Source organism: Capsicum annuum, chromosome 6 (genome assembly GCF_002878395.1).
Source record: "Capsicum annuum cultivar UCD-10X-F1 chromosome 6, UCD10Xv1.1, whole genome shotgun sequence".
NCBI lineage: Eukaryota > Viridiplantae > Streptophyta > Magnoliopsida > Solanales > Solanaceae > Capsicum > Capsicum annuum.
Window position 1 is genome coordinate 118,801,764 of NC_061116.1, and position 72,089 is coordinate 118,873,852.

Below are 72,089 nucleotides of genomic sequence, written 5' to 3' on the forward strand. Positions count from 1 at the left end.
TAATTAATTAGAAATAATATAATAAATCATGAAGTAATTAGGGATAATATAGGCAGACATGTCATCCATTTTTTAATTAGATATTATTAATTTTTAAATGCATAAATGACTTATAATAATTAATCAGGGAAAATATAGTAAAATCACGGTTAAAGCAGCTGAAACAAATATCATAAATATTTATTTTTTAATTAAATATTATTAATTCTAATATATAAATGACCTATAATAATTAATTAGGGGTAATATAATAAAAAATATTATTAATTCTAATATATAAATGACTTATATTAATAAATTAGGGGTAATATAGTAAATTGCGAAGCAATTAGGAGTAATATAGATGAAGCACTGGTCGAAACCATAGACAGACATGTAATCTATTTTTTTTAATTAAATATTATTATTTTTTAATACATAAGTTACTTATAATAATTAATTAGGTATGATATAGTAAATTCACGGTTAAAGCAGCTGAAACAAACATCATAAATATCTATTTTTTTAATTAAATAATATTCATTCTAATATATAAATGACTTATAATAATTAATTAGGTGTAATATAATAAAAAAATATTATTAGTACTAATATATAAAATGACTTATAATAATTAATTAGGGATAATATAGTAAATCACAGAGCAATTAGGGGTAATATAGTAAATGATCTGATTTTTTAGTTAAATATTATTAATTTTTTAATATATAAATGACTTATAATAATTAATCAAGGATGATATAGTAAAATCACGATTAAAGTAGCTGAATCAAACGTCATAAATATATATTTTTTAATTAAATATTATTAATTCTAATATATAAATAACTTATAATAATTAATTAAGGTAATATAGTAAGAAAAAAATATTATTAATTCTAATATATAAATGACTTATAATAATTAATTAGGGGTGATATAATAAATTATGGAGCAATTAGGGGTAATATAGGCAGATATCTCATCTATTTTTCAATTAAATATTATTAATTTTTAAATACATAAATGACTTATAATAATTAATTAGGGATAATATAGTAAAATCACGATTAAAGCAGCTGAAAAAATATTATAAATATTCTTTTTTAATTAAATATTATTAATTGCAATATATAAATGACTTATAATAATTAATTAATTCTAATATATAAATGACTTATAATAATTAATTAGGGATAATATAATAAATCACGGAGCAATTAGGGGTAATATAGGCAGACATGTCATCTATTTTTTAATTAAATATTATTAATTTTAATATATAAATGACTTATAATAATTAATTAGGGGTAATATAATAAAAAATATTATTAATTCTAATATATAAATAAATTATAATAATTAATTAGGAGTAATATAGTAAATTATGGAATAATTAGGGGCAGTATAGTAATTGATGAAGCACTGGTCGAAACCTGTGCTTCTATTATATAGAAATATAAAAATAATTATTATTCCATAAGAGTCTTCTATATCTATAATCTATAATCTATATCTATAATCTATATCTATATCTATATCTATATCTATAATCTATATTTATATCTATATCTATATCTATATCTATATCTATATCTATATCTATATCTATAATATATTAAAGGTGTGAAGGCCTTATAAATGTTATTTGAACTTTTTGCCCTTCATTAAAAGTTTTTCCAATAAACAAAATCGTCTTTTCACTATTTTCCTCAAATTATAATCATTTAATTATTTTCCTAAAATTTAAGATATTAAAACCAACTAGAATTTGGTTATCACATGTTCCTTTTTTTTGTTAAATTTAATAATAATTTGTTAGTACGTATACAACGTATAAGTTTTTGGACTTTTCTTATTGAAACAAAACTGATTTTTAGGGCATTTTTTGGGCCAAAGTTGGTTTAGAAATAATATTTTTTAAAAAGAACTCAATTTATTCATTATTTACTCTTTTGAAATTAATTAAAGTCCGCATTTAATTTGAGAAATCATAATATTTAACACTTCTATATCAAAGTTTACCTTAGATAAACAAATATTACTACAATTCTATTTAAGTAATATTTCAATCAAACTATACAAAAATTTCATTCTTTTTCTTTTATTCTTTAATTTCTTTTTGTTTTGATTCAAGACATCTTCTTGCATTCATTATCATAATCTTTATATCTCTTTTATATTTTTTAGTTAACAGTTTTAATATATATATATATATATATATATATATATATATATATATATAGTAATCAACAATGACAATGAGTTCTCTCGTTTTGATATCTTTTTGTGTTTTCTCTTTTAGTTGAAAATTTCTGATAAAAAATTGGCCGAAACAAGCATGTTGCGACCGAATGAAAGTAAGTTCTAGAAAAATGATACTTTTAACGTGAATCATATTACTTTAAACATTCTGTTTTAGATTTTTGAGTTGGTGCATGTAAAAAGATTAAAAGAATGATATTGTAAAGGCACCGAAAATATAAAGAAAAATGAAACAAGTAAGAGATAATAATATGAAATTATAGAGGTTGTAAACCACATGCAATTAGGCATTTAGAGTGTATATTCTTACTGCAATTATAGAAATGCGCTTACTGGAGTTCATCACTTCCTATGAGAAATTTGAAGGAATTAAAATTGTCTAATACTTATATAAAAGAAGTCATTATTCTCTTTATATTTTTTTTGAGCCTGTGCTATGCAATCTTCTCAAAGGTTCTACTTGACAATTATAATTGGTTATTACCAAGAAATTCACCACCCGAGGAAGTTTAGAAAAATTGATTCTATTTAGTGTTTGCATACAATGAAAAAGAATTATATAAATTACTGAGCACTTTCTAGCTGAAAGTTTCAAGATTAATCTACTCTACAAAATGTTTCATCCCTTAATGTGACCAAGCTATCATTTGAAAAAAGACCATGAACCACATAATTGTAAGCTAATAATCTTTTACTCAAAAAATTAACACCTATATAAAGAGACATATATAGTCGCACTACATACAAACTGCTAAAATACATCAAAACTTTCAAGAGAATATAGGAAAATGTAAAAGTATATTGAAGTATTTTATAATTGTAGGTCGTAAAAGAATCATCGTATATCTCGTAAAATAGATTATTACGAGCTATATTTGTATTCGGTAGCTACTGCAAAAGAAACTTGTCTAAAATTAAGCTATTGTTATGCAGCATGTGATAATCTTTTTTTTTTAACTCAAGAACTTAATAGCATATCTGAAAGATAGTTATTTCGTTAGAAACCAAAGTTTAAGTACTTGTCATACTACTAATCAACTTAACTTATGTTATAATTTTATTCAATATCAAATAAACTTTGATTAATAAACAATATAATTTTGTAAGATAAAATTTTCTTAATCAATTATCTCCTTAATACTTAAATTTTGAAATTAACTATAGTAAATAGTTATTAAAGTTTAATTATAAATAATCAAAGGCTCACGTGCGAGGCACGTGTGTTTAAACTAGTATATTAAAAGTGTGAAGGCCCTTAGAAAAGTGATTTGAATTTTTTGTCCTCCATTAAAAGACTCTCCTTTAGACAAAATTATCTTTTCACTATTTTTTCAATTTATTATTTAATTATTTTTATTATATTAACTAGACTCCTAAAATATATGAAAGAAGAATCAATTAATATTTTTCCTAAAATAGGATAGAAAAATACTCCTAAAATAGGACTTTCTATTTCATTACTTGAATTGAAATTAAAAAAAAGAAAGAAGACAAAATAGAACCAAATTTAAAACCCAACTTTAACATCCGAAATTAAAAAGGAAACAGAAAGCTAAAATTCGAATTAGTAAAGTTTAATAAAAAAATTAAACCAAATTAAAACGAAACTTTAGTGTCTAGAAAAGAAAAGGAAAAAAGACTAAAATTCCTATATAAGTAAAGTTTAGTTTATTTGGAACTCATATTACTTTAATATTAATAAATAATATATGGAATAATAATAAATACCTACCATATTAATTATATATTTAATTACGATATTAAAAATCGATCCTAAAGTGTAACGCTCTGAATCTGGTACCCGAAATGCCACACGATGCTCATGACCCCGAAGGACAACAAGCTAACCCATGACTGATATCTGTAACTGAGTATTGCATAACATACTATATAAATGCAGAATAAAAGGTTAAAAGGCCATAAGGTTCAAAAATCTGATAAAGCATAACATCTGGAGATATGGTATATCAATACCAAAACAACTGAAATAACTGTCTGAACATGCTAGTCTGAAAGCCTCTAAACTGTTTGAATAAAAAATTGATGGTACATGTTCCAACTAACTCCAACTGCTGAAATAAACTAGGTACTGAAAGGATAAATAGTCAAATAATAACATCCTCGAATGATGAGGACTCACTGCTAGTCTGTCTGCTGAACGGCTGATCTACTAAGGATGCTCTGGAGCTCGTGCTTCTGAACCTATGGTATAAAACACTATAGCACAAATGGGTCAGTACGATTGAATGTACTGGTATGCAAGTGAAGTAGGCTGAATGCAAAGGGTTTATATGCATGAACAATACTAACTGAATGAATAACATGAACGTGAGAATATATGCATGAATACGTGAACTGTGACTGAGATCATGACATCACTGAATCTGAATACTAATAACATAAGTTTCGTATATCTGATCTACTATTATCAAAATAACTGTGTCTGACAGTCCTGTTGCTGATGGAACTAGTTGAGTTTTATACTGAACTGGGCAACTGTATCTAACAGTCCTGAATTCTGTAGAACTATTTGAGTTCTATTACTGAGACTGAGATTGAGACTATAACTATGGGAAGTAGTCATCTAACCGACATGCCCCAAATAAAGCATTATAGCTAAGTTGGGGTCTAATCTGTAACCCCAATTAGAAGGGTGTCAATATCGTACCACTGGTAAGGACAAATTGTGAGTGATCCCTCATCTAACAGGTACTCTAAGGAGAATGGTGGTACCCTCATCTAATAGGTTAAGACACCTCATCAACTATCATCTAACAGGTTAGATATCTCAACCTACGCTGGCTACGTAGTTCTGGAGCACAAGGATTGCTTCTAAGAATCACACCCTCTAGTCGCAGGTGAGTTCCCATCCTTGGGCTCACTCGGTGATAAATCCTACTCCCATCTGATTAGATACTGAATTAATTATACTGAACTAACTGGACTGAGTTTACTGAGTTCCGTTGACTAACGAAATATTACTGAGATCTGATAACTGACTGAGATTACTGAGTTTTTCTGAGTTATGAGACTGACTGAATTCTACTGAACATGGCTTGACTGAGAGTATGTTGAAATCATGACACTGGCTCTAGGCACATAGCTAAATTATCAGGTACAAGTACCCCCAGGACCCGATAGCATGAAACTAACAAGACATGACACTTCCTGGACTCATGACCATAATCAACAATCCATAATACAATCATTGGGGAATTTCATGAGGCACTCGATTATCATGGTTTGGTACATGAATAAGAAAGCATATAAACATGTCATAATTTCATAGGCTAATCTCATGAACAATCCATCAAATAATTTCAATGCATAACAATAACATAGAAGTCATTTTGAACATAAGGGTAAATCATGAGTTCATCAATTTGGTCATAATTGAGTCCTAAAGCATGATTCTTATTCTTTGGGCATTTTATCAAACACATTGCATGCATAACCTTAGGATTAGGCATATACACTAGTTCATACATCATGGTTACTTTAATCAACTCCATTTAAAAGTTTCCAACCCACATACTAGCATAATTTCATGAAAAGTACATAAAGACTCTAACTTGGGATTCATACAACCATATCAACATAATTAAAATCAACCCACCATATGGAGATCACAATTCATGAGTTTAAAAATGGGATTATTGTGCTTCATGGGTGAAAGAAACCCATGAATCAACACTTTACATACCTCAAAAGTTTGAATCTTGAAGGAGGTTAACTTTTCTTGAAGGTTCTTGAATGGTGATGTTTTAATTCTTGAGTTTTCTTGGAAAAGGGTTTGAATCTTGTTCTTGGGTTTTAATCTTGAAAAAAATTCTAATTTTGATGTTATGGATGAATGAGGAGTTATGTGCTTTGATTTGATGTAATTAGAGGTTAAAAAGGGTGGAAAAAGATCCAAAAAGCCTTTTAAATCGCTGTTTCAGTGTTGTTTCGGACAAAATTGACGATCTTGGTGACGGACCGTCACTCTGGTGACGGACCGTCACTCCAACCATCAGTTTTAGGCCAGAAAACAGCCTTACTGCCTCAGTTGTGACGGCCAAAGCGATGGTCCATCGCTAACTTGACAGTCCGTCAGCTTGCCCGTCGCTCCTGGGCATCTCGGATAGCTCTTAGTAAAATGGCCATAACTTTTTACTCCGATGCCGGATTTTGGAGAAATTAGTATCATTGGAAAGATAATTTAATTATATATCTGTTGATGGGTCATGAGATCAATAATTTGTAGTATAACAAAAGATATACTTGTTTGAAGTTGACTATGACAATATCCTTCTCAAGAATTCAATCGGTAAAGGATGTTTTGATTCGTCTAATAGCTAGGACATATTTGAGGCATTAATATACATCTAACTTGATCATAAAACTATCAAATAACTATAATTTGTTTCTCATGAGCTTGAAGCATGGTTCTACTATCAGTTGGGATTCTTAGGGTATTACAATATCTCCCCCTTGGGAACATTCATCCTCGAATGGGACTGATTAAGTTGAGATTTCTGATAGACTGAACTTAGTTAAAGGATGCGAACATCTGAACCATGTCTATATGACTGACATTATTGAGATTCATGCTGATCATGCATATCTGATGCATGATTTTATGACTGAGCTGATACATGAATTGATGACTGAGAGTACTGATAAACTGATCACGCATATCTAATGCATGACTACATGACTGAGCTGACTTATGAACATGCGACTGAATATGTAAGGGTAAAGATACCAAGTTTGTAATGAAAACTGAGCATAGTTTGTAACTAAAATTTGAACCATAAGCTGAATGAACTTAAGGAAAGCTATTACCTTGGGATGGGTCTGAATTAGCGGAGAAGAGGTGAGGATACTTGGTCCACATATCTTCTTATACTTTCCAAGTAGCTCCCTCAACGGAATGATTCCACCAAAGAACTTTAACTAGAGGGACTTCTTTGTTCCTAAGTCTGTGAATCTGATAGTCAAGAATTTCAACTGGAATTTTCTCATACGAAAGACTGTTTTGAATATATACGCCCTCAACTGGGACTACAACTGTTGGATCACCTATGCGCTTTTTTAGCAAGGGGACATGAAAGACTAGATGAACTGAAGCTAGATCTGAAGGAAATTTGAGCTCATAAGATACTTTGCCTAAGCGACTGAGAATTTGGAAAGGATCGACATATTGGGGACTGAGTTTTCCCTTCTTACCGAATTAGTTCACTCCCTTTATGGGAGAGATTTTCAAAATACTAAATTTTATTTGATCTCAACTCGAGATCCTTTACTGAACACGCATGAACATGAACATAAGAACATGGCTAAGTCTATAACGTGTGACATGGAATGACTATCATGAACTGAGCTGAGCCATTGAGTACATGGCTTACGACTGAGATTAGAGATAGAAGGTCAACCTATGGGTACCCACTACTGCAAAAAGAGGTTCATTACGTGAAGAGAGAGTGGCATGTTTATGTTATGAAAGTTCAGGGGATTATAGTGTATCTCCCCCTTGGGACACTATGTCCCTTGAAGAATGTTGGGCTAATTTTCCTTTTTTTTTGAGCTATGAGGAAACTAAGGTGATGCACAAGGAAACTACGAACTGAATCATGACTGAATATCTGGATTCTGAAACTAAGGCATGATACATGAACTAAACTGGACACGCAACTACCTGGTTGATCCATCTTTGAATAGTTACACTCATGAGACTTTGAATAGTATGACTAGATGGAAAAATGGGAAGCCAGACCATACGAACTTGTTCATCTGGATACTAAACTGAATTGATGTCTTTGCGGACTAACTCATATTGAAAACTTATACTCGACTGGAGTATTTCTATGACACTCTTTCAATAGTGTTCTAGTGACTGTAGGGAGAAAGAAAATCTTGGCCTGGTCTGAGCAGGACATCTGAATAGGGGATCACCATATGGCTGGGATTCTTATTCTAGGAGGCAATGCCTATGAAACATCATCTAAAATAGAGTGACTAAGCTTTATGCACTGCATCTAAATTTTTCAGGCTTAGACATATCCCTCAAATACTCCTTCCACTATACTCTCTGCCTTAGTACAACACATCACTTGAGACTACTGAAAATATTCATATGGGTGCTGAGCATGAATACATAAACATACTAACTTATTTGATTAACTGCATGGATGATAGCTGAATACTGGGTAGGTAAGATTGAACTGTACTTAGTCTGAATAACTGGACTAAAACTATACAGAATTATACATAGAAGGTAATGATTGACTGGGTAACATGAGATAACTGAGCATAAATGAGTGAAAACTGTATTATCTTAAGGATGCAAGACCAAGTGTATAACATGATTCAGAAACATTCTGTAAACTGAGGTACTGAAATACTAATAACTGAATAGCTAATAACCATATGCTATGGTCAAGCAAACCTGGATCTGGACTGAGTTTCTTAGCTGATTACTGAACTGGAGCTGACACTGTAAATAAAACTACAACTGGAATTATACTGGAACTAAATATTAGGTTCTTATAGAAGAATACCAATAACTGAGGTTTAGACTGATACTGAATTTTGATGGCTAAGTAACTGATAGCTGAAAGCCATGGTTCTGCAGGACTATCTGAGTTCTTTACTGAATATTGATTACTGAATTGACACTGTAACTGAGGCCTTAAGGATAGAGCATCAACACCATAGATTTCACCGAGGGATCTAAACTGAGGGTATACGTGACATAATCTGAGTTTGGCTAATCATTTGAAGTAGAGCATGAGTCATGTGGTCTCAGCATACTATAAAGCATGACATGAATGCATGATTCATGAGCTGCATTACTTAAGTCTGAAGTCTCTGTACTCATGGGACATGATTTGTAACACGGAGTGAACTGGAACTCCTAATACTAGGAACTGTGAGCGTACATGATTCTTACTAACGTGCACAAATATGAGCGGTGATCATAGAGCTGACATGTAGGACATGAATAGATATCATGATAACTGATGGGTTTTGAGGGTCTGTAATACTTTTTTGAGATGATTTGCATAATCACGCTCACTGCGGGAGTAGACAAGAATGTCATCTATAAAGATTATAACGAATATGTCCAAGTACTGGTTGAATACACGGTTCATCGAGTCCATGAAAGCTGTTGGGGCATTAGTAAGACCAAAGTACATGACTAAGAATTCAAAATAACCATACCGAGTTCTGAAAGCTATTTTTGAAATATTACATTCGCTGAGTTCTACTGATGCCATTCTGTGTGTCGAAATAGATATGGGCTAAGTATCTAAAAGAAGGTCAAAGCCGAAGTCTATTTCCCTCTCAGGAGGAACTCTGAGAAGATCTTTGGGAAATACATCTGAATATTCACTCTCAACTGGAACTAACTCAATACTGGGAGTTTCAGAACTAGAATCCTTAACTCAAATAAGATGATAGACACATCCTTTAGATATTATTTTCCTAGCCCGCAGGTAGGAAACAAGCTGACCTTTGAATGTTGAAATACTACCCTTCCACTCAAGGATAGGTTCATTAGAAACTGAAATTAGACAACTTCATTTTTGCAGTCGGCTGTGGCATGGCAGTAATAAAGCCACTCCATGCCGAGAATGACATCAAAATTAGTCGTCTCTAATTCGACTAAGTCTCCTGAAGTGACCTTCTAAGATACCATCATCGGAAAGTTCCTGTATACCTGTCGGGCTGTGATAGATTTACCCACTGAGGTAGAGATTGAGAAGGGCTCTGCTAGAATTTAGGGGCTGACTCCAAAATCAACTGCTATATAAGGAGTAACAAAAGACGAAAAAAAACTCCTGGATCTAACAAAGCATAAATATGTAAATGAAAGATCTTTAACGTACCAGTGACCACATTAGGAGAACTTTCCTGATCTTATCGGGACTGAAGAGCATAGAGTAGGTTTGGGCGCTGCCCACTGGTTACGCTGGAAGTGGCACCCTACTGATTCAGGCGACCGGACTGAACTGAGGAACGGTTTTGCTGACCCTAAAATCCTGACTGGGGACAGTCTCTAACTCTGTGGCCGGGTTTGCCACATCTAAAACATACCTCACGGCTAACTTTGTAAATACTCTTGTTGTTCTTACCATAAGTCTAGCAAAGAGGATTAGTTTGGGCAAATGCTATACTGCCCTGAGACTTAGAGCCTAGCGCCCTATCATTGTTACCATTTCTGAACTTAGGCGTTGGGACACTGACTGGGGGTGGAGTTGGAACTGAGGACTTTAGGCAGAACTGAGAACGATTCCCACCCTCTGACTTAGGCTGATTGAAATTGAAGCTACCTGTTCTATCTCTCTTATTTTCTCTATTTCTTTATTTCTCTCTATGTTTTCCCACCTCACTCTATCGGGCATAAAACATATGGCTAGGTGGGACAATAACCTGCTGATTGCTCTGAGCTACTATTGAGTAAGATAAAGTAAGGAAGTCGATTCTAAATTCACCATGAATAACATGTTCATCTAGGGAATCTGCCTGGATGGGCTGTGGTGCTGACTGATTCCTGGTTCTCCTTTCATTAGCCTTTTTGGGATGCATGATCTATAAATGAAAAGGAGAAATGGATTAGACTGAGAGTTAAATTTGAGCTAACGCTCACTGGCATGACTTGAATACTGAAAGAAGGGAAATTGTTCCTAAAACATCTTATAGCCTCCTATACATAAGTATAACACGCAACATACCCATGCACAAGACTCTACTAGATGTGACTTTTTAGACTTCCTCGGACACTATAGAACCTTAGAATCTGATACCAAGTTTGTAATGCCCCAAATATGGTACCCAGAACACCACACGATGCTTATAACCCTGAAGCCATTCTTCTTCTTCACCAGATTTATCTAATGCGATAAATTCAGATTCCATTATAGAGCGAGCGATACAAGTCTGTTTGGATGATTTCCAAGAAACTGCTCCTCCACCGATAGTAAATACATATTCACTTGTGGATTTTACTTTGTTCGATCCTGTGATCCAATTTGTATCACTATATCCTTCAAGTACCGTAGGATATTTATTAAATGCAAAGCATAGTTTTGAGTGTATTTAAGATACCCTAAAACTCTTTTCATTGCTATCCAATGAATTTTGTTGGGATTACTCGTGTATCGGCTTAATTTACTAATTGCACATGCTATGTATGGTCGTGTACAGTTCATTATATACATTAAACATCCCAATACTCTTGCGTACTCCAATTGTGAGTCACTTTCACCTTCATTCTTTCGAAGCGCAAAATTATCATCCAATGGAGTCTTGGAAATACCGAATTCCATATCCTTGAGCTTGTCAAGTACTTTTTTGATATAATGAGACTGTGACAATGCTAACCCTTGTGGAGTTCGATGGATTCTTATACCTAAGATCATATCTGCAACTCCAAGGTCTTTCATATCAAACTTGCTCTTGAGCATTCGTTTGATTGCATTTATGTCACAAATATCTCTGCTGATGATCAACATATCATCCACATATAAACAAACAATGACTTGGTGATTTGGTATATCTTTAATATATACACATTTGTCACATTCATTTATCTTGAATCCGTTTCCAACATGGTTGGGTCAAACTTTGTATGCCATTGCTTAGGTGCTTGTTTTAGTCCATAAAGTGATTTAACAAGTTTACACACCTTATTTTCTTTTCCTGGAACCACAAAACTCTCAGGTTGTTCCATGTATATTTCTTTCTCCAAATCTTCATTTAGGAATGCGGTCTTCATATACATTTGATGGATTTGAAGATCATATACCGCCGCCAAGGCAATTAACATTCGAATCGAGGTTATCCTTGTTACTGGATAGTATGTATTAAAGTAATCAAGGCCTTCCTTCTGTTTGAAACCTTTTACTACAAGTCTTACCTTGTATTTGTCAATAGTACCATCCGCCTTCATTTTTCTTTTGAAGATCCATTTAGAACCTACCGGTTTATTTCTGGGAGAAAGGTCAACCAATTCCTATGTATGGTTGCTTAAGATTGAATCTATCTTACTATTGACTGCCTCTTTCCAAAAGGATGAGTATGATGACAACATCGCTTCTTTAAATGTTTGAGACTCATTTTCTAAGAAAAATGTTACAAAATTCGATCCAAACGAAGTTGACGTTCTTTGACGTGTACTACGTCTTGGATTTTCTTCATTATGTACATTCTTACTTGGTTCATCTCGAGGTCGTTTAGATCCTCCACTAGACTGTTCATGTCTAATTTTATACCGGTAAATATTTTCAAAGAATTCAACATTGACTGATTCAATTACCGTATTTTCATTAATATCCGGATGTTCGGATTTATGAACCAAAAATCGACATGCTTTACTACTTTTAGCATATCCTATGAACACACAGTCCATCGTTTTAGGTCCTATAACCCTTTTAGGTATAGGAACTTGAACCTTCGCTAGACACCCCCACACTTTGAAATATTTTAAGTTGGGTTTCCTTCCTTTTTATTTTTCGTAAGGAATTGGTTGTGTCTTACTATAGGGAACTCTGTTGAGTATAAGATTGGCCGTAAGGATAGACTCTCCCCATAAGTTTTGTGGAAAACCAGAACTTATAAGTAAGACATTCATCATTTCCTTCAAAGTTTGGTTTTTTCTTTCCGCAATTCCATTAGATTGAGGTGAATATGGGGCCGTAGTTTGATGAATTATTCCATTCTCTACACATATTTGCGCAAAGGGAGATTCATATTCTCCACCTCATTCACTTCTTATCATTTTGATCTTTTTGTCTAACTGATTGTCAACTTCAATTTTATATTGTCTAAACGCATCTATTGCTTCATCCTTACTATTTAGCAAGTAGACATAACAATATCTAATGCAATCGTCAATAAAAGTTATGAAATATTTTTTTCCACCACGTGATGGTGTCACAAATATCAGTGTGTATTAAGTCTAAGGGATTGGAATTCCTTTCAACGGACTTATAAGGATGCTTTGCATACTTCGATTCCCCACACGTTTGACACTTTGATTTATTGCACTCAAAGTTTGGCAAAACTTCTAAGTTAATCAGTTTTCGTAACGTTTTGTAATTAACATAGCCTAAACGTTCATGCCATAAATCATAAGACTCAAGCAAATAAGAAGAATTCGAACTTTTATTAATTTCAACAGTCATTACATTCATCTTATAAAGGCCTTCGATTAGATGGCCTTTTCCTACATATATTTCTCCTTTGCTAATTATAATTTTTCTAGAAATAGTTACACATTTGAATTCGTTCTTATTTAGGAGTGAAACAAAAATTAAGTTCCTATGTAACTCCTGAACATATAACACATTTTTCAGTGTCAAGACCTTATCGGAAGTCATCTTTAAGCAGATTTTTCCTGTTCCCTCCACCTTAGCAGTAGCGGAGTTAGCCATGTAGATCATTTCTTCTGCTTGAGCCGGAGCAAATGACAAAAACAAATCCTTGTTGGCACATACATGGCGGGTAGAACTAGAATCTATCCACCATTCCCGAGTATTCCTCATCAAGTTGCATTTTGAGAACATAGCACACAGATCATCGCATTCTTTATTGGATTCAATCATATTTGCTTGATCTTCTTCTTGCCTTTCTTTGGGGCACGACAATCTGTGGATTTGTGGCCAATCTTGCCACAGTAAAAGCATTTTCCCTTGAACTTTTTCTTGGGTTGATTGCTTTCTTGTTCAGCTTTCTTTCTTTTTTTGGAATTATTTTGGTCATCTTCTACAATATGTGGTCCATTAATTGTAGAATTTTCCTTTGACCTTCTTTCGGCAACTTTATTATCCTCTTCAATATGAAGTCGGACAATAAGATCTTCAACAGTCATCTCCTTGCGTTTATGCTTTAAGTAGTTTTTGAAGTCTTTCCACAAAGGTGGTAGCTTCTCAACTATCGCTGCTACTTAGAAAGCATCATTCACAATTAAACCTATAAAACAGTTTATGTGAGTATTAAGAACTTTTTTAATTTGTTCAACTAAGGTATTTTTCAAAGATATACCTTCTGCTACGAGATCATACATGATGACTTGCAACTCCTGTACTTGAGAGACAATAGATTTGCTATCTATCATTTTGAAGTTCAGGAACCGTGCAACAAGGAATTTCTTAATTCCCGCATTCTCCGTCTTATATTTTCGTTCAAGTGCCTCCCACAGTTCCTTTGATGTCTTGGTTCCACTATAAACATTATAGAGGTCGTCTTGGAGACCACTCAGAATATAATTCCTGCAAAGGAAGTCCGAATGTTTCCAAGCTTCTACAATAACAAAGCGGTCTTTATCCGAGGTTCCCTCGGGTACCTCAGGAGCGTCTTCGCTAGTGAACCGTTGTAGACATAAAGTGGTGAGGTAAAAGAATATCTTTTGCTGCCACCGCTTGAAGTCAATGCCCGAAAATTTTTCGGGCTTCTCCACCGGTGCCATTGTTGGCGGAGCATTTGTGCGACTTGATGTGAAATATTAGTTGCCCCCATAGACGTTGCATCCATCATTTTCAGAATACTACTTATAAAGTTAAATAACTTTTCGACTTTTGTTCTTGTTTCTAATTAACGATGAAGTTTTTAAAACTTCAAATCGTCAACCGAGTGAACTTTAACTTGTGATGAAGATTTTATGTCTTCTAATCACTAGTTAAATTCAAGCAGAGTAGAAAGTTTAAGGCTTTAATCTCCAAAAACAAGATCTGTAAAATTATTTATTTCCTTAAGATTGTTATTTCATTTGTACTTTGGGTACACAGAATCTGTATATTACAACACCAACTTCAACTTGAGTTCAAGTATAAACAAGAACACAATGAAGTATATCAAATACCCTCAACACAAGATCAAAATGACCTTTCCAAGAGGTGTATTTTATTTTGCAGAAATTAAGATGAAACAGAAAATAGCCAAGTCATTCGAATTCATGGATTTTCCTTAAGGAAATAATCCCCTCACTGTACCCGAGGTTGTGGAATTTTTCCTCCCAGGATAAAATGGCTAACAGACCAACAGTAGCGGTACCTCAAACGATTGGAATATCTTCGAACTTACAAAATGTTTTGAGTGATCACACATAATATTTTTGAGACAAGAAGAGAGTTTTTAATGTGAAAATTTCCTTCTAAACCTGTGGAAGAAACCAGGTTTATATAGCCACAACATGCCTCTTCTGAAAAGAGGCAATGGTTCACTCTAAAGATTACACCTTTGCTGTAAGTTTATGTCTGTTCATCAAAGATTGTATCTTTTCCTGAACAGTAATCTCATTTCATGAATCAGTGTGTCACTTCATTGAAGGATGTATACGCATCATTTCGAACCATTGCAACCTTCTGTAGCCTCAGTTCAGAACAATGTATCATTTCTGAAGCACTAGTTCGAAAACAACGCATCAGTTCACTTGAAACAGTGCAACTGTTACTGCATGTATATATAAATGGAGGTTCGAAACTGCAGAATTTTTTTTTTCTGCATTTTTCCTTGGCATTCTTCGGAATTCAAATAAAGTTTGTCTAAAAAGATAGATCTCATCGATCGTTTGCCAAATCCAAATCCGAAGCCGAGCCGAGCGACGGCGACGACGGCGCGAGACATCTATTATTTCTTGCCTCACTTTCATATGGAGTAAGTGTTCTTGATTATAAACACTTTCAAGTTCTCTTCTTCCACCAATGGGGGAAAAAGAGTAAACTTTCTAATTTGGGAGTACACTTTCCATTTTAGTGTCTCCTTCCTCTCCATCATTTTATTCTCTATTTTTCCATTCACATTTCTTTCATATACTATGAACCCAACAATTTGAACTGAGATTTTCTTAAAATATAATTCAATTCTTTTCGCTGTATTTCTTCTTGTCTGTAGAGGGAAGGGTCTTTGGTTGGTTGTGTTCCAATTTCTTTTGACTCGAGGGTATATTGGAAACCACTTCTCTACTTTACAAAGGTAGATTAAGGTAGGCATACATCCTACCATCCCCAGACCCCTCTTGTGGGATTATACTGGGTTGTTTTTATCTACTAATCAATCAGCCAGTTTTGCTAAGCAATTTAATTGCCAAGTTCCTACTTTCTTAATGAATTTTAGTTGTGGATCTGCACTCTTAAACATGCATGTTATAAAACTTAGGATTTTGAGGATACTGTGTCCACTTAAGAGTCTATGAAGATCTGATTTAACTGGATTACTTTATATGAAATATGCCTCACCCAAGATAATCTCAGCAGAAGAAAGATTCAAATAGTAAATAGGTGCTACATATGCAATTTGGATTCTGAAGGTGTAACATCCCTTCTTGCATTGTTCTGTAGCATATGATATTTGGAACATGGTCTTTTCTATTTTGAGAATAGTCTGAGTCATGCCTAACAGTATCAAGGAAGCAGATGGAAGCTGGTGTACATGGGAAGTTGGAAAATCCATCAAAACGGTTTGGGAAATGGTACTCGCTGCTATATTGTGGTCAATCTGGAATGAATGGAATCATTGATGTCTTGATGGTATTTCAACTCCTACACAGGTACTCAAAGCAAAATGCGTACTGTTTTTGTTTAGTTGGCCCAAACAGGCCCATATAACTAGTTGTGTTCAATTTTTGGTCTGTGTCTGCTCCTTAGTGATTGTATATTTGTTTTATGTATATGAGCAAGCACTATATTCCTCTCTTGTAATTTTTGTTTGCATTTTCTGTATGCCTTTAATGAATTACCCTTACTTCATTAAAAAAGAGTCTATGAAGACTTGTCATTGCACCTGTTCCTGTCAAGAACTATTTGCTGTGATCTTCTCCGCTATTCCTCTGCATGTTTCTCTCTTTTTTGGGGATTGAGTTTCGGGTCTCTAGTTTCTTTTTTCATTTGTTGGTATTAGCTGAGAGGTTCGCAGAGATCAGTCTATTGAGAAGCATGCAGCTGGAGATAATGTTGTACCAGAGCCAATTCATGGTCCAACCAATTGTTCTTATGTGCATGTTGATGAACCAACATTTTCTGCTGGGAAATCACCCTTGTGAGGTGGTCAAAATGCTGATGAGAAGGCTTCTGGAGCTGGTGGACTGGGACAGGGTACTCCAGAGGTAGGTGTGTTCACTTGACCCTGAGATTCAAATGGTGTTTTCTTTTCTGGTGGTGCTCATTCTTCTTTCTTTATTCTTTTTTTTGATCTTCCACTCTGATTGCCGAAGATCTTAATCCTTGCCCTTTTGTTAGTTTTTTTTTTGAATTAGTATAATGAAATACTTCGCCCACTGGGTTCAAATACTTTGATATGCTGATAATGCAGCTTACTTCTTCTGATCATAAGTCATTATTTTGCAGTTTTCAACAGAGGAGCTACTGAAAGATCTTGCTAAACAAATTGAATATCTCCAACAGCATCCACAGGAGTATAACGACGAAGTTAAGCGGCAGGTTGGGTTAACTTTTTGGTCCTTCAGTGCTTTTCCTAAATGCTGGCTTTATCTATCTGATGATTGACTCACTGTTTAACACTTCGCAGAGTGAGAGGTTGGATGACATGTTTTGTGACGATATATTTGGAGAATCACCTACTGCCATCACGAAAAAGGTGAGTCTGACTTAGAAAAGTTGTCGGAGATTTTAGGTTGCTCGTTCTTGAAATTTAGCTTGTGTTAGTGTCTAGGCACTAGAAATATGCATGCTTGAAATGTTGGCCATCTTCTGTTCGGATATATTATAGGATTTTGCTATTGGACTATTGTTATTTGTTAGTATTATTATTATTATTCTTACTATTACATTTATTATTATTATTATTGTTGTTGTTGTCATTATTGTTGTTCTTGTGTTGTTATTATTATTATATTAATGTTAATTCAAACAAAATATGAGTATCCCTTTCTTTCCTACTGAAGCCAAAATGCAACGTAAAAATGGGGAACCATTTATTGAAGTGATGACTACAAAAGGTTGAAGGTTATTCCCTTTGTCCATCTTGTTGGGGTGTATTACTTGGTGGCATATTTTTGCTATTACCGTTCAGTTTAATGTATGATATCCAGAAATCATGTATTATTTGTATTGTTTGAACTCTACTGATTCTATGAGCCCCTCTACCTTGCGCTGTATACTCCAAGGGAAAACCCTAATCAATGAGTGAGGGAAAAAAGAGGATTGTTCAGTTTTTTGTACTCGTTCTAAGACTGGATTGTTGGAAATACTTTATTATGCTTATGGAGAGTCCTTTCTTTGTCAAATCAGGCTGTAATAAGTAGACAGATTTCATGTTTGTCTGGTTATATCTGTTTTGCAGGGCAAAGGAGATGGCTTGCCGACTGAGCGCAATTGCCTTCATGATAACTGGAATGATCCGGAAGGGTATTATTGTAAGTGTTTAATCTCACATTTTGCCTGGGTCCTTCCTATTTCAGCTTTACTTCAGAGCCCTGGCACTTCTAAGTTTGACTTTTGTCCATCTTCCTTGATATTTGCTCATGACAGCCCCTTTGTGTTATTTGATATATCATACTACAAGTTGACATTGTTACCTCAAGAAAGTAGCTTTATCCTTCTGCTTATTTTTGCCAACTTTTGCTTTAATGACTGGTAGCTGTTGGCTTAGTTTGGTGTCTTATTTCTTATCGATTTTTGCAGGATATCGCTTTGGAGAAATTCTTGATGGCCGTTATGAGATTCTTGCTGCTCATGGGAAAGGCGTCTTTTCAACTGTTGTTCGGGCTAAAGATTTTAAGGCTAGACTTGGCCAACCGGAGGAAGTAGCAATAAAAATCATTCGTAATAATGAAATGATGTGAGTTAATCAATTTCCCCACTTTGTGCCAGCCTTCTCGTTTTGGTGGCCTAAAAAATCATTCTTAATAATGAAATGATGTGAGTTAATTTCCCCACTTTGTGCCAGCCTTCTCGTTTTGGTGGCCTAATTTTGTTGTTTCTGCCTTGTCAGGTATAAAGCGGGAATGGCAGAGTTGGTCATATTGAAGAAGCTGGTTGCTGCATATCCTGAAGGGCAAGTGCCGCCGTGTTCGTTTAATTTCTAGCTTCAAGTACCGGAATCATCTTTGTCTGGTTTTTGAATCTCTTTGGATGAATCTCCGTGAGCTCCAGAAGAAGTTTGGGCGTAACATTGGACTCAACCTCAATGTTGTGAGGCGTTATGCGAAGCAACTTTTCTGTGCTTTGAAGCATGTACAAGTTGTGGTGTGCTTCATTGTGATATTAAACCCGACAACATCTTGGTAAGTGTTTTCTAGTATTGTGTCTTTTCCGGGGCCTGCTGATTCTCCCACTTGCATGTCCTTGAGAGTAGCTTTCATTACTTTGCTTTTGTATGCATATGATGACATTTCTGGATTCAATTGTTAAGGTAAATGAAACGAGAAACAAGCTGAAGCTTTGTGACTTTGGTAATGCTATGTTTGCTGGCAAAAATGAAATAACTCCATACCTCGTGAGCCATTTTTACCGCGCCCCAGAGATCAGTAAGTATCAGTTCTCAAGATTTGCCTTTTATTATTTCATGAGCTTCCTTTCACTTTGTTTCTTTTGTTGGATGCTCCTATGTTTTGATCCTAAGTTGTTTTTATGAATCTGTGGTTTTGTTTGTTAATGGTATTTTATCTTGTTGCAGTACTTGGCCTGCCATAAGATCATCCAGCTCATCAGATTAAAGAGATCATCTACCAAAGGTGGTACTAGTCATGTTTGCCATGTGGGCACCAAATTAGGAGGAGTAAAAGTGAGACATGGACATGGATGGATAAGGACTCTGACAAAGAGAAAGACCAAAGTATGAATCATAATTCGTAAGGAGGCAAAGCAAAAACCAAAAGGGCCGATGGATATTTGGTCAGTAGGTTGCTGTTTGTTCGAGCTTTATGCTGGGAAAATCTTATTTCCAGGCCGTTATAATAATGACATGCTCCGTCTTCATATGGAACTGAAAGGTCCATTTCCGAAGAAGATGCTTAGAAAGGTTTGTCTTAAGACATTCTCTATATTACCCCGATCTGATAGAAAATCATTTATGATTTGAAGCTCATAGGCGGGTCAATAATTTGCTATGGACAATTCTTTTATTGTGATTGTATTAGGTAGCCGCTTTTATAGTTGTAATGAGTAATGACATGATATAGCTAGTATATGGAAACAATGATACTCTTTGTTCGTTTTTTATCACAGGGTGCATTTACATATCAACATTTTGACCAAGATCTCAATTTCCTTGGGACTGATGAGGATCCTGTTACAAAGAAGGTATATCTTGCCGACCTGTAAGCCCGTCTTGTCAATCCTTGATACACAATCCTTTATAGTAATGAATGGCAATAACTTTGCTGTACTTCTAAGTTCTGGATGCGCTTGTATTTGTTTGCAGGCTATAAGGAAGCTGATTGTCAACGTCAAGGCGAAAGAATTCAGTTCAATAATTTCAGGTTATCGGGGTGAATAATTAAAGACATTGGCTCTACTGTAGTTTCTCTCGCTCGCACCGGTCACCGGCCCCCGTCGCCGCCGCCGACCGTCGGCGCCGACCCGGCCCGACCTCTGGCCTCCGGCGCCGACCTCCGGCCCCCGGCGCTGCCCTAACGGCTCTCTCTCTCTCTAACGGCTCTCTCTCTCTCTCTTTCTCCATACCCTCTCTCCCTCTCTCTCGCACCGGTCCCCGGTCCCCGGCGCCGTCGCTGACCTTCGGCGCCGACCCGACCCGACCGCCGGCCCCGACCTCCGGTCTCCGGCGCCGATCCCCCCTTCGCCGCCACCTTCCGGCGCCGACCGCCGCTCCCCGCCACCCTCCGGCGCCGACCCTCCGGGTTCAGGGTCCCCGCTGTGCATACCCCCTACCCCCCTACCTGTCCTGTCCGTACCCCCCCAGCGGGGCACACCAGCCCTCCCCCCACCTCGCCCTTCAGCCAGCCAGCCGCCGCCCGGTCTCCAGCCGCCACCCGCCGCTCCGTCTCCAGCAGCCGCAGCTCCAAGCGTAATCCGGTGACTTCTAACCTTTATTATTTTCGTTATTTCATATTCCATTTTATTTCATTATTTCATTATTTCATATTCCATTTTATTTCATTATTTCATTATTTCATATTCCATTTTATTTAGTATTATGCTAGTAGTAGCCCCTGTACCTTGACTTGCGTGGAATTTGTGGACATTGTCTGTTGTCTGTTGTTGCTGTTGCTGTGGTCGTTTCTTCCACTGCTTGGGATTGGGTATTGGCTGGGAACCGGTATTTGGGGTGGTGGGTGTTGAGTCTGGTGGTGTTTGCCCCCTAATTGAGTTTAGTTTTATTTCGGGAGTATTCCTTTGAATTTGTGTGAGCCTTGTATTTCCTTGCTGCTGCTTTGATACTACCACCGTGTATATCTGTATATTTTTCTATACTTTCGTGTAGTTGTGGCTGTGGGCGGTAATGGGTGGATAGGGTCATGTCCGAGGGGGTTGGGGAGTGGGGCCGTGGTGGGGGCGGGGGATGAGGAGAGGGCGGGAGTGGGAGGGGGGCCCAGGTTTGGCCGCGGGGGGGGGGGGGGGGGGGGGGGGGTAGTGGAGGGCGTGACGGTAGGCTGAGGGTTGGGTCTTGGAATATAGGGACCCTTCAGGGTAAGTCCATAGAGCTTGTGAAGATTCTTAGGAAGAGGAGGATCAACATTGCGTGTGTCCAAGAGACCAAGTGGGTAGGGTCCAAGGCTAGGGATGTGGATGGTTACAAGCTGTGGTACTCTGGGAGCGACAGGCGTAGGAATGGAGTTGACATCTTAGTAGATGAAGAGCTTAGAGGTCAGGTAGTGGAGGTGAAGAGGATCAACGATAGGTTGATGACTATTAAGTTGGTCGTTCGGGGGTTTACCCTGAACGTGTGTAGTGCTTATGCGCCGCAAGTGGGATCGGAGGGGGAGGAGAAGATGCGGTTTTGGGAGGCTTTGGAGGAGGTGGTGAGAGGCGTGCCTAGTTCGGAGAAGATTGTTGTAGAAGGGGATTTCAACGGGCATATCGGGGCGCTACCGGGAGGCTTTGGTGACGTGCATGGTGGTTTTGGTTTTGGGGAGAGAAATGAAGAGGGGGCGACCCTACTGGAATTTGCGAGGGCCTTTGAGCTGGTGGTGGTGAACTCGGGCTTCCCGAAGAAGGACGAGCACCTGATCACCTTTCGAAGCGCAGTAGCCAGGACTCAGATTGACTTTTTGTTGCTTAGAAAAGGGGATAGGGCGTTGTGTAAGGACTGTAAAGTCATCCCGAGTGAGAATCTTTCGACCCAGCATAGGCTCTTGGTTATGGATTTGGATATAAAGAAGAATAGAAAGAGGAGGACTAAGGAGTGTAGACCGAGAATTAAGTGGGGCGGCCTGACGCCAGTGAAATGCGTGGGAGATAGGGGAGAGGTTGGCGGGAATGGGGGTGTGGGAGTGTAGGAGGGACGTGGATAGTATGTGGGACAGGGCGGCAAGGTGCATCAGGGAGAATGCAAGTGAGGTGTTGGGTGTTTCTAGGGGCCGGGCCGGGCACCATCGGGGGGATTGGTGGTGGAATGAAGAGGTGGAGAAGAAAGTGGGGACCAAGAAAGGGGCGTATGCTAAGTTGGTGGAAAGTAAGGACGAAAAGGAGAAGCGGGTAAACAGGAAAGAGTACAAGCGAGCGAGGAAGGAGGCGAAGTCAGCAGTTACGGCAGCTAAGACGGCCGCTTTTGAGAGCTTGTATGCAGGGTTACAGGAGAAAGGAGGGGATAAAAAGTTGTTTAGACTCGCTAAGGCTAGGGAGAGGAAGGGTCGTGACCTCGATCAGGTGAGGTGCATTAAGGGGGAGGACGGTAGAGTGTTGGTGGAGGACGGCAACATTAAGAAGAGATGGCAGTCGTATTTTCATAGGCTCTTGAATGACGAAGGGGATAGAGCTATTGTGTTAGGGGAACTAGAGCACTCAGAGGAGTGTCGGGATTTTAGCTATTGCAGACGTTTTAAGGTAGAAGAGGTTAGACAGGCTGTCCGCAGATGCGAAGGGGTAGGGCGACGGGGCCGGATGAGATACCGGTGGAGTTTTGGAAGTTCGTTGGAGAAGCTGGTGTAAGGTGGTTGACTGGATTGTTTAATGAAATCTTCAGGACGGCAAAGATGCCCGAGGCGTGGAGGTGGAGTACCATGGTCCCTCTCTATAAGAATAAGGGGGACATTCAGAGTTGCAATAACTATAGGGGGATTAAGTTATTGAGTCACTCTATGAAGATCTGGGAAAGAGTAGTCGAGGTGAGGCTGAGACGGATAGTGTCTATTTCGGAAGACCAGTTCGGATTTATGCCCGGCCGCTCGACGACGGAGGCAATCCACCTGGTGCGGAGGTTGGTGGAGCAGTATAGGGAGAGGAAGAAGGATCTACACATGGTGTTTATCGACCTGGAGAAGGCATACGACAAAGTCCCCAGGGAGGTGCTTTGGAGATGCTTGGAGGTGAGTGGAGTACCGCTGGCATATACCAGAGTGATTAAGGATATGTATGATGGAGCGAAAACCCAGATGAGGATGGCGGGAGGGGACTCAGAGCATTTCACTGTCCTGACAGGATTGCATCTGGGATCTACTCTTAGTCCCTTTTTGTTTGCGTTGGTGATGGATGTGTTGACGCGGCGCATTCAAGGGGAGGTGCCGTGGTGTATGCTTTTTGCAGACGATGTAGTTTTGATAGATGAGACTCGAGGGGGTGTGAATGACAAGTTAGAGGTGTGGAGGCAAACTCTTGAGGCTAAAGGGCTCAGGGTGAGCAGAAGCAAGACAGAGTATGTAGAATGCAAGTTTAATGACGTGAGGCGGGAGAATGAGGTAGTAGTGAAGTTGGAAGCACAGGAGGTATGTAAGAGGGATAAGTTCAAGTATCTTGGGTCCGTGATCCAGAGTAACGGTGAGATTGACGAGGATGTCTCGCACCGTATTGGGGCGGGATGGATGAAGTGGAAACTCGCGTAGGGGGTGCTGTGTGATAAGAAGGTGCCGCCCAAGCTTAAAGGCAAATTCTACAGGGTGGTAGTCCGTCCGGCCTTGTTGTATGGAGCGGAGTGTTGGCCAGTTAAGAACTCCCACATCCAAAGAATGAAGGTGGCAGAAATGCGGATGTTGCGCTGGATGTGTGGACTGACTAGAGGGGATAGAGTTCGGAATGAGACTATCCGGGAGAAGGTTGGTGTGACTTCAGTGGAGTGCAAGATCCGGGAAACACGATTGAGATGGTTCGTACACGTGAAGAGGAGGGGCATGGATGCCCCGGTCCGTAGGTGTGAGAGGCTAGCGTTGGATGGTTTTAGGTGGGGTAGGGGTAAGCCGAAGAAGTACTTTGGTGAGGTGATTAGGCGGGACATGGAACAGTTACAGCTCACCGAGGACATGACCCTAGATAGGAAGGTCTGGAGGGCGCGAATTTCGGCAGAGGATTAGGGCCAGTTTGGGTCGCTAGTGTAGGGAATTACTTGGTGGGGGTTTTATTCCTGTTATGATTCCGTGTTCCGTGTTTCATGTTTTATTACGAATCTGTGTGCTTTCCTCTGCTTTCCTCTGTTTTATATTATTTATGGGTGCCGTATTTATGTTATGTAATCTGCTTCTGTGCTTTACTATGTGTTTGTGTGGTATCTCGTGCCTTGAGCCGGGGGTCTATCGGAAACAGCCTTTCTACTTCATCAGAGGTAGAGGTATGGACTGCGTACATCTTACCCCCCAGACCCCACTAGGTGGGAGTACACTGGGTTTTTTGTTGTTGTTGTTGTTGTTGCTCTCTTTAAAGATCTAATGGAGAGAATCTATGTGTTAGATCCCGTAAAGAGAATCACTGTTTCCCAGGCATTAGAACACCCATTCATCACAATGAAGTGAATGCCAATTATGTTGTAACTCCCCAAATTTTTCAAATTCGTTATGTGTATTTAATTGATCTTGTTTTATAGTAACTATTTTTTTATAGTGAAAACAATTATATTTTCTGTTCTCGTAAGATAACTTGCCACAAAGGCATTTCTCCGTTAAAGATGGTCACATTATAAAGTCATATAAAATATTTAAAAAGTTATCATTGCTCAATTGTTGTTGATGTTGCTCACGTGTTACTTTGGATACAAGTCTTGTCAGTTGAAGTAGTCTATGTTGCTCGGACTCTTCAAAAATGTCAGTAGGTGCGTGTCGGATTCGTCAAAAATAGTGTCTTTTTGGAGAATTCGACACGGGTGTGACATCAAAACTGAAGAGTCCGCGCAACTTAGGAAGTAGTCATGTATGTGGCAAAAATAGATAATGACAGAAGTCCGGTTATTCACTTTGTCTGTGTAAATGAACCGTATCAATTTCTGTTTACTCAGAACTATGAATCTGTATGTGTCTATTTGCTTTTTCCTCGTATCTGCACTTCTGTTTTTTTTTTTGGTCAAACAGAAATTTTTTTATTTAACCAAAAATGTCAACATTACATTTCTACCCGTCTCTTGGGACTCGGACTGGCCAGTCCTATATTTATTGCTCTATCTTGTCATATTTCTACTGATAATTAGCATTACATGATAATGACAGTCTTCTAAAACCATGTAATAGCAAGACTCTACACAAATCAGCTAGGAAATTTGTTCAGTTGTAGCAGTCTTGGCCTCCATTTAGGGTGTTGTTGTCCAGCACTATGTACCTGCACTGCAACTTCGTGTAGTCTTTGTATGCTCTCTTTGGCTATGTTCTTGAATCTTCTAGCATTTCTTTCAGCCCATAACTGATACACAGTTGCAACATCAGAATCCCAGAATGCCTGCTTGGGGTCTGCTGTTGTGTATTCTTGAAATCAACCATTCTACGTCTCCAGGTGTTCTATTGTATCCTAACCAGTGCAGCCCTCCTTTCCAGATCCTTGTGGAGTAGGGACATTCAAAATACAAATGTGCATGAGTTTCCATGATTTGCTCACTGCATAGCACACATTCAACAGCTATTGTCTTGCTCCATTTCTGCACTTTGTCTGCAGTGCTTAGTCTTTGATGAATCTTTGTCTTGGCATTTGACCCTGTATCATAAGCAACCGACTCCATGCCACTTGAGGGTATTGCGGCAGCATACTCAAATAGCCCCTTTTTATTCTAAAGTTTGTAGGGCCACTAATTGCTTATAGCTCTGTCTGGACAGTGCCCATACCATCTGGCCATTTTTTTGCCTCAAGGATTTTCCTTAATAACCAACTGGCTTGCTTTGGAACTTACAAAGTATCCAGACTGTTGTTTTTGGTCTAGTAAGTATGTATCCAAATCACCCACAGCCTATCCTACTTTTGCTTATTTGCCCATAACAGTTTACAAATTGCAGCTCCATTTCACCTGATTAGCTCAGTCACATTTAGTCCTCCTGCTCTTTGTGGCATGCATACCGTCTCTCAAGAAATCAGAGATTTTCTGGAACACTCATTACTACTTGTCCATAAGAATGTCCTGCAGACTGTAGTAACCAGTGTTAGGATCTTTTTAGGCCAGAGAAATATTTGAGGCAGTCTTCCACTATAGGAGAGGAGCTTGGATGACCAACACTTTCCCCTTGCAATCATTTTTTCCACAATTGGCATGCATTGTTGGACTGATAGCTTCCTAGTTGAGAGAGGAAACCCTAAGTACTTAAATGGCAGAGTACCTAGGGTCAGTCCCAAATCAACCAGTATTTTCTCCTTGATATCAGGATCCACTCCTGCAATATACAAGAAAATTTTTTCTAGATTGGCATGCAATCCTGAAACAGCAGAAAACTGGTTGAATGTACTGAATAATAGTTTAATTGATATCTCATCAGCCCAGCAACACATTAACAAATCATCAGCAAAGCATATGTGAATGATTCCAAGCTTCTCACACCTTGGATGATAATTGAATTGTGGATTCTTTCTCAATTGCTGCAAATTTCTACTTAGATATTCCATAGCTAGGACAAATAAGTAAGGGGACATTGGGCCCCCTTGCCTAAGTCCTTTTTTAGCTTGGAATAGTGGAGTCAAACTACCATTTAAGAGTAGACTATACTGCACTGTAGAGACACATTCCATTATCAGATCAACCAGTTTAGTTGGAATTCTAAACTTTAATAGCACCATTCTTAGAAATGGCCATTCTATTGAGTCATAGGCCTTCCTGATATCAACTTTGATAGTGCATATGACTGACACTCCTTTCCTGAGTAACCTTTCACTAATTCATGGGCTATTATAACATTGTTTAGGATACTCCTTCCTCCAATAAAAGCTGATTGAGCTGGGATGATCAGTTTATCTACTACAGTTTTGAGTCTGTTAGTGAGGATTCTAGTAATCAACTTATATATAGTAGTGCAGCAAGCTATGGGTTTGTATTCCTTAACATAGGAAGGATTGGATATTTTAGGGACCAGAGTGATAGTGGTAGCATTAATGCTTTTCAACATATTAATGCTTTTCAACATTTTACCATTCTCAAGGACCTGTAACACTCCTGCAGTCACCTCTTCTCCTATGATGGGCCCAAAAGCTTTGAAAAATTCTGCATTAAATCCATCAATACTTGGACTTTTATCTACTGGCAGGTCCTTGATAGCCTTTTCTATATCCAATCTTGTCACTGGTAACAAGAGGTCTTGTTGTTGAAGTGCTGTTAAGCATGGTCCTTCCCTTGCAATCTCAAGATCTAGACAAGGCATTATTGTTGCTGATGTACCTAACATATTTTGAAAGAATTGCATAAATTCTTGTTGTACTTGGGCCTGTCAGTTTTTCTCCTTGTTCAGTGTAGATAGATGAAATATTATTCCTTGCTTGTCTTGCTTTCAGATGTGCAAAGAAGTATTTTGAGTTCTTATCCCCATATTTAATCCAAGTTGCTCTAGATTTCTGTCTCAATACCCTCTCATGTACTGCATCCCACTTCTGTTTCTGTAACCTCTTATCTCCCAATTTTATATAATTGATCATTCATGTAGAATTTTATAGTCTTTTGTCTTTTTCTCAACTGTGTTTCTGCTCTCTTCTATTTTATATACTGGCTAGCATCCCCGATTCATTGAAAGTGTAAACTACTTTTTCCTTCAGGATATCCATCAGGGATGTGGGGCAAGATTCAATGATTTAGATGCTTATTAATACTGTGACACCTTCTAAATATTGTGGCTCTCTTGATTCCTCTTCTTCTCTTTTCGAATTTATTTTTCTATTTAGTTGAATTTGGTTTTGCACTAAAAGTTGCACTCCTGAGGATTGCGCAAGTTACGGCCTCTTAGGCTAGAAACGTTAAGCTACCACGAGCCGTATTTCCTCTATTTGGTGTCACTGTTCTTTTTTTCTTTCTAATTCTTAATTTTCTTCGTCAAAAGTATTTTCTAATGTAGTTGCATTACATCTGATCCATGGTGTGGTCATCCTGGAGCAATATATGACTGGAGATGATTAGATGGATCCTTGAAATGAGAGTTGTTTCATTGAGTTCTCAATTTTATTCTGTTGCTGTTTATTTTGTAAGAATAATTTATTCTTCATTCTGTCGGGTGTATTGATTTTCTTTTTCTCTTGCTAGGGCGTGGCTTCATGCTTCTAAAGTTCCAGTAAGTGTCCTTTGAATTTTATTTCTGGAAACCTCGGTGTAATGTAATTCTTCAAAAAAATCTTTGCTGTAATAAGTGGATATCTTCTAGAGAGCTGATAATTTTGATCAACTAACTCAATCCTTGCTACTCATAATAGAAAATGACCTACATGGAACCGTTTGATTGAAATTCTTAGTTAATTTGTAATAATGAAATCGGAATTGGCCTTTTGACTCTCACAAAAATAAACAAAGACAAAAATTGGCATTTTGAATAGAATATATCTCAAGCTTCAGTTGTCCGTTTTGCCAGCTTGAATCTTCGATGCTGTTTAGAAGTTGATATATGTGAAAATTAAGTTATCAAGAGGAATTTTTTCTTCATCCAATTGCTTTTTTTTTCTTTTATTTTTTGTGATGGTGGTGTATTTGATTGTCTCGTATGCACCCTCTACAGCTCCACCAATTCCACCTAGTACTGATAACTCTATCCATCAAGACTTAGGCAGATGAAACGAAATTCATAGTGTTTTTTCCTCCATTGATATCTAAACCTGAAACATCATGCTTTGGCCACACCCTTGGGTTTTAATTGATTCGCTTCTTGTTTTAAGTTGAAGTCCTTACTTCCTTTTAGAAAAACTTTACTCCATTTTGGTGGAAAAAGATCTCACACTTTCCACCCCTTATGTTATGCTTATAATGATTCGTGGATGTCTAAGTATAGAGTTATTTTGGGTTGTGAAAATGATCTTAGGAGTATCGATTTAATTTCTAAAAAATGACCTTCTCAATAAAATTTTTATGTTGATAGTATGATGTGGCATGCCACTTGAGTCAGAGGCTTCTTTGATGTGTATCTTACACACTGTTTGGATGGTGGTTTTTCATGATATGATATGGTATGGTTATTAGGAGAACTATGTTTGTTTTGATTGTTTCTTAAAATGTATGATATGATTTAATTTTATGGTTTGGTAATCATGAAAACCACCATTTTGTTAACCATCAATTAGGTGGTATCCCATGATTTCCTTACTTTTTTTCAATTATGTCCTTATTTAATATTATATAATATTATTTTATCCTTTACCCTATCTTATTTAATTCTACCTACTATCCCGATTCCCACCCCACGACCCCTGTCCACCACACATCCCCACCCCCTAAAAAAATATATTTTTTAAATTTCTCTTTTAAAATTTTTTAAATTTATTCTTATCCTACCACCTACCCCGATCCCACTACCCGTAACCCATTTTTTTTAAAAATTATTATTTAAAAAAATTCAAAACTTTTTCTTACCCCAACCTCACCCATCCCTACCCCTCACCCACCACCTAGCAGCGCTAATTTTTTATTTTTAAAATTTATTTTTTAAAAAAATTTCTTACTCCACCCACACTCCCTATCAGGCCCCCAGCGGCCCCATAATTATTTTAATGTATTTTTTAAAAAAATTCAAAATTTATTTTCATACCCACCCCGTACCCCTCCCCCCACTCCACTACCCCCACCCCTAATTTTTTTTTTTAAAAATAATTCATATTTTTTTTTACCCCACCCCTTATCCTATTAATTCTCATTGTTTTACGTTAAATGTATACAAATATTTTTAAAAATATTTTTTTATTTGTGTAACAAACACAAGAAATTAAGTAAGAAATAATTTATATTTCTAATTTTTTTTTGTGGCGGGGGGGGGGGGGGGAGGGGATTTCAATACGAACCCACCCATATCATACACAAAATATGCATTTAAATTTTGTACTTATCATTGATGGTCACGTCTCAAAATACCAAAAGAAAATGAAATTTGTTACTATAAAAAATGTATCCGACTACATTTAGTTAGATCTACTCGCTAATTGATTTTGTTAGAGTTAACATGAATTTTAACAACTTTATATATTTACATGGCATAATTTATGACAAATATGAAGAAGAAAAATAGTTTATTAATAATTATTGATAAATTTAACATTTATAATAGTTAAGGGCATTTTAGTAAACTTACCACTTACGATACAATATCATACCATCAAACCAAATAATAAAGCTGTTATTAAACAATAGTGGATGATACAATCTATCTAAATATTATATTTTACAGTACTATACAACACAATATCATACCATACCATATCATACCATACCATACTATACCATACCATACAGTGCCGTACATTATGAAACCATGGCAAACCACCATCCAAACAAATACTTAGGGTGGGGGTGGGGGGTTGGTATCTAAAAAGGATGTTTTTGGAATGTTATTCTAACATTAGTGCAAATGGATGCGAGGGAGAGGCTCTTACTTTCTTTAGAATTGAACATAGAATTGGTTTCCTTATAATTTTAAAAACATTCCCTTTACTATTTCTTTCTAGACTGTTGTATCTTGAGCCCAGGGTCTATCTGAAACAACCTCTCTGTCTCACATCTGAGGTAGTGTTATGGACTGCGTACACCTACCCTCCCCAGACCTCACTTGGTGGGAATTTATTGGGTATATTGTTGTAGTAGTTTTAACAACACCTTTGTGGATTGGAATGACACTTACCTCAACTTTAACCCTTGATGAAAGGTGTCAAGAGAAGTTATCAAGCAATGGATATTTTTTATTGGGTAACTGGTATGATTTGCTGTTACGATCCGAGGCTACCCCCTAGTAGCGACAACGGTGCTTACGGTCATAAGTGACCACAAGCTAACCCATGAGCTAGTAATTTCTCTGAGCATCGAATATCATAATAATAAAGGACATGCGCGGAAAATAACTGATAAATGCATAAGGTCAGAATACTGAAAATATGATAAATTCAAAAGTCTGTAACGTTTGATAAAATACTGAAACATAACTGATAAGACTGATGAACTGACCAATTGTTCAAATGACTATCTAAATGTCTGAAAGCCTTTAAATTGATTGAGGAGTTGATGGTATTGGATCCAACTGACTCCAACTGACTAACTAACTAGAAATACAAAAATAACTGAATAAATATAATAGGTCCTCGATAGATGAAGACTCACCACTGCTACTGTTGCTGAAGCGCTGGACTGGCTAAGTACGATCGGGAAACTGAGCATTGAAACCTATGATATAAGACATCATAACACAAATAAAAGTATGCGGTCAGTACTTCGAATGTATTGGCATATGCGATGAGAATAGGCTGAAATGTATGGGGTACTGTACATGCAAAATAAGGACTAACTGTATAGCATGAGATAACTGAACATGAATGCATGGAAACTAAAATATCTGAGAATGCAAGACCAAGAATATATATATATATATATATATAAATTTCTAAAATAATCTGTAAACTGAAATACTGAAAATCTGATAACTGAATGACTGGTAATCTTTATGCTTTGGTCAAGCTGAATTCTGGAATGAATACCACACTGAGACTATGGGAGGTATCATCTAACTGACATGCCCCAATCTGAGCTAATTAGGGTCCAACCTATAACCCTAGTTGGAAGGTTGTCAGTACCATGCCATGGGTACTAACACTGGCTGTGTGGATACACTAAACTAGTGTCCCGATGGACTAAGGAGTCACCCTATACTGGCAGGAAACTCATGTGATATGTCAACCCTAAACTGGTAGGAAGACATCTCAAACCTACGCTAGCTACGTAGTTCGGTAACTCAGGGATTGCTACTAAGGGTCAAACCTTAAACTGGCAGAAATACCCCCATCCCTGGATTCGCTCAGTGCTGAATCCTACTCTCAACTGAATGACACTGTTTACTAAACTGAACTAAGCTTAACTGAGAAAACAACTGATCATATCAACTAACTGAATGACAATGCTCATGGTTTATCTGAAATCATTCTGAAGATACTAAAATTATGTAAAAAACTACGTACTGGGCATTCATAACCCACCAGCATTGAATGGAAATAACAATGATGACATATAATGCTTTAAAATCCATGATAGGGGATGATTGCTAAAAAACCCAACATTTAGACATTTCATCAAACACATGAGAGTCATGAATTTAAGCATGGTAATGGGTAAAACATGCAAGGATAACATGATTACAATAGTAAAACCATGAATTAGGGATTTCAATATGAAGATTTCAATATTCAAAACATGTAATGGCTCATCCCATCAAAAACACTTGCAAACATAACTAAAAATCAAAATCAATAATAGCTTCATGGAGATAATTCAACTTGAACATGCAAAAACTCATAATTTAAAACTAAAAAGGGATTCTTGGACTCCATGGGTGGAAAGGGCCCATGGATGAACATCACACATACCTCAATGATCAAATCATGAAGATTCTGCAGATTAGAAACTTGAATTCCTTGATTGCTTGAGAATGGTTAGGGTTTGTTCTTGAGAAAGATGAAGGATTTCTTGAGAAGATTTGTGATTAAAAGAGAAAATAATGCACTTTAGGGACCTAAATTTCATGTTATGGACTGATTGAGTGAAGGGACAAGACCCAAATGCCCTTAAAATATAAAAAATTAGAAGCTGGCCACAATGGAGGGCGCGACGTGGGCTCCAGAGCGTCGAAATGGAGGGCGCAACGCGGGCTATGGCACATGGTCTGGACCGGTGCACTAAAGCCGTGGCACGGACTAATCCCAGTGTTGCCACTATTTTGGGCTTCCAAACATGCCCTTACGCTCGTCTAAAAATTTTGAAACTCACCTGAGATGTACTTTTAACATCCCTAATCATGAATTAACTCAAAAATTAAAAGTTCGAGGTCGGAAAGACCAAAAATAAAATCATCAAAGTTCAGGGGTCTTGGAAATGACTAAGCCCCCAATACTTTACCAAATTTTCAAGTTTTGGACCCTCTTAATATGCAACTGAGTGATGAAATGAGATAAGACATTTACGGGCTATTACATTTGCGTTCTTCAGCATTAAGGGTAAGGGTATGCTACTGACCAACAAAAAAGAGAAGCAATTACAAGTCTCCTATTAAGTCCACTATTTGCTATGTATCTACTATACATAGTTATTTACGACAAAAAGGCAAATATACAATACAATTCCGTTTAACTCTGTGAATAGAATTGGACCTATCTTCAAAACATATTCCGTTTCTCTCTAACCACACAAACCACCATATGCATGATGGGACTAATCTCCATTATTTAGTTTGACTTTTACTACCTCCCATCCTAATCCAGCAACTCAATAGGTCTGAAGTTGGCATGGTCCAACTATAGCTTGTTATGTTGCATAAGAGGTTCCATAGTTGTGTAATGAAAATGCGATATAAAAAGAGATATTTTTTTGCTTCTCCTGTCATATTACACAATAAAAATTTGGGAACTAGCTGTCTGCCTTTCTTCCATAATACTTCTTGGGTTAAGCATGCCTTTTTAATCACTAATTAAAAAATTTACCTTGGTGTGGAGATAATACTTTTCCAAAAATAATTCCAGTGATATTGATTACCCCCCAATACTTCTAGACCTCTTTTATATGCACTACTTACTATGAAGGCTCCATCCTAGCTATGTTTCCACAACGACTGCCACTGGAGTGATAGTGATGGCCTCTCCTAACTTTCCAAGTAAGGTAGCTATCCTATCTACTTCCAAATCATTTAGCAACCTTCTGAAAGAGATGTCCCATCCCTGTAATGATCAACAATCACTCACTTCAGCTTTTGGATTTGCACATATCTAGAAGAGGACAGGAAATTGATCAAAGAAATAACAAAATTAAAATACGAAAAGTAAAAGAATAAAAGGGTAGAGATAGATATATAGACACAAAGAAGATAAGAGAATCAAGAAATAAAGAGTATATTAAACTCTAAAACCCCAAATTCAACTATCAACAAGCACCAATCTCTTATGAATCTCTTATGTTGACTACAAAAGAATCGAAACGCCCTTATAATCACCGTTTCTAAACAAAATGCAACATAACCTTTTCCAAGCTCTTAAACACTCTCTCAAGAGTTTTCATCTTTAATCAACATCTATAAACTAAGGAAATAACCTAAGATATCTAATATTTATAGCCTTGAGCTATTTAGTACATAAGTAGGCCGAAAAGTGACCCAAATTAACCAAAATGCAATGCAACCCACTTTGGCATCTGTTTAAGTAGATGGGGTGCACCTTGGGAGCATATGCTACTGTTTTGAACTTCCTAAGCAGGTCAGGCGCACCTTGGGGACACCTGGGGTGCAAGTCTCCTCTGAGGGGCTTTTTAGACCCATTTCACACTCCTTTGACTCCTCCAAGACCCTTTGGTCCTTAGTGTATATTTTGGGTACTTATAAAACACTTTTTAAATAGTATATAGATGGATTGTAACATATCTAACTTTTTTAACATCATGGGAGTGTTTGTAGTCCTCGGGCTTGCTTCCTTATTAAGGTCTTGGAATAAATTCGACCTTTAGCTCCAAGCTATCCTCCCTACCCAGTGTTGAGATTTTGAGAGCTCAAAATAGTTCCCAAAATATATCCTTGCCTCCCATATATGACCATGGCTTGGGTATCTTCGTGTCGGCCTTGGATTATAGTCCTTGAAAGTTTGATGCCGATTTGGCTAGTATTAGAAGTTGATCAATCCATCCATCATGCCAGAAGCTTGTATTGATTCCATTGATACTTAGTTTGGCTTCCATTAGTTGCCATATATTCCTAATAGTTCTCCACACACCCACACTATAAGGATCAGAGACTATCCTTGGATAGCAAGGATTGATTTTTGGAGTAGAAAAAACATAACCGAGAGAAAAAAAGGTTCTTAAACTCATGATATGTGAGTTGATTTATGTAGCTAATTGTTTTAACATAGGACATTGAAATATGGGATTAGAAGGTGTAGATTTTTTAGGCATGAGTAAGAGTCTGTAGCTTGGGGAGTTGTAGATGAAGTAGTTTGAGTTTGGAGGGAGGGGAGATTTTTTTCTACTAAACCCATGGTAGGTTTTTGAGGTTGATTAAAAGGAAAATGTAGAAAAAGTTTGTGTCGTTTAGTGTAGTTGGTCTTCCTTATGGTGTGGACCTATCTCTTTGGGTGTGGAGATGGTGAACTTTAGGTTTTGTATCGCATGGATAGATTTATCGACTATAATAACAAGTTGATTTTGCCTTTGTACCTTTGGAAGGTTGTCGACTAGTTTTCTTACTATAGAGACCAATTAATGTAGTGAAATCTCTAGTGATAGCAACTCAGGTAGGAAGGTGAATCGACTTGGTTGGGGTATTTAGACATAGGACTTGGAACTTGGTCCCCCTTGCATTGATGTGGGTTATTTGGAAAGAGAAAAATAGAAGAGCTTTTGAGGGAGTAGAGTCTAGTTTTACTCGGCTGAGAAGGATGTATCTTCCTGTCACTTATTTTTTTTGGTGTACCAATAAAGTTTCTTTTTATATAGAAGAGTGGATGGATTTTATATAGAATCATCTTTTATAGATTCCTTACTTTTTGGTTCCCTTGTATCTGGCAAACTCAGCCATGTTTATGAATGAAATACTATTACGTTATCAAAAAAAATTAGTTCTAACAAAAAGAAATTTTGTGAAGACATTACCGATTAGCTTGTCGAGAACAACCTAGAAGATGCCAATGCCATTTTTGTCGGTGTAGATGACTACACAACTAGATCCGTACTAACAAAAAGGTGGTTTATAACATGACTATAGGAGATAAGAAACATATCTTTAACAAAAAAAGGAAAGAGCAAAAAAATTTGATATGTTTTCATTGATCACCGCCACATTTATACATAATATCATAACTAAAAATGCTGAATAAAAGGATTAAAATAAGCTAAAATTATCTCTAACAATTATATCCTAAACATCAACAACTGTTATAAAATTAGATTTTGCATGATTGTAACCTATTTAGCTAAACTTAATCGAACTTTAAAGCAGTATTTTTAATTACAACAGCTAGTACAACTAATCTCCAACTTTTGAGGCACTAATCTTAATACTCCTCCTTGACTCAAGAGCAGTAACACCAAGTATTTCCTTAAGAAACTCGAATTTTCTCTAGGTAGAGACTTGGTTAAAATTTCAACATTCTGGAAATTAGTTCTACAGTGCACCATGTTTTTGTATCCATTCTTTTACACCTCCCTCAAGAAAATAAGCTTGACCTTGAAATATTTTATCTTTCCATAAGAAATAGGATTATTTTCAATTGAAATTACAATGTCATTATCCATAAGGATTTCGGTACTCTTCTTTGTTCCATGTACAAATCTATCAGCAGCTTCTGAATCCAAAGGGCTTGATTCACAGCTAAAGTAGCTGCAATGTATTCTGCTTCAGCTATAGATTGAGCCACAACATCTTACTTTTTTGAACACCAAGAGAATATTCTAGAACCAAAACTAAAATAGTAACCTGAGGTACTTCTCATATCATCTGAGCAACCAACCCAATCACTATCAAAAAATCCTCGAAACTGAAAATCTGGTGTCTTTTTAAACATTATACCAAAATTAATAGTACCTTTGACATATCTAATCACACGTTTAGCTGCTTGAAAATGAATTTCACTAGAAAAAAAATAATATCCATCCTTGTTGCAACCAAGTATATTAGGCAACTTATCAGAATCCTATAAAGTCCTTTATCAACCTTTTCAGCTCTATGTTTTTTGCAAAACTTCTCCTTTTGATTCATAAGAGTTGCAGTAGACTTGCAATCTTCCATTTTGAACTTTTTGAGAATTTCTTTGGCATATTTTTTCTAGCATATGAAGATCTCATATTTTTTGTTGAATTTTTATTCTAAGGAAATAAAACAAACTTTCATCATTGCAGTCTAGAATAGATTGATCAAGTCCAAATTGCTACTTGTAACTAGCAAGTCATCTATATACAAAGAGATAATGGTTAGATCAGAATCTTCTTTTCTAATATAGAGTGTACACTTGCTGAGGCTTTTTTGAAAGCCTAAGATAAGAAGATGAACACCAATTCTGCTATACCAAGCTTTAGGATCTTGTTTCAAACCATACAATGCCTTCTTTAGCAAGTACACGTTGTCTTCTTTGCCTTTGATAGAAAAACCTTCAGGTAGTTCTACAAAGATTTTTTCTTAAAGGTATCCATTTAGAAAATTTGATTTCACATCAATTTGGTAGATCTTCCATCCCTGTTGAGCTACTAGTTCTAACAATATCCTTATCGTATCCAAACGGGCAATAGGAGCAAAATTTTCTGGAAAATCTACTCCAAACATTTGTGCGTACCCTTTTGCAACTAGCCTGTCCTTGTACTTGTTTATAGAACCATCAGGATTGAGCTTAATTCTATAAAATGACTTGACTCCAATATCTTTCTTGTGTGATGGTTTATAAACCAACTCTTATTTGTTGTTCTTTTCTATCATTTTTAGCTCCTCCTACATTGTATATCTCCATTCCTTATCTTTCCCAGCTTCTATAAATCTTGTAGGTTTTAAAACTGTAATATTACACCTTTGATATATATCAGAAAGTGTTCTTATGCCTCTAATAGGTACATCATCAACATCATCATCTACAAATTCTAGATTCTGTTGTTTTTTTTTATCATTTTACCATCTCCAGGTGTCATTCTCCACAAACATAACGTCCCTTCTAAGAATCAGTTTGTCATTTTGGGGTTGATAGATCCTGTAAGATTTTGAAAATCTACTATATCCTACAAAGATTCCAGGTTCATCCTTTCTATCTAGTTTATTTATTTTCACCTGAGGTATAAGAAAAACAAAGACAACCAAATATTTTCAGATGTGTTAGCAAAGTTTTGTAACCAAACCATGCCTCAGACGGTGTCTTCTTCTGCAGAGCCTTAGTTGGCAATCTGTTTAGCATAAATATTGCGGTATTGGTAGATTCAACCTAAATTTTCTTTGACAGCCCTTTCTCATGGAGCAAACACCCTGTCCTCTCTATTAGGGTTTGATTTTTCCTTTCCACTACTCCATTTTGTTGAGGAGTATAGGGTTCCGTTATCTGATACTCGATTCCTGCTTCACTACAAAAGTTGTTGAACTCAAGTTTATTAAATTCTATTTTCTATCTTATCTCCTGAATTTTACAACCACTTTGATTTTCCATAAAAACCTTAAATTTACAAAATATATCAGTGACCTCGAATTTAGAATTCAAAAAATAAATCCAACAATATCTGGAACAATCATTATAAAGGCAATATAGTACTTAATAACCTTTAAAGATGGTGTTTTCTGAGGTCTGCCTACATCCGTGTGAACAAGTTGCAGCTTATTCTTTGCCTTCTATGATGAATTCTAAAAAGGAAGCCTTGTTTGCTTCCCACACCAACAAGCTTCACAAGCAGGTAGATTTTTATCAAGGCTCGGAAGACCTTATTCTAGTTAATTTTCTTTCATGAATAGTACAACATCATGATGATAATGTCCGATTCTTTTTTGCTATAGCTCGAAATCATTTTCCAACCGGACAACTATTGCTTGCTCCTCATCCAATAGATTCACAGAAAAACTCCTTCATCTCATATTGACCTTGAACATCTTCTTATTATCAGAATCCTTAATTACACATGCTTTTTCTTCAAATAATAGTTTGAAAATATTTTCAAGTAGTTGCCAACACTTAAGAGGTTTTGATCAAGATCAGGAACAAAGAAAACATCAGTTGTAAGTTTCAAACATGTAGGGCTTTGAATTGCAATTGTTTCTTTGCCTTTTGCTTCAAGATATTCTCCATTTCCAATTTTGACTTTGGAAATAATAGATTTATCTAGCTCTTTAAAAAGCACTTGATCGCTGGTCATATAATTTGTACATCCGCTATCAATCAACCAATTTTTAGAAGTACTTTTGCTAGCAAAACAAGTTGCTACAAATAATTGCTCTTCTTGATATTGATTTGCAGCAGCCTTGGCTTTTTTTTTTGTTGCGTTTGTGGTTTGTATACCCTATATACATGGACTAGTTGACCATATTTTTTGTACTTGACATCTGGTCTCCACCAATATTTCTGTTGAGAGTGGTTTTTCTTTTTGTAATGAGGGCAGGATGGATTACTTCCTCCCTGATTGTTGTAATTATTGCCTTGCTTTTTTTTGATTCTTTTTCTTTCCCTTGTATGACTCATTCTGTGATTTAGCTTGAAAATCACCTTCAACAGAACCTTTTTTCCTTATTATTTTCCCTTACTCCAATGCCTGTAAAGCTTTAACAAATTTTGCTAAGGTAATTCTTGACAAATCTTTAGCATTCTCTAAAAAAGAGATTGTGGCTTCATATTTCTCAGGAAGTGTGACAAGATTTTTTTGAACAATTCTTTCATCAGTAAAATCCTTACCAAATCATATCACCTAGTTGGCTAAGTCGAGTAGCTGATCTGCATAATCTTTTATAGTTTCTAATTCTTTCATTCTCTTTATTTCAAATTCCCAAATCAGATTCATCACTTGCATATTCTGTACTCTTTCATTTCCTTGATATTCCTTTTCAAGATACTCCTAAATTTCTGCAACGTACTTTATTTGCATAATTCTAGTAAGAATTGAAGGAGATACTGCAGAGAAAAGACATGCTTTGGCTTTGGATTCCCTTGTCTTTCTCTCCTTGTGATATTTCATCTGGTTCACTATTGGATTAGCTCCAAAAGGAGTTACTTCATAATCCTCTTCTACTGCTTCCCAGAGATCTAGTGCTTTATGATGAACTATCATTTTAATTACCTAAGCTTGATGATTCTCACCATTAAATACAGGTGGAGTTAGAAAACTTTTTTCAGAATTCATTTTCTATAAACTATTTAAGATAACAGTTTAAAGAATTGTTGTATAGAAAAAACTTATGTTTTTTATTCACTCTTTTCTCACAGGACCCTCAAGATGGGAATGCTCTTGATACCAATCTGTAGGAGTTAAAAAATAGATCTTTAATAGAGAAAATAAAGAGTAGAAATCTTGGTTATGTTTTCATTGATCACTACAACATTTATACATAATATCATAATTGAAAATGCTGAATAAAAAAGAGTAAAATAAGTTATTATCTCTAACAATTGTAGCCTAAAGATCAACAACTGTTATAAAATTAGATTTGTATGATTGCAGCCTTATTTAGCTAAACTTAATCCAAATTTAAAGCTGTATTTTGAATTACAACAGCTAGTATATCTAATCTACGACTTTTGAGGCACTAATTTTAACAACGACATTAGCAATTAGCTTGTCGAGCACAATCAAGAAGATCATAATGTCATTTTTGTGGGTGATTTATGGGTTAAGGAAATAGTGGGGGAAAATGATCAAAATGTTGGTCACACCAATAAATATGTTATATTCCTGATACTAAGTTCCATATCTAGTGTGATTTGTATAGTGTCAGAACTTGTAACTCTGTCTTTTACGAGGAAGCGAATCTTTAGAAGTGTGGGTTTGTAGAAATGTCAAAGTAACTAGTCATGAAAATAGTAGTGAAGTGAAATGTTGACTTTGATGTGTCAAGGAAGTGCTGGATAATAACTAAAGAAGGATCTCTAGTAGAAGGGAGTAGTGGGAGAATGAGAAGTTTTGGTAGCATGAAAAGATTAGAGAAAATGAGGAAAGCAAAAATTGAATGGGAATACGAGTTTATATATTCTCGAAGGGTCTTTGATTTTATATAGTCTCGAAGGGTATTTCAAGGGTTTTGAAGATGGGATTATTCGATTGTGTCACACATTGAGTAGTATAAAAGAGGTGTGAGTGGAGGTGATAAATATAAAGAAAAATAGGAGAGTTGGTGAATCTTGAACATATATTGCTTTTCTTTCTCAAAATTCATTTGAACAAGACATAATTTCTTGTTATCCTCTTTTGATAGGAAAGTTGAAGCTCACTCAAATAGACCATGGTCTTTGTAGAAGAAACTCGAAAAGAAAAGCTTGAAAACTCACAATAAATTGGACACATTAACTTTTTGATGCCTCTGATTGAAATTGATCAACTTTTTTAATAAAGGTATGTGATTAGTCAAAGCATCAAGAAGATGCATGCATAATAACAGGCATGGGCGGACCGACGTGCAATTTTTGGGTGCTCGAGCACCCACTAAACTCGACGTAGAAGAGGTATAATTATATAAGAAACAGTGAAAAAATGGTAAAATATATACAAAAGCACCCAGAGAACAAAAGCATGGTTGGGTGCTCTGGCTTTAGACATAACTTTCATGTCTCCCATCCTGGGATCGAATCCTTATAGCTGCATTGTTTAGTAAATTTTTTTTTGAGCACCCACAACCTAAAAAAGCTGGGTCCACCACTGATAACAGGGGGCATAATTATATTGAGACAAAAATACAGAAGAGAATTATTAGCCCCTATACATTAGCCATCTAAAACTAGAGTACCAATGAAGTCCAAAAACTATCCAGTATTAAGAATTAGGGACAACCTCTTTAAGAAAGTGCTCAAGATGTCTTAGTTGATCCATGATTTATGTGTCAGGACAAACAAAATAAGATTGACTAAGCACTTGGAATTTAGCGACTAACTGTTCCTCTCCATCTAGATTCACCAAAAAATTATGGGAGCAATCATAATTTAGATTTTCCTAAAGCTTTTATCAACTTTCCAAAGACTCCAAAACACGTGTGCCTTTTCCTACACTGGTATGGACCAACTTAACTTGAAGATATATAGGATCATGTTCCACAGTTCATATGCTTAACATGGAAACTGATTGATTTTGTTTATATTTAGATCTCTAACCCTTTGAAAAAGTTATGGGACTTTCTCATTTAATTATTCCAATTTATAAAAAGCAATTGGTATATTTGACAGCTATTTCCTAATGTTTTTTGCCGTAGATGAGATCCTTTTGGTTATGCTTTGTGTAAGAAAGTCATGTGATTCCTTGACTATCTTATGCTGCTAGTGTAGAAAGAACATCCTAATTACCAACTCATTAGTCACATCAAGGATTCTATAGTTTTGCTATTGAGGGTTTACTCTTATTTATCCCAAATCACGGACTTGAACTCCCTATCAGACAAAGTAATAAAGACAGTCAATGCTTAAGTTTATTCCAATCTATTGGTGTTTTTGCAGTAAAACCAAGTTGGCTAAGAAGAAAAAAAGAAAGATAACACACACTACTGATGCTGAAGAGAGTAGTTCATTCAGTTTTTCAGAATTACATTTAAAGACCTAAAAAACCAACTAAGATCCTAAAATATAGCAACAAACACTACATTCTGAATCATGGAATAACTAAATCCTAAAAACTAGGAAACTACTTTGAAACATTCAAAGCAATAAATAAAAAAAGTGGCAGTTTTTAAACATGTGCATTAACACTCCTCTTTGTTTAGATGCTGCAAACACCAAGTTCTTTTCTGAAGATTTCAAACTTGCTCAGTGGAAATGGTTTGGTGAGGATATCTACTACTTAATCTTCTATTTTATAGAAACAAAGAACCACATCACCACTTTTTTGTACTTCTCTCTCAAAAAACAATTTGATGTTGAAATGCTTGGTCTTGTCGTGAAATACTGGATTATTGGAAATTGTAATTGCTGCCTGATTGTTAACAAAAACCTATGTGCTTTGCCTCTTCTCTAGATTTAAATCACTCAGAATTTTTCTCAACCAGATGGCTTGATTTACATCAGCTGTTGCAGCAATAAATTCAACCTCAGCAGTGGATTGGGCTACAGTTTCTTGCTTTTTGGAGCTCCATGAAAACATTCTTGAACCAAGATTGAAACAATATCCAGAGGTGCTTTTCATGTCATCCATTGAGCCTTCCCAATCACTATCAGAAAATCCAGTCAGCTTGAACTCCTTGCTCTTCATAAATTTTACTTCATAATTCCAAGTTCCCTTGATGTATCTGATGACTCTCTTTGCAGCCCTCATGTGAGTCTTATTTGGACAATGCATGAACCTAGATAGAATGCTTACTGCATTTAGAATATCAGGTCTGGTTGTGGTTAAATACATCAGGCATCCTATCAAGCTTCTGAATTCAGATTCATCAACTTGGGCAGCACCATCTTCTTTAACCAGCTTTTTTTTTGATTCATAGAAGTACTCATTTCCTTGCAGTCTTCCATCTGAAACTTTTTTAATATTTCTCTTGCATATTTCTTCTGGAAAATGAATACCTCATCTTGACTTTTCTTAATTTCCATTCCAAGAAAGTAAGTCATTAGGCCAAGATCTGTCATCTCAAAAACCTTCTGTATTTCATCTTGAATTGATTGACATGATCAATATTACTCCCAGTAACTAAAAGATCATATACATAAAGAGAGATGACTAAGATGTCTGCACCATCAAGTGGGTTCAGACAACCTTTTCTGAAACCCCAAACTGATTAAGTAATCATCAATTCTACTGTACTATGCCCGAGGTGCTTGTTTTAGACCATAAAGTGCTTTTCTTAGCAAATACACTTTATCTTCTTCTCTCTTTTCCACAAAGCCTTCAGGTTGCTCAACATAGATCTCTTCTTGTAGAAATCCATTAAGAAATGCTGACTTTACATCCAACTGAAACACTTTCTAGTTTCTTTGAGCTGTAAGAGCATGGAGCAATTTGATTGTGTCGAGCCTAGCAATAGGTAAAAATGTGTCTGAGTAGTCAACTCCAAACACTTAAGCATATCCCTTGACCACTTGCCTTGCTTTGTGCTTGTTGACTGAGCCATCGGGGTTCAACTTGGTTTTGAACACCCACTTAACTCCAATTACTTTCCTATTGTGAGGTCTATCAACCAACTCCCACATTTTATTTTTTTAATCATTGATAGCTCCCCCTTCATTGCACTCCTCCAATTTTCATTGTCTTTTGCTTCCATGTATCCTGCAGGTTCATAAATGGCTATATTGTATCTCTGATATATGTCAAAGAGCAACTTTGTACCTCTTATTGCCATGTCATCAATCAGCTCATCCTCTCACATTTCATCAGCATGTCCCTCTGATGTATCGATAATAGGTGAATGCCTTAGCTCACTTGGACACTGGATGGTCTTCTTTGAGTCTTCCCAATTCCACTCTTTTTCTTCCATAAAGTGCACGTCCCTCCTTATGAAAATTTTCCTAGTTTGTGGCTGGAAAACTTTGTAGGCTTTGGCAAATGTGTTGTAACCTATGAAGATTTCTGGTAAAGCTCTTTTATCCTACTTATCTTGGTTGATCTGTGGAACTCGGGCAAAGCATAAACAACCAAAAATTTTAACAAAGTTAAGAGATGGCTTACGTTCATACCAAGCTTCAAATGGTGTCAGATCCTTTCAGCTCTTGTTGAAAGCAGATTTTGCAAGAAAACAACAGTATTTGCTGTTTCTACCCAAAAGTTCTTAGGTAAGTTTTTCTCATACAACATACAACATTTCATCTCCAATATAAATCTATTTCTCCTCTCAACCACTCCATTTTGTTGAGGAGTATAGGGAGCTGTTAACTGATGCTCAATTCCTGCTTCTTCACAGAATTTATTAAATTCTTCAAATGTATACTCTTTGCCATTATCTGACCTGAGCATTTGTATTTTGTAGGCACTCTGATTTTTAACCCGAGCTTTGAAAATCCAGAAGACTCGTGCTACCTCAGACTTGTACTTGAGAAAGTATATCCAACATATCCTGGTGAAGTCATCAATGAACACTACATAGTACCAATTTCCATTTAGAGAAGGTGTTCTTTGAGGGCCTAATATATCTGTGTGAACCAATTGCAACTTATTTGAAGCTTTCCAAGCTGTTTTAGGAAAAGGCTTCCTCGTTGGATTTCCATACTGACATACCTAACAATTTTTAGAATGCTCCTGTAAGTTTGGTATGTCCTTGATAATATTCAGCCTTTGCATTTGAAGTAGTCCACGATAATGAAAGTGCTTGAGTTTTTTGTGCCAGATTTCAGTGACACTTTCTTTGGATTGAAAAGCCATGTGCTCCTCCTCTATTGGATTTAGAGCAAAGCTTTAATTAAGCATTATTTATTCTCAAATAGAACTTTATATCCTTTCTCCAACAATTGACCAACACTCAATAGATTTTGATCAATCTTTGGTACAAAGAGAACATCTGCAATAATTTTTTTTCCTTCATAGCTTGAAATAGCTATAATTCTTTTTTTTTTCACATCCAGATGTTCACCATTTCCAATCCTCACCATCTTACACTCGATGGTTCTCAACTCGTTGAAGAGTTCTCTATCGTGAGTCATGTGGTTGGTATAACCACTATCTACTAGCCAGTATTCACTTGTGTTGGTACTTGAGAAGTATGTGGCCACAAAGAGTTGATCTTCCTCTTCTTTATCAGCAACTTTTACATCTTCTTTTTGCTGTTGAGGCTTAACTCTATAGATCACTGCTTTATGACCAAGTTGGCTTCACTTAGTGCACTTAGCATTAGGTCTTCTCCAGCATTTGGAAGGTAGATGGCCTTTCTTCCCACAGTGTTGGCAGGGTGGAAATGTCTTCTTCGAGCCTCCTCATTTGCCCTTTTGATTATTGTTGAATGAAATTTCTCCATTTTTGACTGATTCTTGAAGTTATTATTCCTTGTATTCTTGTCGTTGTCTTGATTCTTGGCTGGTAAGTTTCCTTATACTACTCCATCCCGTCTTATGGCTCTCCTTTGATCTAGTGTTTGCAAGGCATTTAAGAGCTCTTTAGGGGAAATTTTTGACAGATCCTTTGCGTTTTCCAGGGTTGTTATAGTTGCTTCAAACCTTTCTGGCACTGTTACAAGTAACTTCTCCACAATTCTTGAATCTGTTAACTCGGATCCAAGCAACCTCACCTTGTTGGCAATGCTTAAAAGTCTGTCCGAGTACTTTTTTACTAATTCTGACTCCTTCATTCTCTGCAATTCAAAATCCCTGATAAGATTCAACACTTGCATTCCACGAATCCTTTCATCGCCTGCATACTCTGTCTTGAGATAATCTCAGATTGCTTTTACTGACTTCAAAGACATTATTCGTGTGAAAATCATAGGAGATACTGCTGCAAAAAAGGATGCTTTTACCTTTGATTATTTTGTCTTCTTCTTCTTCTGCGATTTCATTTGTGATACAATGGGGTTTGTTGGAAGTGGCTGAACTTCATAGTCTTTCTCCACTGGTTCCCATAGATCCAATGCTTCGAGGTAGGTCTCCATTTTCACGGCCCACATTTGATAGTTGTCTCCATTAAAGACTGGTGGTGCTATTGCTGAAAAATTGGACTCTCCTTCTATTAATGCACTCAACTAGCCTCATAGATCCCTCAAGAAGATTGCTTTGATACCAATTTGTTGGTGTTTTTGCAGTAAAACCAAGTTGGCTGAGAAGAAAAAAAAGAAAGATAACACACACTATTGATGCTGAAGAGAGTAGTTCATTCAATTTTTCAGAACTACATTTAAAGACCTAAAAAACCAACTAAGATCCTAAAATCTAGCAACAAACACTAAATGCTGAATCATGGAATAACTAAATCCTAAAACTAGGAAACTACTTTGAAACATTCAAAGTAATAAATAAAACAAGTGCCAGCTTTTAAACATGTGCATTAACACAATCAAGTGGGCTAAGCCTCCAGATTATAAGCTTAACACAGATGGTTGCTCGAAAGGTAATCTGATATGGCCTTCAAATTTTTTAAAGGATCTTGAACTAGTAATTTTCTATAACGACTGCTATCCTAGTAGGTATGACACTAACAATTTGCCAGTGCATCGATAATGGCAAATAAAGATTGTAGTAGAAAGGATTAAAGTTTTGAAAGAGAAAGGAGAATTCTATATTGTGCATCACTATTGAGAATAAAATATTGTTAACAATGTCATGGCAAATTGGAGTCAAAAGCTATAAATACCCACACTTATTCACCAAGTAGGGTTAGAGCCTCTTTAAAGATGGATCGGTACCAAATTATCAACTTCAAAGGCAGGATCCGAAAAATGCTCTTTGATGTATAGTTTACTCATGCTTGTTTGATGGCTCGTAGTTGCTTTACAAGGGAAAATGATTTAACCAGTCATTTTTGTATAGGGTGGAGAAATCACACTCTGTGGTGGATAGGTTTGTAATACCTGGCTACACATGTTCACCTTTTGGTTGCTAATACATACGTATGGGTTCGCTAAAATCTCCCATCAGTGTGGTGGATTAAAATTAGGAAAAAAAATGTTTTTGCAATTTGAACTTATTATATTTCTGGTCACATATCAGTAAAATTTTACTATGCGCCAAGGTTCCCCTAACAAAGTAGATATTTAAAAAGAAATAAAAGTTACTGGTGCCACAGAGGGGTATAGTCACAATTTTGGAAGGTCACATTCCAAATATGTTTAAAGACCCAGGAACTTGGCATATCAACCAAACCATTCACATTACGTCGGAACAAATTTGTCATACGGACAGAGCCATAGAATGCTCTCAAAAATATATCACCATTAATTCCATAAGAAAAGATAAAACTGCATTGTTAAACAACTTTCAAATCAAATAACTTGTAATTATAAGCAACATAAACTGGAAAAGTAAAACATATTTCTCGCTATCATTAATTCAGTATCAAAACTTTAAAATCCACTGAATTTTATTTTCTGCAGAAGTTGTTCAACTGACCACTTGAGCCTATGGGTCTTCATTGAGCTGATTATGTAACAAGAATTTTATACCATTGGTAGAAGAAGAAACATCATCACTTGAGATCCAATCTAGATAAAAACTTGAAAAATCATGACAAATAGCAACACATCTCGCAGAAGTTCATTCAAACTAAAGTTTGTGTTCAACCTGTTTCAAATACAAAGACGAGATTGATAAAGGAGTACAAATAATCCTCAAGAAAATAGGACAATACCTACTAAATTGCCAACTCTCTGTTGGTCTGACCACTAAACCAACAAATAGCTCTGCCTTTTAAGAGTTAATTTATTAGCAGAAATTAGAAGATACATCCCGTATCCTAAGAATGAGATAAAAATTTCAATTTTATTGATGCAACAAAGAACAAGAAAGACAAGGTACACAATTGAGTTGAAGTAGTTCACAAGAGGCAAAGAGGAAACAGATCTTGACAACATAAGTCAGAATGTTCACTAAATTTGGTAACGAGCAATGCACTTCTTAGAAACGAGTCTACTTTCTATTGAAAATGATCTAAAGGAAAGTAGTGATAAAATCCTAAGTTGAAATAATCATTAGGTTTTCACCCTCAAGACACAGAAAGGAATTAACATTGAAAGCTTTATATATGAACTTCGTATCAAAAGGACCTAGCATTTCATATGATAAATGAGAACATGACAAGTCTATTGCACAGCTGATACTTAAAAATGATGGCATAAATCATATTTTCTTATGTTGGTGTTATCGGGCACATAGTGAACCATCAATTTGGGTACCATTAGATATACCATGGATAATTTTTGGTTCATCTATAGTAAATTATTAAGTCAAATATTGATTGAACATTGTCGCAACCTATTCACAAGTAGAAAAATAACAAGATACAAATTAAGTTGTTACTGTTATAAAATAGGACAAGTATTAAACTAAAAGATAATGAAAATAAGTAAAGAGAAAATGGAGTAATATATTTCATTCACTATTGTATATATATTTATCAATACGAAGGGGAGAAGGGCCATATATATAGGCCAGAAGTACTTGGCAACCAAGTTGCCGTACTTCGGCATTAAGTAGCCGCTTCAACATTTTGACTACTTGGGCACAAAGAAATGGAAATCCTATTACATAATACTCCCCGTTGGATGTCCATATGAAGGAAAATCTACTAAATACACATTTGCTCGCTGCCTCATTAAAAATCTTATCAGGAAAATCCAGTGGGATAAAATGTTAGTTAAGAAAAAAAGAGTATAACGCGTATTCTTACTCCCCCAATGAGGATCCTAATTCAATGTATCAGTCTCCAAATTCTAATATTGTGTACCATCTTCTCAAGTGTTGAAATTGGTTTAGATTTAGTGAACAAATCTGCTAGATTTTCACTTGAACGAATTTTTTGCATATCAATGTCACCAATCCTCCAAAGATCATGTGTGAAGAACAAATTTGGCGAAATGTGCTTCGTTCTATCTCCTTTTATAAAGCCTCCCTTTAATTGAGCTATGTATGCAACATTATCTTCATATAGGATGGTGGATATCTTGACATCATACTTCAGGCCACATTCTTTCTTGATGAAATGTATTACTATCTCAACCATACATATTCTCTACTTGCTTCATGAATAGTTATTACCTTAGCATGATTTGAAGAAATAACAACAATAGACTGCTTTTTAGATCTCCATGATATAACAGTACCTTCATATGTAAACACATAGCCTATTTTAGATTGAGTTTTATGTGGGTTAGATAAATAACCTACATCTATATGACCAATAAGATGTGCACTATTTTTAATATAAAATAGACCCATATCAATAATCCCTGTCAAATATCATAATTAGTTCATTGAAGGATACACTTGGGAAGCAGAAGAAGATATGCAGACCAAGTACCCTCATCTTTTCTCTGCAAATCCAAATTCAGTATAAGGTACCAAATCTTCTTAAGATTTTTCTCTATCATGCTCAGTTTCAGTTGCACATCAATTCCATGTCAGTCGTGCATTCATTAATCAGTTTAGTCATGCATTCCATACATCATATATGTCTATTCAGTGTGTAAGATCAGTCCATCAGTTCCCTCAGCTTAACCATTTTTATTCGGGGACGAATGATCCCAAGGGTGAGATATTGTAACACCCCGTATTTCCCTAGCATAATTTAAGTTCCAATGCATGAGTATTCATATATGAAATTTCTAAGACGCTCGTCATTTTTTTAGTTTAAAGCCTGCCATTGCGTAGGAAATTATATTAGCTTTCCAATGATATAAAATTTGCCCAAATCTGATAACTGGGTAAGAAGTTAAAGTGGTTTTAAGTTTCAATCATTAAACACCATCATTTTAACACTCAGTGCATCGCGTAGGTAGCCCAAATGACAATTTTTAATTTCTAGTGTGACTCCGAGATCATGGCGTATCGCAGAACAGTCCAAATTCTCGTTTGTTAATTTCCAGTGGGTTTCTGCCATGCAGGCGCATTGCGAAGGTGGCCAAAATGGCATCCAAAGCTTTACCGCGATGGTACCGCGTTGTGACATTTGTCTAGGTCCTAGTTGTCCATTTTCCAGTGGCTTGGCGCGATAGTGGTGCATCGCGCCAAGGCCAAAAATAAGATTTTTTCCGTTTTCAGGTTTCATTTTTAAATTTGTCCAAGGGTAATTAGGTCTTTTTTCACTGCCCTAATTAACCTAAAACATGAAATTTAGCCTCGATCGACCTAAATAGTCATTCATTATTCAACTCTTCTTCAAAATTGAAGATCTCCTTTTCAAAAATAAGAACCCTAGCTCTCAAATTCAAGGCAATTTCTCAAGAACTCTCCATCAATCCTCCCAAATTTATTATCCCAGGTATGATAGATGTTCATGCATGGATTCCTTTCATCCATGGAGCTCAAGTAACCTTTTAAATTATAAAGTTTTGATCTTTTTAAGTTATTTGATTTTAGATCATGATTTCATCCATTAATCACCATGAACTTTGATTTAATACCATGTTTTGATGAAGTTATTATTGTTATTCTATTCCTCATATTTTAGTGTTTTAATTTATTGAATTAAATCGTGACTTAGTGTTTTCCATGATAATTTCAAGTCAATTATGCCGGTCCTTTAGTAATTCTATGATTATTTTAAACCATGAACTATGAGTGTTTGATAAAATGCCTACAAGAGCAATTGATTTAATAAGAGTCTTCATGCTATGTCCTTCAATATTTTATTATCATGCTCCTACTATTGTTTTGAGTCCTGGGGTTATTGAATACCTGAAATCATAGCTTTTTACTTAATTTCATCTTAGTATCTTTAGAATAACTTCAGATTATATCATGGGCATTATCAGAATAGTCAGTTAAACTCTGAATAGTCTAGCATTTCAGTTTCATTTAGTTGGGAGTAGGATTTAGCACCGAGAGAGTGTAGGTATGGAGGCTTCCTTTTTAGATAGGCAGGGTTGCCAGTAGTAGTCCCTATACTCCAGAACTACGTAGCCAATGTAGGATATGAGTAGTCACCCGTTAGATTAGGCTTGACTATCACGCAGTGGTTACCTGTCCATTCAGGCTTGACACCCTTCATCCTTTGAACATGATATCGGTTTAGTGGATACACACAACCAACGTTAGTACCCATGGCATGGTATTAACACCCTTTCAACTGGGGTTATAGGCTGGACCACGATTAGCTCAAATTGGGGAATGTCGGTTAGATGATACCTCCCACAGTCTCAGATATAGTCTCAGTTATAGTTCTAGTTCAGTTCTTCAGTCTTAGTATTGCTTGAACAAAGCGTACAATTTTCAGTTAATTTTAGTATTTTAGTTTGCAAATTTCATCCAGTTCATATCATATGCTTGGTCATGTATCCTCAGTGTTTACAGATTTTTATGTATTTTTAGTAGTTTATAGACTTTCATGCATGTTTAGTATCTACAGATTTTATGTTCTCTATTCAGTATTTTATGCTTTATATTAAGATTGATCATTACTCCTATTTATGAAACCTTGCATGTTAGCCTACCTCATTTAGCATACCAGTACATTCAAAGTACTGATCGTATACTTTTCTTTTGCACTATGATGTTTCATATTATAGGTGATGATGCTCAATTCCCAAATCGCACTTAGTACCTCTGATTCTCAACAGTATAGTAGTAGTGGTGAGTCCCCATCATTCGAGAACAAGCTATATTATTTCATGTCTTTATTTCAGTAGTCAGTAGAGTTAGTTGGGGGCTTGCCCTATCAACTCTTAGTCAGTCAGTCTTAGAGGTTTTTCATATATTACAGGCAGTTAGTTGCTCAGTTTATCAGTACTTTATCAGATTCAGATAGTTGTATTCCTAGATTTATATTCCAGTTTGAATTCAGATATTTAAAACCTTATGGCACTTCAATTATTCTTCCACATTCATGATTATATTATTCAGTGCTCACAGTAGGTACCATCTCATGGGTTAGCTTGTGGTCTCTCAGGAATGTAATCACCGTGTAAAGACTAGGGGGTAGTCTCGGGTCATTACAACATCATGTTGATTTTATTTTTAGGGTCAATTTTAGATTAAAAAGAGAGTCACTTTGTGATGATTTTGTGTTTAGGGTCAATTTTAAATTTAGAAAAGGGCTTACTGGTTACTTCCACTGCTATAATTTTCTAAGGTTAACTTTTTAGTCCACTGCTACGACTTCTTATTCTTCACAGTGTGACTACCACCATTGAGACTTCTTCTTCTTCATTGCTTCACTTCAATGATGCACTCGCATCGCTTTACGTAATGCATGATGTGGAGACCTGTTATTTTTTTTATTACGCTTACCTGAACATTGCTTGAAATATTCATAATATGAACTTACATATAGAACTGCAAAGTTATAACTTCTCATAGGAATTGTTCCTCAACAAAACACGTATAGAAATATAAAAAAGGGCTTTAGGGAATTGCCAAGTACAGTAGGTAAGCATGAATCATAAGACAAAGAGACTAAGGTTTTACAGTGGGTATCACAACGTCTGAGTTGGAATACTTGGAAAAATGACATCATGCACTAAACACTTATGTACTGGGTCATGACTAAATAGCTGAATCTAAAACTTGATGCTTAGCCTGAACTGAATTCGCGACTTACATGTATGTGAACAAATTACCTTATAGAATAGCCATATTTATGAAATTTCGAATGGTAAAACTAGATGGGAAGATGAAAAACCATAGAAACTTGTTTGTCTGGCTGCTAAATAGAATTGTTGGCTATACAGACTGAATTATACAGAAAGCTTATACTCAACTGGAGTATTTCCTTAACACTTTTTATAAGAAGTTCTAATAAAATTATGGAGCAAAGAATCTTGGTCATGATCTGAATAAGATATCTGAATAAGGAATCGTAACATGGCTAAAACTTAATGCCATGGAATACAGGACTATGAAACATAAGTTAGGATAGAATTACTAGTCCTTAGGCAAAGCAACTTCTAACATTCAAGCTTAGCCCCACTTCTCAATTACTCCCCCAAATATACTTCTCCCCTTAAATACCATGCTTAATTGATTCATCTTATAATTGTCAAACGAGTTATATAACTATTCTCACCAATGTCTAAATTGATGTAATGACCCTTCAGTTCATTATCCATATTCTTGATTGCTTTCTCTGATAGAGCTTCTCCATAGCCGTCTCAAGTCATTAATGACTTGTGAGGACTGAGAGTTTGGCTACTGGATGGTTCGTTTGAGTTTTAGAACCCCTTTTCTCAATTTGAAGTCTTTATTGGTCCAAATGGACCACTAAGCAAAAAATTTAGTAAAATAGCCTCGTATGTGAAATATGACTTCGCCAACACATTTGGAATGTAAAAAACTATGGGGTTTCATATATTGTTTATTTGAAACGGACTCCGAATGATCCCAAAGCATTTGCCAAAGCTCGAAACCAAATTCCAAGATTCAGCCATGCATAACATGCATCGAGGTACTACGACTGAGGCCAAGGAGGTGCGACTATAAGACCGCAACCATGGATACACGAGGGCCACGACTGCACTATTAGAGGGCTGGGTGGTCCATATTTAAGTGTTATCTTGCATGAATTTTGGCTATTTTGTGACTCCCTCTAAGCCTAGAAACCTTAATGGAGTATAAAATCTTCTAAGTGTGTGTTGTGGGTTAAATTGGAGCTTAATCAACTTGTATGGTTGATTCTTGCTACAATCTAAAGGTAAGAATTTCTCTAATTTGATATTGATTTCATGGTTTCTTGACTCAAAACCCCTAAACCATTGAGGGTCAATTATAGCCCCAAAATTAAGTGATTGACACAAATTGCTTAAGGGTTTTAATTGCTTTAATATAGTTAGGCTATGGGTTCTTCTTGGAAACTCCTTACCAAGGGTGAATTTCACCTAATTGGGGTTTTGGTATCCATTTGAAACCCATGGCACAATGGTGCTATAATGGGTATAGTCATTCTTGTTGTAATGCTTAGATTGTATTGTTGATAGCATTGCTTGTGGAAGATGAAGCTTCACGAAAAGGAAAGGAAAAGCTCATTTGTTGGTGAGTTGCTTGGATTCAAGGTAGGTTAGGCTTACCCATAGGCTAGATTGAACTTATTTGTAATGTAATTATTGATATCTTGTGAGATTGGGCGGGGAATTTAGAAGATAGTTAATTAAATGGTGAACTTGGGATTTATTAATTACTATAGACTATTAACTTCTAAGGTATGATATTTGACCCTTAGTCTAGGACCTTGGTAAGCTTAATTGTGGTCTCATGTCTAGTGTGAGAACATTATAGTTGTTCTAAGTAGACATAAATGGTATGGTTCTCTATCCTTAGGAATGTATTGACCTATATAATGCCTAGATAGGAGATGATCTTGGTGTTGGGATGACTTAGGATGGAATCTTGAAAAAACTTTCCCTATACACCTTGAAAGGATTGGTAAGCCCTTATGGTGAGGTGTAGATGACTTAGTCTAATTCTAGGTAGAAGCTAGACTTGTGTTAGTAAACTTGGCATTCTCGATATTTAGAAGTGGGACTTGACCCACCTTAAGTTTGAACTAAGTAAATACTTAGTGACCTAGATACATGGTGATTATCTAAACTATATATATGTAGGAGTTGTGATTGTTGCACTCGATTATTGGATTATCTTATGATCATGACTTGAATAACCCTGTTAAGTGATTATTGTGCTTGTTTGGTAAATATTCATGCTCTTTTTGATGCTCATATTACGTGTGAAGCTTATTAGCAAGGTAAAATAGCAAGTGTATCCTACATCCCTACTTCTTTATATTGTGAACTTTTGTGTATGTTTATTGGTCTTGTTATGCATGTGGATGTATGTTGTTGTATCCAGAGGAATATGTTATATTATGATGATGCCCAATTTGATTTAAAAGGAATATATGATATTATGATGATGCTCAATGAATTCAGAGAAAAATATGATATTATAATGATGTCTGGTGAATCCGAAAGAATATGTTGATATTGTGATGATTCCTAATAAATCCAGAGGAATATGTGGTATTATGATGATGCCCGATGAATTCGGAGTAATATGTGATATTATGATGATGACTGGTGAATCCAGAGGAATATATTAAGATTGTGATGATTCTCGGTAAATCTGGAAGAGTTAAGAACATTATGATGCTATGCAGGGTAAATTTATTTAAATTTATTGATATTTATAAGGTTAGGCAGTATGGGGCCAACCACCTATGTAAGATATAATGTCTCTCTTGATATACTGCTATTCATTTCTTGTTCCAAATAACTATATAAGAGGTGCTACCCTTGTTGATGCTAAATTAGCAACTAGAGAAAATTTATGCCTAATATTGAGCTAAGGCTTAGTGTTATGTGTAAACTTGCATAAAAATCAAGGGCTAACGTAATATATATCCTTGACTTGAATAAGAGGTTATATTATGTAACCTTTCCTAGTAAGGTGGCTTATGTGATAAATAGTTACTTCTAAAATATATTATTACTATTTCGAGGCTAGAAACCTAATAAACTAGTTGGCGAACTTTACTTGATTAAAATATGGAAACTAGTCCTTAAGGTTGTGACTTTCTTAGTAATGATGGACCTAGTATTGCATGATGGTTCGTTAAATTATCTTCTAATATGTGAGAATGAGATGACTTAATTGATAACTCATATCATGATGATGCTAGTTAAAGAATGGCCTTATGATAGTCGAATAACCTATAATATGGGAGACTTGTAATTTCCCCCAATTTGATGACTAGTAATTATAAGGCTTGTAATCTATTGACTTTTGAAAAAATAAGGTTCTATACTATGATAATGTAGCTTCCTTTATATTAAACTACGGTATGGGTATTTGGAAGTGGATTATGGTAATAAGCCATGGCGGGGTTATGCTACCCGCAGTTTTGGTAAATTTATAGAGTAGTTGTGCTTTACTGTATTATTGGTTGTATTATTTTGGTGTACTCTCCGGTTGTATGAGAAACCGTGATGAGTTCTTATTTGATTCTTTAGTGTACTCTTCGGTGGTATGGGATGCCATGATAAGTTTTGTTGTGCTTTCTTTCATATACTTCCCGACGGTATCGGATGTCGTGGTAAGTTCTCGTGTTTATGTTCTAAAGATGGTTGATGATGATTTTGGCAAGTAGATATTTTGCTATCATGTATATAGATTTACGCTTTCGAAATAATTCTCAGTTGTTATGGCGATTATGGAGTATATTGAGATAGTATGTTATGTTATTGCTTTAGTAGTATAGATGTTGTTACAGTGGTATCAAAGCAGATTCAGGTTCGTTTCTTTCCCTTGACTTTAAGATTATTGTCTTACTTTATATCGTCTTTACATTATATTTCAGATCAGTCGGCTGATGATGCCATTTGAGTATCCGTGTTTTGGTACTCATACAATACCTCTGTACCTTTTTGGTATAGACCCAGGTTTTAGTTGCCGCCATTGAGCTAGTTTGTGCAAGTTGACTATTCAGAGATAGGGTGAGCTCTTCAAGATCGAGTTGTCCTTTCTCCCCTCTCTATCCTTATTTGTCTTTTGGTTTTGAGACAAATGTATGAGATTATTTAAAACATTTTAGATTTTGAGATTGTAAATTTCTCTTGTCAAGTTTAGAAGCTCTTGTATCAATACTATCAGGTCGTGGGATTTGTGTTTTAATATCGGTTGTCCTTAGTTGTGAAATGTCATTGTTATATATTGTGTTTACATATAGGGTCTATGTTGGACATTCTTACTAAGATAGCCTATTGCTAAAGCTTTGAGTTATGATATCGGCTTACCTACCGGTGGAATATCGTAGGTGCCATGATAACTTCAAATGGGGTCATGATAAATTGGTATCAGAGCCTAGGTTTCACCGATATTATTGATACAAGAGCAAGTGTCTTATAGAGTCCTACAGATCAGAATGGTGACGTCCATTTCTTATCTTCATGAGGCTATGGGACATTCTCCTTCACTTATTTCATTCACATTATTCTAATAGTCTGAGTTGGTTTGTAGAATATTTTATTGACTTTAGTCTTTTGCAAATGCCCAGGACTTGTACTTCAGTGATACGCGAGGTGGATCCTGAGACCCAGACTCATGAGTTGTCCCCAGTTAGGGACTAGGGTATACCTCTCTCAAACCCTATTACTACACCCGATCCAGAGACTCCTCTAACTCAGCTAGCAGTGGGCCAGGGACTATCCCAGACTCCACTAGGATTTATTCCCTCTTCTTTACTTAGAGATGCTTTAGTTCAGTTGTTGATATTTATTTATGGTTCATAGACTACAGGAGCAGGAGTGTAGCTTGCAGCTGTAGCTCCTGGATTTGAGGTTCCTCCTATTCCAGCAGTAGTTCAGCTAGTTGGGACCCAACCTATTATGTCTATCGAGGAGCAGAAGACATTGGGTAGATTCTTGAGGTTGGCTCTGCCTAGATTTGCTAGTGCTCTTGGAGAGAATGTATTTGGGTTTCTAACTGCTTATGAGGATAGGCTTCGTGGATTAGGCTTTGTGGAGACTTGTGGTGTGGAATACACCATATTTTAGTTGGACTTGTCTGCTAGACACTAGTGGAAGGGTTTTATGAGTTCTAGACTAGTTGGATCTTCCTCTCTCTCTTGGGCTTAGTTCTCTGAGATGTTTTTAGAGAAGTTCATGCCGCATAGCCTAAGAGATCGTTTGAGAGATTAGTTCTCTAGGTTGGAGCAAGGTTCTATGATAGTCGCAGAGTATGAGGCTCATTTATATGAGTTGGCTAGGCATGCGACTGTTATCTTAGATATGGAGTATGAGAGGTTTACTGCTTCATTAGAGGATTGGGACTTCCTATTAGGATGGCTACTCAGAGTTTGGTGGCTGTTGGTAGGACCTTTGCTAAGGTTGCTAATCATGCTAGGGTGATGGAGGACATGTGGCGTGAGGGCCGTGATAAGAGGCCTAAGTATCAGGGTAGATTTGGTGGGAGTCATAGTAATTCCCATTTCAAAGGTGGTATTTCTTATGCTAGACATCCTCTGCGTCTATCTTTTTAGACTCAGAGTCGACTAGTTCAGGCAGCTCTTCAAACAGCTGATGGGGATCAACTTATTTCTAGTGGGCACCCTAGTAAGGGTAGTGACCAGTCTATAAGAGGTTTATTTATGGGCCATGCTAGGTCTGGCAGTTATCCTATGCCTCACATTAATGATTTATTTGACCAGCTTTAGGGCACAATCGTATTTTCTAAGATAGATTTGAGGTTCGATTATCATCAGTTGAAGATTCGGGCTGAGGATATCTCGAAGAAGCCTTTAGGACCCATTATGGTCACTATAAGATTTTGGTGATGTTTTTTAGGCTAAATGATACCCCAGCCGCATTTATGGACTTGATGAACCCTGTGTTCTGACCTTATCTAGACTCCTTTGTCATAGTGTTCATTGATGATATCCTTGTGTATTCGAGGAGCAGTGAGGAGCATGCGCATCATTTGAGGGTTGTGCTCCAGCTTTTGAGAGAGCATGTGCTTTTCACCAAGTTTTCCAAGTGCGAGTTTTGGATTGAGTCAGTATTTTTTCTCGAAAATGTGGTGTACAAGATGTGTATTATGGTAGACCCAACAAAGATTTCAGCGATTCATGATTGGGCTAGGCCTATATATCCGAACGAGGTTCATAGTTTTATTGGTTTGGCTGGTTATTATAAGTATTTTGTTGAGAGCTTTTCTACCTTATCAACCCCTATGACTAAGTTGACTCAGAAGGCAGTTCCTTTCCGATGGTATGAAAAGCATGAGTTGAGCTTTTAAAAGCTTAAGAATTGTCTCACTTCAACCCAGTGATAGCTTTTTTTGTTCAGGGTGAGGGATTCATAGTGTTTTGTGATGCTTCTGGTGTTTGGCTTGGATGTGGTTTGATGTAGTAGAGTCGTGTTATTGGTTATGCTTCTAGATAGCATAAGGTGCATGAGCATAACTACCCCACTTATGATTTGGAGTTGGCTGCAGTAGTTTTTGCGCTCAAGATTTAGAGACATTATTTATATGGTGTGCATTGTGAGATTTTCACTGATCATCGTAGTCTTCAGCACTTATGACTTAAAAAGAGCTTAATGCTCGCTATCTTAGATGGATGGAGTTGCTAAAAGATTACTATATTTCTATCTTGTACCATCCAAGTAAGGCTAACGTAGTGGCGGATGCCTTGAGTCACAAGGTGGTGAGTATGGGTAGTTATGCGTGTATTTCTATTCCTCAGAGGCCATTGGCATGGGACATTCAGTCCTTATCCAATTCGATGGTTCGTCTCAACATCTGGGATCCCGCAAGCGTTTTTGCTTATGTAAAGGTGAGTTCCTCCCTATTTAAGTAGATGCGTGATCATCAGTTTGAGGATGATAAGTTATGCCTTCTCCGTGATCAAGTAGTGAGCGGTGAGTCTGGGAGACACCCCATGGATTTCGAGGGTGTCTTGAGATTGTATGGTCATATTTATGTTCCTCAACTTGATTTGATTTTGTCTATTCTGTATGAGGCTCACAGTTCTAGATATTCTATTCATCCCTGTACGACCAAGATGTATAGAGATTTGAGGTAGTTATATTGGTGGGATAGTATAAAGAGAGATATGGCAGACTTCGTAGCCCGTTGATTATGTTGTTAGCAAGTTAAGGCTGAGCATCAACGTACGGGTTGACTTAGATATTGCCTATTGTCGAGTCGAAATGAGAAAGTATCACCATGGACTTCATTAGTGGTTTACCTCATACTTTCCATAGTCACAATGGTATCTGGGTTATTGTGGATCGATTGACCAAGTTGGCATATTTCATTCCTATTTAGATAACCTTTGGTGCTGAGAGATTAGCCCAGATTCATGTTCGGGAGATAGTTCATTTGCATGGGGTTCCTGTGTCCATCATATTAGATTGTGGTTCTATGTTTACTTCGAAGTTTTGGAGAGCATTTTAGGAGAAGTTGGGTACTCGAGTGGATTTGAGTACAACCTTTTATCTGTAAATGGATGGTCAGTCCAAGTGGACTATTTAGGTGCTTGAGAATATGCTCTGAGCCTGTGTTATGGACTTTAGAGGTTAGTGGGATCAACACTTAGCTTTGATAAAGTTTGCCTACAACAACATTTATCATTCGAGTTTCGAGATGGCCCCTTATGAGGTGTTGTATGGTAGGAGATATTGTTTTCCTATAGGATGGTCTGAGATATCCGGGGTTAGACCTTGTGGTACAAATTTTCTTCGGTACTCATTGGATAGAGTCAGGATAATTCAGGATAGGTTGAGAGCAACCTAGAGTAGGCAGAAGGCCTATGCCGACCGTAGTATCCGTGCCTTGAGATTTGGAGTGGCTAATAATGTGTTTCTTCGAGTTTCACCTATAAGAGGTGTGATGAGGTTTGGAAGGAAGGGTAAGCTTAGCCCTAGCTATATTGGTCCTTTTGAGATTCTATGTTTGGTTGGCGAGGTGGCCTATGAGTTGTCTCTACCTCCAGACTTTGCCGCTGTCTATCTGTTTTTTCATGTCTCTATGTTGCAAAAGTATATTCCAGATCCTTCTCATGTGCTTAGATAGGCTTGGTCCAGTTGGATGATCAATTGACCTTTCTGGAGGAGCCTATGCTTGTTTTGACTAGTAATGTGAGGTGACTGCGTACTAGGAAGGTTCTGGTAGTCATAGTTCAATGGAGGCATTGCCCAATAGAGGAAGCTATTTGGGAGATGGAGAGTGAGATGCAGGCCCAGTATCCTCACTTGTTCGAGGCTTCAGGTACTTTCTTGTCTTTAACTTTCGGGGATAAAAGTTCCCTAGTAGTGGTTGTTGTAATAGCCTTTCAGGTCATTATCTGTATTCTTGCTTGCTTCCTCTGATAGAGCTTCTCCATAGTCGTCTTAAGTCATTAATGACTTATGGGGACCAATATTTCAGTTACCAGATGGTTCGTTTGGATTTAGAATCCATTTTCTCAATTTGAAGCCTTCATTGGTCCAAATGGACTGCTAAGTGAAAACTTTAGTAAAACAACCTCGTATGTTAAATTTGACTTTGCCAACGCATCTGGAACATCAAAAACTATGTGGTTTCATATACATTTGTTCGAAACAAACCTCAAATGCATCCCAAGGCATTGGCCAAAGCTTAGAACTAAGTTCCAAGCTTCAGCCATGCATAGCATGCACCGAGGTGTCGTGACCATGGCCAAGGAGGTGCGACTGCAAGATCGCGACCACACTATTAGAGGGCTGGGTGGTCCATATTTAAGTGCTATCTTGCACGAATTTTTACCATTTTTTGCCTCCCTCTAAACATAGAAACCCTAATAGAGTGTAAAATGTTCTAAGTGTGTGTTGTGGGTTGAATTAGAACTTAATCAACTTATGTGGTAGATTCTTGCTACAATCTAAGGTAAGAATTACTCTAATTTGATATTGATTTCATGGTTTCTTGATTCAAAACCCCTAAATCATTGAGGGTCAATTGTAGCCCTAAAATTGAGTGATTAACTGAAATTACTTAAGGGTTTTAACTCCCTAAAGATAGTAAGGCTATGGGTAGGTCTTGGAAACTCCATTCCAAGGTGAAACCCAATTGGGGTTTTGGTGTCCATTTGAAACCCATGGCATAATAGTGCCATAATGGGTATTGTCATTTTTGTTGTAATGCTTAGATTGTATTGTTGATAGCATTGTTTATGGAAGAGGAAGCTTCATGGAAAGGAAAGGAAAGGAAAAGGACATTTGTTCGTGAGTTGCTTGGATTCAAGGTAGGTTAGGCTTACATGTAGGATAAATAGAGGTTGTTTGTAATGTAATTATTAATATCTTGCGAGATTGGGTGGGGAATTTAGAAGATAGTTGATTAAGTGGTGAACTTGGGATTTATTAATTGCTATAGGCTATTAACTTGAAAGGTTTGATATTTGACCCTTAGTCTAGGACCTTAGTTAGCTTAATTGTGGTCTCATGGCTAGTGTGAGAACACTATAGTTATTCTAAGTAGACATAAATGGTATGCTTCTCTATCCTTAGGAGTTTATTGACCTATATAATGCCTAGATAGGAGATGACCTTGGTGTTGGGATGACTTAGGATGGATTCTTGAAGAGATTTTCCCTATAGACCTGGAAAGGATTGGTAATCCCTTATGGTGTGGTGTAGATGACTTAGTCTAATTCTGGGTAGAATCTAGACTTGTGTTAGTAATCTTGGCGTTCTTGGGATTTAGAAGTGGAACTTGACCCACCTTAAGTTTGAACTAAGTAAATGCTTAGCGACCTAGATACGTGGTGATTGTCTAAACTATATATCTGTAGGAGTTGTGAGGGTTGCACTCGATTATCGGATTATCTTATGATCATGACTTGAATACCCTTGTTAAGTGATTATTGTGCTTGTTTGGTAAATACTCATGCTCTCATTGATTCTCATATTACGTGTGAAGCTTATTAGCAAGGTAAAATAGCAAGTGTATCCTACATCTCTACTTCTTTATATTTTGAACTTTTGTGTATGCTTATTGGTTTGGTTATGCATGTCGATATATGTTGTTGTATTCGGATAAATATATGATATTATGATGATACCCGGTTCGAGTCTGGAGGAATATGTGATATTATGATGATGCCCGATGAATCTGAAGGAATATGTGAGATTATAATGATGCCCGGTGAATCTGGAAAAGTTTATTGATATTGTGATGATGCCCGGTGAATCTAGAGAAATATGTGATATTATGATGATGCCCGGTGAATTCGGAAGAATATGTGTTATTATGATGATGCCCGGTGAATTTGAAGGAATATGTGATATTATGATAATGTCCGGTGAATTCGGAGGAATATGTTGATATTGTAATGATGCCCAGGTGAATCTGGAAGAGGTGAGAACATTAAGATGCAGTGTGGGGCAAATCTACTTATATGCATTGCTATTGGTAAGGTTAGGCCGTGTGGGGCCAACCACCTATGTGCTTCAAATATGAGGTCTCTTTCGGTATATTTCTATTTATTTCTAGTTCCAAATCACTATATAAGAGGTGCTACCCTTGTTGATGCTAAATTAGCAACTAGAGAAAATTTATGCCTAATATTGAGTTAAGGCTTAGTGTTATGTGTAAACTTGCATAAAAATCAAGGGCTAACCGAATATATATCCTTGACTTGAATAAGAGGTTATATTATGAAATCTTTCCTAGTACGGTGGCTTAGGTGATAACTAGTTACTTCTAAAATATATTATTACTATTTTGAGGCTAGAAACCTAATAAACTAGTTGGCGGACTTTACTTGATTAAAATATGGAAATTAGTTCTTAAGTTTGTGACATGCTTTGTAATGATGGACCTAGTATTGCATGATGGTTGGTTGAATTATCTTCTAATATGTGAGGATGAGATGACTTAATTGATAACTCATATCCTGATAATGCTAGTTAAGAATGACCTTATGATAGTTGAATAACCTATAATATGGGTGACTTTTAGTTTTCCTTAATTTGATGACTAGTAATTATAAGGCTTGTAATCTATTGGCTTTTGAAAAAATAAGGTTAATTAGTATGGACTTCATGGTGTTTATCAATGAATTATTGAATTAATGACTACATGCCTATGCTATGACAATGTTTCCTCCTTTTTGTTAAACTACGATATGGGTATTTGGAAGTGGATTTTGGTAATGAGCCATGGCGGGGTTGTGATACCTGCGGTTTTGTTAAATTGATGGAGTAGCTATCCTTTATTGTATTATTGGTTGTATTCTTTTGGTGTACTCTCCAGTGGTATGGGACGCCATGATGAGTTATTGTTTGATATTCTTTAGTGTACTCTCCGGTGGTATGGGACGTCGTGACGAGTTCTTGTTGTGATCTCTTTTGTATATTCCCGGCTGTATGGGACATCGTGGTAAGTTCTTGCATTTATAAATAGATACCACACAATTTTTATACACCCTCCTAGCCACAACAAAATCACCCATCAAAGTGGAAACAGAGAAAGGTTCAGAAATCATATTAGTCTCAAACCCGAAACCAATAGCCACATAAGGAGTCACATAGGATAAGGTAGACCAGGGGTCAAGTAACACATAAACATCATGGGAAAAGATTTGTAACATACCAGTGACAATGTCTGGGGAAACTTTTACCTCCTGGCGATTGGTCAAAGCATATAACCGGTTGCAACCGCTCCCGGCAGTTAATGTCGCACCCTTTTAAGGTGGGGGTGGTGCCAAAGAATTTGCCTGAGACTTTGCACCACCAAAATTCTTCCTAGAAGATGGATATTCTCTTTGAATGTGACCCAGTTGACCACATGAATAACATATAAATGTGCCCAACTGACATCTCCCTGGATGATTTCTACCACGTGTCATACCATGGAAATACACAATGCTGCTGAGCCACACTACCCTGCGATTAAGTATATCGAGCTCTGGGTCTATGACTAGTCTAAAAACTTTGGAGGCGTCTATCAACTAGGGGTCTGGACGCTGGGGCACTAGCTTGAGACTGCGCCTTGTCCCAAAACTTTTTTTTTGTCACTTTTTACCTAAATTACCACCCTGCTGCTGACTAGGGTTCTGATCCTCTAGTCTGGCTCTCTTCGCCTGCCTGTCCTTTTCTCTAGACTCGGCTATCTTCTTCTTCTTCTCCTCAACTTGCTGTCTGTGGACTGTCAGCCTAGCAAATTCCAATTCACTATTTAGCATCGCCCCTTGACATGACATTCAAGCACCATATCATCTGAAAGGATGGTAGAAAACTTTCTCATTCAGTCCCTTATACTACTCGTCATCTCAGGAGCATAACGAGCTAGCTGATTAAACTTTAAAGTATTCTCCTAAACACTCATCTTACCCTACTTAAGGTTTATGAAATCCTCTGCTTTAGCTTATCTTATCTCCAAAAGAAAGAACTTGTCAAGGAAAGCTTCTACAAACTCATCCCAAACTGTGGGCTCAGCACTGTCACCCTTTGCATTCTCCCACTTATTATACCATTGGCTTGCTACCTCCTTCAGCTGGTAGGCCGTCAACTCAACACCTTCAATCTGATCCACATGCATCACGTTGAAAATTTTATCTATTTCATCTATGAATTCTTGTGGATCTTCTTCTACCTTGGTGCCAGTAAACTTGGGTGGGTTCATTCTTATGAACTGTCCCACCCTAGTAGCCTCTGACATCACTGACGCAGACCCAACATCTTTTGATCGTTGAGCATGATTAGCCACCCACTATGCCAACATATGAATAGACTGTCTGAATTTGGCATTTGAAATATCCCTCTGAGCAGCCGGGGGATGATTAACATTGGTTCGTAGAGCCCGAGGTAGACTGGTCGAGATTGGAAGGACTTCTGGAGTAGGGATATGGTCTGGAGTAGGAGCCCTATTACATGTCTTCATCCCATGAGTGGGATAGACTTCATCATTCTGAGCACTCTGATTAGTATTGCAACGAGGAGGCATGACTGTTATTTCTGTAAGACAAAAGATCACTGATTAGGGAAATACTTGACTCTGAAGCACAAACTAAATCACAAGGAAGGGAAACATTTCCTAAATGCCTAGTAGCCTCCTGCTTATAAGTGTGGCACGCTATACACCCATAAACAAGACTCTACCCGACGCGATTTTGCAGACACCCTGGGACAATGAACCGTGCTTTGATACCAAGTTTGTCATGACCTAAAATAGGGCCTGGCCATGACGGCCATCCCAAACTATGAAGGCCCGGAACACCCTTCTCTATATGGTAATCATACACAACACTCATATAATAAAGAAGATGCCGGAACATAGTCAGCTACAGAAACATGGGCAAATTCTAATATCAATATAAGTATAGAAAACTGTAGTGCAACTACAACTAAATAATATCTGACTCAGTCTACGAAATCTCTACTACATAAAAATATGATAACCATTAGAAAACTGGGACAAGGTCCCTAGTAGACCAAAATAATAATAAGGGTCATAATCTGAAAGACGGGCCTTCTGGAATAGAGAAGGCTCACCAACTGAACACTGCAAACTCTGTCTAACGAATCTACTGCCTTTCTGGACCCCTAGACTATGCCTCAGAACTTGGAAGGAGGAGGGGGATCATCACAAAAGTACTGGCACGTGAAGCAATCTAAAATAGAGTACTTGAACATATATATAAAATAGATGAGAGAAATTTTTCATTAAACATCATGCATAAAATAGTTTCTGGAAACACAAAGGCATCATTCGAGTAATCATAAATCATTCTTGTCAAAACAGTTGCTGATCGTTGTATTACTTCTGAGTTAGGTGGCACTCCCCTACATTTTTTGATATTTCACGGGCTATATAGAATCCATCATTGACTCGGAGGGGAAGCCTCCAACCCGAGTGTGCCACAAGGGTTGAAGTCTGATTCTAATACGCCATATGGCACTAGGCCAACGTTATATAAGATATACCCAGATCGGAAATTCACGGTTTCGGGCAATGAGTATCTGAACTCATGCCTTATTCGGGGAAATACTTAACATCTCTTTCTGCCCAATTTTTAACCATTTCCAATCATGCAACATTCTAATCACAAAATCTATAAATCTGATTTCAAACATGCATTCTATTCTGTTCAAAATTTATCATGGCATTTTCTGAGTTGGTGTCGTCACACCAAGACTTGCAAGTTCTATTTTTGAGCCATAATGCAATAAGCATGATCTTTCATTAAAATATAGTTTCAGACCACCCAAAACATGTAATTTGCATAAAAGATTTCATATTCGAAAAACTCAAGTCAAAACCATGGAAAAACTCTCATCAAACATATGGGGGTCACGTTCTTTTGGCAAAACCATGCACTCTTTCATTATATGTATATGCAACATTCACAACCCTCTCTTTCGTATTCAAAAATCATATTCAAAACATAGAAAAAGCCAAAGTATTTCATATCATGCTCTTCAAAATGCATTCAAAACAATTTATATCATACGAAGATGAGAAAACTCATAACAAGAGAGGGATTCATTATAATTCATGCTCTCAATTGAATAACCATTCTTGAACACATACATACATATATACATAATTTCAAATCAATTTGGGGGAAAGGCCTAAAGACCAAAACAATACCATCAAAACTTCTAAAACATGATTATATTCATAAACTTCAAAACCCCAGTCTTAAAACATGATTTCTATGCCCATGAGATTTTAGGAAAAACCCCGCGTACCTCAAATTAGGAAGACAATAGGTTCTTATTGAAGCCTATGACCTGGGGATTCGAAATATGCGATCAACTTCAAAACCTACGATTGAATCGTGAACTACTTGGGTTTTTTAATTTTGAAACCCTAGAGAGGATTCTTAATGATTTTGATAAAAATAGGGTTAAGTTGATCAAACATACCCTAAATCCTTTGTTTGGATGGTTTTAAAGGCTAGGAAAAATTCAAATTTACCCTTAATGACTCTTGAATGGAACTGGAAATTTGAACTTAAAAACCTAATTTCGGGTACCACCGTAATGCGCCACAATCGAGGTGGTCTACTAGAATTTGACGAGTGGAAAATTGGGTGACTCCGTGATGCGCCACCATCGCGGAGCCCCACTGGAACTTTTAATTATTCATAACTTCTTCACTGAGGGTCCGTCTTGGATGAATCTTATATCGTTGGAAAGTTAATTTAGTCATCTACGTAGTGAAAGGTTGAAATCTAAGAAATTCCACATGAAAAATAATTTAGATCATTCTAGAAGCTAATGCTTAGACTTTTCATAGATGGAACTTAGCTAAGAAGACGTCGGGGTGTTACACCCATCCACTTATATACCAACATGACATTCAAGCCTATCATTATAACAACACATTAACTTTTAGTCAAATAACCCACCACAACATATTTCCTATATTCTCTAATACCTGTATCAATAATAACTTCCTTGCACTATCCTCAAGAAAACATACACGAAATTTTCCAACTAACCATGACATATACCAAAAGCCTTACCTCAATATTCCTCAAACTTGTAGCCTTAGGTAAAACAAGAATACAATAATCTTTCCCCAACATGAAATATTTAGTCTCTCCCATCTAGACAATTACTTATCACCAGTATCATTTTATTTGGAGACTTCATTGAAAGGTTAGAACATAAGGACTTGAAGCATGAAAGAACAATATGCATAATTTTGAGACTTAACTATGGCCTGATAAATAGAGTATCAAAAGCATGAATTTATTAAATAAGTCAAAACTGTGGACATACATGAAATAATCTACCATGACTTCTGGGAACAGAGAATACTGTAAAGCATGAGTACATGAGTTATGAGCTGCATGACCTGAGTTTGGAGTCCATAAATTCATGGAATATGATTCATACTATTGAGCTATAACACCTTGATTTTCTAAATCAAAATGCTACATGGTGCTTATGACCTTGAAGGACCACAACTAACCCATGACTGATATCTGTACCTACACGTTGCAATATATGATGTAATAATGCAAAAAACATGAACAATAGGCCATAAGATTCAACTGAATAAAGAATCTGATAAAATATGACATCTATATGGGGTAACGAATATCTAAAACAACTGAAAACTAAATCAAATCTGAAGTAAATCTGAAAGCCTTAAAATACTGTCTGAAATAGGGAGTTGAAGGAACATGTTCCCAACTAACTCCTTCTGGCAAAACTGAACAGAAATAATGAATGGAATAAAATAATATCGTCCTCGAATGGATGTGGTCTTATTGCAACTCTGTGACTAGAATGCTACTGCTGATCTGGAACTTGTTTCTCTGAACCTATGGTGTAACATGAAAGAAATCACCATAGCACAAATACATCAGTACAACTGAAAGAACTGAGTATACGAGTGAGGTAGGCTAAGTGCAAAAGGGTTTACATGCATAAACAATGCCAAATAACTGATTGATATGAACGTGAGAGTGCAAACATGCATAAATAGTAACTAGAATTGTGAGTACATGATATTTAGATCTGTACGCTAATACATGGTTTACTAATAACTAATATGACTGATACTATAGTTCTGATAACATGGGCGACTGCATCTAACAGTTCTAAATCTGATTGAACTATCTGAGTTCTGTACTGTAACTGAATTTGACTATATTTAACAGACCTGGTATAGTGAAATCTAAAGAACTATCTGAGTTCTTTTACTAAGACTGAGTCTGAAACTGTGGGAGGTAGTTGTTTAACCGACATATCCTATATATGCCATTATGGCTAAGCTGGGGTCCAATCTATGCACTGGCTGGAAGGGTGTCAATACCGTACCATTGGTAAGGACAAACTGTGGGTAACCTTCATCTTACAGTATTCCCAAATTAGAAAGGTGCGGGCCTCATCTTACAGTGCTAAGCCACATCATCAACCCTCATTTGACAGTGTTCATGTCTCAACCTATGTTGGCTATATAGTTTTGGAATGCAAGGATGACTGCTAAGAATTACACCCTCATCTGACAGTGTGTGTTCCTATCCTTGGGTTCACTTGATGCTAACTCCTACTCCCATCTGAAGAGACTGAACATAATTAACTAACTAGACATGGACTTAGTATAATGTATTCCGTTGACTGGCAAAATACTACTGATATCTGATAACTGACTGAGATCATGAGGTTTCCTGAGTCACATGACTAATTGATTTCTACTGAATCATGGTTTGATTTTAGGTTTTGTGAAACATGACATGGCTCTAGGCACACAACTATATTTTTTTGGTACGAATACCCCCAGGACTTGATAGAAGGAAACTAACACACATGACTGACTTGATCACAAGATTGGAGTTCACACTTCATAACATCATAAGTAGGGGATAATATATCACATGTAGTTTTCAACATCTTATGCATGGTAGGGAGTTCATATATTTATATATCATGTACATATTGTATAAATCCATTATCATGAATTCTTCATACCACAACAATAGCAACACTACACTAGCATGGAATTCATATTGAATTATAATAGTTAACATTGACTTGTCATTTAGATACTTTGGAACCATGGAAATATGAATTTCTAGCATCTTAAGAATTTTATTAAACACCTTGCATGCACTCTTTAAGGCATAGGTATATTCATAAATTTCACCACATTAAACCACTCAAATTCATGGGTTCCAACTAACATGATCATAATCTCCATGAAAATACATCAAAATACTACTTTACAACATAAATAACAACCATCAACATGTACAAAATTATATCACCACGAAACAATCACAATTTAGTATTTAAAGATTGATTATTGAGCTCCACGGATGAAAGGAATCCGTGGATGAACACTACGCATACCTTAGATTAATAATTAGTGGCATTTACGGTGGAATTTGCTTGAAACTTGAAACCCCACAATTTAACCCTAGACTTGTTCTTGATGTTTCTTGAGTGAATTTTGATGAAAAGTAGTGAAATTAGCTAATTTGGGGCCTCAAACCTGTGTTTAGGACTTAGATATGGATGAAAATTGACCAAAATGCCCTCAAGGACATGGATCTGGACTGCAAAAATTATCTTGGGGTAATCCAGGGGGCGGCGCCTACCTTATAGAGCGCTATCCACAGGGAGGTGCCTACCTTATAGCCCATGATCCACCAGGCGGCGCCTGCCCTATAACGGTGCTCTAGCTGGGGCGACGCGGGCTTATCGACCCGAGATACTATTTTGGTAACCCAAACACGCCCTTACGCTATCCGAAAAATTCTAAAACTTACCCGGCATGTATTATGAGCTTGCCCCATTGCGATGCAACTTAAAAATTCATAAATAAAGGTTAGGAAGGTTGTCAAATAAATCCCTAAAGTTTGGAGGTCTAAAATGAGACTAAGTGTTGAACACTTACAAAATTTTTCGAAGTCTTGGAGCTTGAGAAGCTTAAAGAGCTGAATTCTAGACTTAGGATTTTATGGGGTCTTACAATATCTCTCTCTTGAGAACATTCATCCTCGAATGAGAATCAACTGAGAGGGGATAAAAGACAAGCTGAACATGAACTAAACATGAATAACTGAGACATGACTTCATGACTGACATGCTAAGTATACTGAGCTTATGCATATCTGATGCATGGATAACTGATACATGAATGCATAACTGAATATTCTGATAAACTGAGTTTCTTAAGATGAGAATGCATTGCTGATGCATGATTTTTATAACTGAACTGATAAAT

At 36.7% G+C, this 72,089-nt stretch overlaps 1 protein-coding gene and 1 pseudogene across 1 annotated transcript; one reads left to right on the top strand and one right to left on the bottom strand.

The window, feature by feature from the left end:
- The first annotated feature begins 16,643 nt into the window (after nt 1-16,643).
- Nucleotides 16,644-25,087, top strand: LOC107874203 (annotated as a pseudogene).
- A 21,252-nt stretch (nt 25,088-46,339) lies between these two features.
- Nucleotides 46,340-46,897, bottom strand: LOC107874206. Its single transcript, XM_016721054.1, has 2 exons — nt 46,814-46,897; nt 46,340-46,672 (listed from the first exon to the last, which is right to left on the bottom strand). The coding sequence occupies exons 1-2, from the start codon at nt 46,895-46,897 to the stop codon at nt 46,340-46,342; spliced, it is 417 nt and encodes a 138-aa protein (XP_016576540.1).
- Between the last annotated feature and the right edge of the window lie 25,192 nt (nt 46,898-72,089).

Coding starts and splice junctions, on each gene's coding strand:
- LOC107874206 (XM_016721054.1), bottom strand. CDS start 46,897: ATGGAGACCTACCTCGAAGCATTGGATCTATGGGAACCAGTGGAGAAA. Junction 46,673..46,813: donor CACTTCCAACAAACCCCATT/GTATCACAAATG, acceptor GATTATCTCAAG/ACAGAGTATGCAGGCGATGA.